Source organism: Strongylocentrotus purpuratus, unplaced genomic scaffold (genome assembly GCF_000002235.5).
Source record: "Strongylocentrotus purpuratus isolate Spur 01 unplaced genomic scaffold, Spur_5.0 spur5_scaffold_16, whole genome shotgun sequence".
NCBI classification, from domain to species: domain Eukaryota; kingdom Metazoa; phylum Echinodermata; class Echinoidea; order Camarodonta; family Strongylocentrotidae; genus Strongylocentrotus; species Strongylocentrotus purpuratus.
Genome location: NW_022145601.1, coordinates 24,483,662 through 24,555,750, shown reverse-complemented (window position 1 = coordinate 24,555,750; position 72,089 = coordinate 24,483,662). Strand labels below are relative to the sequence as shown.

Below are 72,089 nucleotides of genomic sequence, written 5' to 3'. Positions count from 1 at the left end.
AAGTTCTTTTAAGAGCTTCCATATTGTACTTTCTGCCATGAACGTGTGCTACAGAGTCACTTATTGGCATACTTTTTTTTTATATTGCCTTTGATAATGCTGAAATATTGTTCAAGTATTTTCTCTTTTGTTTACTTACTGCACAGTACGTTAACTGCAGAATACACAAAGTTCTTTTAAGAGCTACCATGTTGTACTTTCTGCCATAAACGTGTGCTACAGTTTCACTTATTGTCATACTTTTTTAAAATTAACTTAATGCACAGTTATTGCGATTTCTACATTTGCTTTATTGCTACTATTGTTGTATATACAGTGCGTCCCAGAAAAAACGAAAACGAGAATTATTGATGTTTTATCATAACTTAATCACATTTATACTTAATAAATGACACATATTTGGAAAGCTTAGATCCTCTTTGATTTGATGCAACTCATTATGATGCATATTTCATGCATGAGTGATTAAAATCAATTTGAAGAGAGGAAACCGAAAAGTCGTTTGGCGGGCAGTATCTGAATTTCAAAGAGAAAAATCACATTTCTAGAAAGTTGAGTTTCTGCCCTTTCATATGACACCTCTATGAGGAAAAATGAGCAAGGAATGACAAAGTTCTGTTTGTTTAAAGTAGCCCTTACATTTTCATAATTTTAGCAAACAAATTCGGTTTTACTGGCTGCCTGCCGTAGCAAAAAGCAGAATTGACAAAAGACTTAACTCCGTTTCGTTGACAATCAGCCATGCACGAAGTCTTTCGTCTACGGCTTATTGTCAACGAAACAGAGTTAAGTCTTTTGTTAATTTTGTTTGTTGATACGTCAGGCAGCCAGTGAAAAGGAATTTGTTTAATCAAATTATGGAAATGCAAGCACTACTTTAAACAAACAGAACTTTGTTATTCCTAGCTCCGATTTTCCTGATTGAGGTGTCATGTAATAGGGCAGAAACTCAACTTTCTAGAAATGTGATTTTTTGTTAGAAATTCGGATATCGTCCGCCAAATGACTTTTTGTTTTCCTCTCTTCAAATTGATTTTAATCACTCATGCATGAAATATGCTTTATTATGAGTTGCATCAGATGAAAGAGGAGGATCTAAGCTTTCCAAATATGTGTCATTTATCAATTATTATTGTGATTAAGTTATGATAAAACATCAATAATTCTCGGTTTCGTTTTATCTGGGACGCACTGTACAATGGCAAACAAGAAGAAAATTTGAATGAGTTGAATATTAAGTATTCTAAACATGAACTGTAAAAAGCTCATTCAAATTATTATGCATTGAATATAATCCAGCAGTATTGTAGTACATGAATAACAAAAAGCTCATTTTAGAGCTAGAACAGGTTCAACGCAGAATACAAAAAGATCTTTTAAGAGCTACCATGTTGTATTTTTTGCCATGAACGTGTGCTACAGTTTCACTTGTTGTCATACTATTTTATTTTATCTTATTTTATTTGCAGTAAGTTTACAAAAGAGAAAATACTTGTACAATATTTCAGCATAAATAATGCTGAAATATTGTACAAGTATTTTCTCTTTTGTAAACTTACTGCACAGTTTTTAAAACTATGCTACAAAAGCTCACTAGAGCTAGAACAGGTTCAATGCAGAATACAAAGCTTTCTTTTGAGAGCTACAATGTTGTTCTTTCTGCCATGAGCATGTGCTACAGTTAAAGGTAAAGACCAGTATTGGAAACGCCCCAATTTCAAAAAATGAAATGGAAGCTCTTATTACCATTCATGTGAAAGAATATGTTTTGAATAATACATGATGATAAAAATGTTGACGGGAAACCGCTTACTAATTGATATATTTGTTAAATTAGTGTATCTCTTGCCTGTTGAGAGATACAAATGCACGTGTCGCGCACGTGTGTGTAGTCCCATATACATCTTTCTGTGTACAGTGATTCTAACTTTATGAAGACTTGGCCAAATTTCTTATCATTTTGATGATTCCAGAACCTTGCAGTACATCTATGCTAGATGATCAGCCTTTTCTGATCGATTTCACAATGTTTCTTTCACAATGCAATCGCATGACCATAACTGGTCTTTTGCTTTAAATAAGTTCCAATTTTGATATTTAAACATGATTCATTATGATTTATCAATTTTGAATGATTGTAAATAGAATTGTAAAATGAACTGTACAAAAAGGATTCCAGTTATATTGCAAAGAAATAAATTCAGTCATAACCATGACGGAAGTGTTCATCTTAACATTTGATTGCTTTGTGCTATTTAACGTTTATTCTTATATAGTTACATTTGTTCATGGGAGAAATGCGTCCGAGAGAGTAATGTACTAGAATGAAAATGACTAATGTGACAAGAAGATAGACACGTGACTGCAAAAGAGGGGTAACAAACGATTATGAGATGTGTTTAATGGAGAAAGAAAAAGAGAGATAGACTGAGAGATCGATAGAAATAGAAAGAGAGAGAGAGACAGAAAGAGAAAGAATTGAGAAGAAATTGTACATAGTGCTTGGTGTGCCCACCCCCCCCCCCAAAAAAAAAAATGTACACAAATATACTTTTGCTCATTGACAACAATATCCAATCAAACTTAAATCACATAATATTATGAAGCACAATGTACAGTATACATTTTTAGACATAAATGGCATTCTCTAACAAATTAATGCATTTCCTGCATTCTGTGAAGGATTAAAGATAAATTTCAGGATGGGGCAGAGTGATTTGATCAGTGTAATTTTATTTTTTACTCTATTACTCTCTGAATATATTGACCTCTTTGTATAGAGATACGAATAAGAGGAAATATAATAGAGTTCGAAATCATGGGAATAAATTCCGGAAATCAGCGTAAAGTAATTATTACTATTTGAAATTCCAAATAGCTTAAGGAAACATGAAAAATACCTTGGATATTATAAACGATGTACTTGGTTAATGCATTAAGAATTACCCTTACATAATAATTAGTAAATTATCGTGATACATTGTGATTTAAAAGCAATTGCTGATAAATTGAATGAGTTTTTTGTAAATATTGGAAGTGAAATCCGTAAAGCATAACCTAATACTATTAATTCATGCTAAAACAAAAGCAAACGAAAAATCAAATTTGATAATTTATCATCACAAACTTTGCATGCGTCTGCTTTTTATTTCAAAAAGTCTGAATGACAACACGCTCCATCCGGGCTACGCCATGCGCGTTACGCCCTTTTACAAGCTTTACGCGCCGAAGCGTATCTATTTTACTCAAAGCAGAAGGGCGTAACGCGGCTTGCGCCCTTTAGCTTGAAAGAAGACGCGCAATGATGCGTTAAGCAGAAGGGCGTTAGCACTAAATCGCCTCAAACTTGTATAAAACTGACTTATTTCCGGGAAAAAATATGTGGACGTGTTCTGCTTTAACATTTCTATAAGTCCAATAAGTTTTAAACCAAATTTCGGGACGGAAAGCAGTTTAAATATAAAACAAATCTTTAAATGCGATTAACTCGTAAAGTAGTTTTCGAGTCGAACGCGCGCTAACGCCCTTCTGCCAGCCGTGCGACGACACACGAGTTAATGTGTTTTTTGCTCTCAACAGACTGGATATATGCAATATAAATACATGTATTTTGTGTCATTTGTGGTTCTTGGTGATGATGAATACACTAATTATGATAGAAGAATGGTAATGCTGCAGATAGTTACATTTCATTGTTGTTTTGTTGTCTTTTTTAAACGACCTCATGTATAGTACACTTTTACTTGAAAATCGAAAGCTATTGTACATAAACCAAATTGAAAACACAACTCTATCAAGTTTCCCGATGTGTGTATGTTGAACCGACCAAAAAATATAATAAAGTGGCGAAAATAACATTGTTGCTTTTGTTTCATTGTGCTAGGTTATTTATTGATTGAAAACTGAAGTGAAAGTACTGAACGAGTGGATGACTTATGATCAGAACAGTGTTCGCGTGTGTAAGCTGACAACCTTATGGCAACTGATATTTCATTAATAATTCATTGCTGTTCAATAAAAGCATATCATTTATAAACAATAATACACGTATATCGTCTTGCTCATTCGTGGAGCCAATTTATTGAGCGATGTTTTATTATCATTAATTTTAATGTGGTTAAGTTTAGAGAGGGAGGATAGGGAATATAGAGAGCGGGCGGGAGAGGAGAAAGGGCAGGGTAAGTTTATCTCAACTTGCTGTGGGTGATGGAGAGAAAGGAGAGAGGGAGAGGGAGAGATATGGGGAGTAAGGAGGGGGGGGGGAACCAATAATGGACAAGAAGAAAGAAGAGAGAGAGTTGCTGATCAAATGATCTTCCACTAAGGGACTGTAAAACAAGAGAAAAAACACTAAAATGTATTATTTTCGAGATAAGAACAACGTTTGGGGGACGAAAGAAGTGAAAGGCTTAAAAGTGAAAGGAGAAAACTTGCCGGGGAGAAGGGGAGGTGGGAGAAAACAAAAGAGAAGAGGAGAGAGAGAGAGAGAGAGAGAGAGAGTTCGGGATTGGATAGGGGGGGGGGCTGACAGGAGAGCTGGGCGAGGGAGGTCGCGCATGAGAAATCACCTTATTATTACGTAAGGAGGCACGCGTTTAATATGCGCGTGCGCAGTAACGAAACTACTGAATATTCATCAGGCTTGGTGACGTCTCATGTGATTGCGCACGAAATGGGAGTAAACCCTGTCCGCTGATTGGTTGAAAGTTATTCTTCCCAAGTAATTTACGTCATCACCAGCTCATTTGCATACAACCGATGTGCGGCATGGAGACAAGTTAAGTTTTATCAACATACTCTGTTTATATGCCGAACAAGATAAAGGTGCGCAGAAATTCTTCTGAATTTTCTCAACTTTTAGAGTATTTGTAGACACTTCTGACGAAAAAAAAAACTTAATCAGGTAAGAAAATCTATATTGATCTATTTAGCCAGTTTTAGAGAGAGAGAGAGAGAGAGATTGAAATGACAAGATTTAATGAAACATGCGACTTCGGAAGTCAAGTTAATACTGTGCAAAGATAAGAAAAATGATAACGAGAGTTTGAGAAGAAAAGAAGAAGAATAAATTATTGTAATATAGAAAGTATTACTGTGAAAAGGAGATATGAAAAGAGCTATAGATAAAAATATATAAAAGGACAAATAAAATAAAAAAGTAAATATACAAAATATAATTAAAAAAATAAAGAATGAATGATTAAATGATAAGAAAAAGAAATAACTAATAAGTAAACAAATAGATATATGAATAGATAATTTAAATAGATAATTAAGAAATAAATTAAAAGATGAATGATTAAATGAACAAATATGTATTAGAAAAATAGACCTTGTTTTCAACCTGGTAGAATGTCTGGATTTCTTCGCTTTGTCGGTGGGATGGTGAGAAACTCTTCTAACCGTCCCATTCTCAGTCGAGACATCATCAACGAAGCTAAGATTCGAACAAAGGTAAGTTTGAATTATCAAATTATTACATTTAAACTTTTATGAATAATGTTTCTCTCACTTTGCATATTATTTTGGCAATTATTAGTGTTTAAAATGTCAAGAAAGTTTAGAAAAGTGTTATTTGTGTGATTATCACCAAATCAAAATTATTTTTAAAATCTTCTATAAGTTCTAAGGCTCCTAAAAATAAGTCATCGTAAGAATGATATCATTGACTCCCATTGCTATTCAGAAAATGCATGATCACATCATTTTCAAAACGGTTGTGAAGGACCCCCTGAAATCTCGGCCCGTTCCAGAAAAGGTAGAGGATGTGGATCAAGTATACAGTATCGAACATCGAATCAAGGTATCTTGGGACTCTGCTTAATTTTTGATTGATGTAATTGAAAATAATTCTACCATTATATAACTAGTTATAACTGATTGTAACAAGAGTTATGGGATGTGGAATGGGAGATGGAGGTGGGATGCTTAAAGGCTAAAATTCGTACGGGATGGAAGAGAGAGAGAGAGAGAGAGAGAGAGGAGAGGCGGGGGGTCAAAAGATTAGAAGAGTGTTAAGCGTGCACATTAAGAAACGAGTTTGCAAATTCTTTAAAACGTCTAAATAGTTACAGAGTTCCATGAACAAAGATCTTTAAGATAAAAGTCATCATAATTTTGATTTTCTTATTGCGGTATGGTACAGGCACTTGTTCTGGAGATGGGTGATCACCGTGCCTTACCTAATGCTGACGTCATAATGACACGCCTGGAAGGGGCGTGGCATCTTCAGCAAGAATCCCATCACTATCTGGCCAACCAATACGACACACTTGTCAACAAACTCAGGGTATTTCTCGATCCTCGTTCTTCTCTTCTCAGTTCATCGATTCTTCTCTTCTTTTTATTTCTTTCTTTTTAGCCTCATGTTTCTTCTTCTTCTTCTTCTTCTTCTTCTTCTTTCACCCCCCCCCCCTCCTCTATAAAACTTGATGCTTCTTTTTGTTTGTTTAATCCTTCAATTTTGCCTCATACCTATTTTCATGACTTTCGTATAATATCCATTGTCATTTATCACTATCCTAAATTGCTACTTTGGTTTTTACTACTACTTTCAATTTTCTTCATCCTAATATTCTTTTCTTTTAACCATGTTAACACATTTCCAGACCTTCGCTCGCGACATCGGGTTCGATACCGACATCGCCTCATCTGATGATGTCCTGATGATCATATCGAACCTTGGTCAACGATGGCGCCAGATACAGAATCAACTGAGGGAGGTGACTGGAGTTTTGGACTCAAAGAACACACAAGTCAAGGTGAGATTAGCTCTTCGATTTCATAACAGAATCGAAATTATATTAGTGGGTCTCTTTGATATAGTCATTACTTGTTGTTAGTATCCCTGCTAACAGTCTGTTCTTGTTCACTATATTTACTAATTATCAGCAACTACAGAAACTAGAGCAATTGGGGTTTTAAGACGTATTCAAGGAACAATATTTATTGTGCACCAACTTTCGAACAATAATAATTTCCAAGTGCCCTTTTCTAACCCACCAGCTAGAGGTTTCCTAAACGCACTAATCGGGGAACATGGCCCGTTCTGTGCACAGCTCCCTACATGCATGTCAATCAAATCTCAGAGTAGATCAATAACCTAGTACATAACTTAATTTTGTGTCATTCTCAAACAGGAGCTGGCATCCTTTCTTGGTGTGAAAACGCCTGTCACCGAGTCTAGTGTATTCGATGACGTCATGGTCAGATGGACAGACCAGCAGTCAAAGTTCAATGACCTTCAGAAGGCGTTGCAGGAGAAGCAGGAGGAAAGTCGAGAGGCATCCCAAACTTTGCAGGTGATGAAATAAAAACAAAATTTTTGGGTACAATTTAATGGATTTCATTGTAGTTTTCATTGTAGTTTTTATTGTTGTAAACATGGTAAAAAAGGCATAACTATGGCATTAAATGCATTACGATTATACTGCTTGTCTGTTTTTGATTTTGATTTTGATTTTTTTTGTTTTCGAAGTGCATTCACCAAATCATTTAGGACTGGCCCTTTGTCTTTGCTTTATAAGTTACACAATGTCTTTGACCTAATATGCTTAATTTAGAAATGTGATATTCTTTCAAATCATGCCGTGAAAACAAAACCTATTCTGATATTTTTCAAGTTTTAACTCTTTAATTTTTTAATTTTTAACCAACCAGAACATCGCAAAGCTGATGGGCGTGGTCCGTCCAGAGAAGAAGGACGCCCTCTCGGACAGCATCGGAGGGATCTGGACCAGGAGCCAGAAGCAGATCACAGACCTCCAGCAGGAGCTCTTCCAACAGAAGGAGCAGATCCAGCGATCTGGAGAACAGCTCCAGGTACAATGACACAATATTAAAAAAAATAAATAAAAAAAAACAGTAAACAAACACACACACCAATAAGTCAACTTCTTTCATATGATCTCTTTGTTATTTTTTTCGAAGGTTTGTCGTCTTTAAATGGTATTCGCAGGTATATGCCAGAGTCACATAGCACTCTTGTAATATCAGCAAATTTACAAACATTACAATCTGGATGGTTTAGAAAATCTATAGATATGACCAAAAATGTAGTTTTGTCTTCGACATGTTCCAGCGAAGGAAGTACCTATAATAACTTGTAGTCTAGAAGCAAATTCAAGTGTATTAACAAATCTCTCTTTCTGCGTTATCATGATCCGAACTGTATCAGTAAAACTTAATAGATAGTGAATAAATAAACAAGTAAATGAAACAAATAAATTAAACCATATATGGTCCGAGGTGGATTAAATTTCCAATGAATAATCATTGTTTTTCTCTTGCAAACAGAACGTGGCCAGGATCTTTGGAGTGGCATCAACCTCTGTAGGTGGAACGAACATCCTGGATGCTATCTCAGTAAAATGGGAGGAGATGAAATCTCTCAACTCTCAACTCAGATCCTCGCTACTTGTGGAGAAAGATCAGAACAACAAAGCTCATGAAAACTTACAGGTACAAAGTCTTCTATAAAAATAAAAAAATTATTAAAAATGTGTTAATAACCAATTATGAAAACCAATTAAAAAAATATGCAAATGATAATGATTATAAAACATTTTTTAAAGATAAACTCTCCTTGCAATTCTACACCATATCAGGTGAACAACTTTATTTATTCTTTTGTTCAATAATTTCTTTACTCATTTATGTTGGGTATTTTTGGTGTTTTTTAATAGGGCTTGGCAGATTTCATGGGTGTGGAAACGTCTGGTTGTGAGTCTACCATTGTTGGCGGTATGATGGACAGATGGACGGAGAACAGAAGAGAGGTCATTGAACTTCATAGAGCCTTGAAAGAGGAGAGGGAGAAGACCAAGCAGGCTCAAGAAGCTCTCATGGTAATTTAAATGTCAAAAATCTAAAGGAATAACAAAAATAGGCAAACAAATGACAGAAAGAAAAGAAAATATTACCTATAATTTACAGTCAGTTACTAATAAGTTCAATAAATTGCATCCTGTATACTACAATCAAGATAACAGTAAGTAGTTATCCAATCTATTAAATAAGTAAAGTCAGAATCTTCCCTCCTTTACTTGCTCTCTCCAGGCCCCCTTCTATCCCTCTTCCTCTCCCCCTTTCTCTCTCTCTCTCTTTCTCTCTATCTCACTTTTTATCTCCCTGCCCCTCCCTCCCTCCCCCTTTCTCTCCCCCTCTCTCTCTCTCTCTCTCTCTCCCTCTCTCTGTATGTTCTCTTTTTTTTCTCTCTCTTCCTTTACTCTCCCTCTCCCCGTCTTTCTCTTTCTTTTTTTTCTTTCTCACTGTCTCTGTACCCTTTTGACTTTACACCTATTCAGTAATGTTGTGTTTCCCAACCACACTTATTTCTGACAGGATCATCTCTCCCGTCCTGGTCCAGTGCTTGCCTCAGTGGCCACTCAAACCGATGATCACCAGGCCCAATTGGAAGGCCAACTTTGTCACAAGTCAGTCCCAACAGATCGGTAAGAGAATTATCAAATGTATTTTAATGTACAAAGTCGTAGATTCATCTTTTCAAAATTAAATTGGCTCATGATTTTTAATTCGCTGGTCTCTTGGTTATAACTAAAAAATTGATGACCCCCATCATGCCAAAAAGATAGAAATGCTTATGAACAAAACTTAGCAGGCTGTCCATGTTTGCATGTGGTAACTCTACCTTTTTAGATCAATCTTTTGATTTAGTAGAGTATTCTTGATTTTAATAAAGGTTGTGACTATTGTAATATTTTCTAAAATTCCTTTTCGAACAGAAACCCCTTGATCTCCGGTAAGACCGAGCAAGAGCTACAGCAGATCAAAGAACACCTTTCTATGACCATCTCCTACCGAAGCCATAGCTTCACTTTATCTGCATCTCGCGATCTCATCCGTCTTGGTCCTCGCTGCAGAAGCCTGAAGACACTCAGGGCAGGGGATGCCTTCAGACCACCAAGTAGGACATCTCTGCTTCGAGGTGATTCTGCGATCGCCAGTAGGGTCAGCTGTTTGGAGCCACCATGTAACAGCAACATGATGGTCTCCAGTATGTCCGACCTCATTCCTTGGGCGGAGACGAGGTGCAGCATTGAACTTGGGAGAGGTGTCGCAGGTACTGTTTACCTCTTCCGTCACGCAGTCTCGAAGATCCCCGTCGCTGCCAAGCTCGTGGAATACCCAGGAGAGTGCTTCAGGAACGAGGTCAGGATTCATCAAGCAATCAGTGGCCTTCCATGGTTTCCTACCTTCTATGGAAGCTTTGACATCGCAGATGACCAGGCAGTCCTGGCCATGGAGTTCGTTGGGAGTGAGTCTGAGGATCGTAGCTACACCATCACTGACTGTCTGGAGAAGTCCTTTATGAAGACAGGACCGGACCTCACCAGAGATGAGTGGTTTTATGTCCTCAATGGTGTTGCAGAAGGACTGAAAGCGCTCCATTCCAAGGGATTCCTGTGTAATGATCTCAAAGAAGACAACGTACTGGTTGTTGAGGAGTCTGGACTCTGGCGAGCCAAGATCATCGATCTGGGATGGGCTTCTGAAATCGCCACTCCTTTTGTAATGTCTCTGGATGAAGAGCAGATTGATTTTTACCGTAGCGGCCGAGGGTGTAGCCATATTGCCCCTGAATGTGTGTTGGAAGCCAGACCCTGCTCAACATCCAGCGATGTCTACTCCTTAGGCAGATTGGTAGCATCCGTAGGTCGCGCCATGAGGTATGATGATTTCGAGTTATTGGGTACACAAATCTACCTGGCTGACGAAGACCAGAGGCCAACCGTGCAAGAAATCATCGACCAGCTTTACGAAATGCAGCTGGTAGAAGGAGGGGAAGATGGCCCCGATTCATCCTCTTGTTAGTTTATTCATAGGAAGGGGAATGGGGGAAGGGCAAAACCATATATAGCAGATACTGTAGCACATTTAACTTGAATGTAGAGCTTGTAGAACGGCAGGGGGGGGGGGGTGGAGAACTAGTGCATAGGGGAACTGAATGCAGAACTGGTCTTTAGAAGATGGACAAATTTGGGGGAAATAACCGGGAGAAAGACACAGCAAGCCTAAGAACAGCTGCAGACCGAGGGTTGGCAGATTAGAAGTAGACGTATATAGAAAGACAACAGTGTGGTGATTTAAATCGGGGCAAAACGATGAAACTGTACATATCATCATTTAAAAAAATGTATATACTACTGTTGCCATGAACAGTCTGCTTTCGAAGTAATCACTGTGTTATGTATTGCACCATTATATATTGTTATATGACTAAGTTATCTGAGTATAGACACAGTTTAATTCGATTTAAAAAAAAAAAAATTAGAGCGCATTTCATGACCAAAGGAAATTTCAATGCGTTTTACATTGCATATTAAATAATCAGGATAATGGTAACATTTCAACCCTAAAGAGTCGAATTCCAATTACAAATTGAATCGACAAGTGTATGAATATTTAATATCAAGGTGGAGCAAGTATAATCAAACGTGAACAAAAAAATGCCTCATAATAACAATGCCATATTAGCAAAGGTTTGATTATATCGAATCCACAATATTTTCTGATATCAAAATATTTTTCCCGGAACTTGAAAGAAAAATGTAACATACAACATTTTTTCAAGTGATTTTTTGCAATAAATAACAATTCATTAGTGTTCAATAAATGCATATAATTATGCACAATCACACATGTTTCATCTAGTGCATTCGTGTAATTTGTGATAATTTATTGTTAGTCTAATTAGCAATGTCTTAATATTAACAATTGAATCTGATTAGTTAAAGAGGGTCGTTGTGCTGAGAGGCAGGGTAAGAATTATGGAAAGAGGACGGGAGAGTCGAGAAGGCAGAGCTTGTTTATCTACCTCAACTTGCTTTTTGTGAAGGGGACAGAAAGAAGAAGAAGAAAAAACGCGACTGTAAAACGAGAGAAAAGCACTGAAGTATATTTTGGATGAGAAATGGCCTATTAATGTTTAGATAAAGACAACCTTTGGCGGTGGGACTAAAAAGGCGATATTTTCGAAGGAAAGAAATCATTACCGGTGGGACAAGGTGGGAGAAAATAAAAAGAGAGAAAAAGAGAAAGAAAAAGATAGAGGTAGGATAGGGGCCCGTTGTATCAGTTATTTCCTAAATGGGTAATAGTTATGTTCAACAAAACATGGACAAACTAATTGCAATAGTTAAGGTGTATTGAAGAAAAAATCAAATTAACAGGCTAAAGCTGACACACCTTTAAATTACTACATATAAAATTCCAACATATGAAAGGTCCCTCAATTTTGTGCTGAATTTGTTTTCTCCAAACGGACTCCAAATAAAATGACCCGCTAATAGCGTAAATAATAATTGCATACGTTTTACATTTAGTATTAGATAACAGATTGATTCTGTCATTTTCAAAAGCGGAAATTACAATTGACTGTGTTTCCCTTTTTACAGTGCTAGATAAACAAAACTTCTAAACCGCAAAGCTATTGTAAGCTGCAAACTTATTCGTAAATATTATTGTTAAAATATTGGGGAGTGTATATGAGGTCAACTATATCCCTCTCAAAAAATAATTCACGCTTGAGAGTTCATGGGTGAAGTGTGTAGATCCTGTTGCGAGAAACTATAAAATGGCCCACTCAAGTTTTGACAGATGTTTCGAGAAAACAGTAAATATAGGCCTGCTACTAGGTGCAAATATCGTAAGTATTTAAATTTAGAAACATACACGTAATGTTCTGCTATGTCTTAATTTGTCCTAAAATCATATACATATATCGGCCCAGGCATGTAGCCAAGGGGGGGGGGGGGGGGGGCTCGGCCTAGTCGGGTCATGCTCATTTCGGTATTTTGCTGATCTTTATGACACTGATATATAACACACGTCAAATGAAAGAATTCAGATTTGTGCTCATTTTGGTATTTTGCTGATCTTTATGACACTGATATATATAACACACGTCAAATGAAATAATTCAGATTTGTACTTTAATGCTTAGCCCCTCGGAGAGGTCTTAAAGCTTTCGCTCCCCTGGCTGCAATACAAGCATACACGCAGTCACATAAAACAAACCAGCAAACAAAACAAAAAGAGAAAACACTTACAGCAAGAGATAATCATATACCTAGAGAGATAGAATCAGAGAGAGATAGACGTTAAAAAATATAATCAGAGAGAGAGAGAGAGAGAGAGAGAGAGAGAAGAGAAAAGAAAAGAGAGAGAGAGAGAGAGAGAGAGAGAGAAAGAAAGAAAGAAAAGGGGGAGGAGGCGAACGTGGTTGGTAGCATGTATGAATAGTCTTTAAAACAGACTCTATATTATATCACGATCCAAATTGGAGTAAAGGGCAGCGTTATTCAGATTGATCTGTTACATAGTATGTATAAATTGTCAAAATTGATTTATTTGTATAAAAAACAAATACAAAAGTAGATAATATAACAGTTGTATTTTACACCGGCGATAACAAACTAATTAAAAAAAAATTGATCCGAGACTAGGGTCCTATTTTCAACTTTGACCTCGACCATACCGGCTTATTTCCCAATACACGTGCATTACATCAGCGAAGAAATTTCAACTAGAATCTTTTAAAATGTCGTGGCTGTTTGGGATAAAGAAGGATCAGCCTCTGGCAGAGGCCCCACAACTTCCAGTTTTACAAGATGGAGGGGCAGCAGCTCCAACAGGAGGAGGGAAAGATGGAAAAGGGGATAGTGGAAAAGGAGGAGGAAAAGGAGGTGGCTACGACAACTTCAGCAACTTCGATCCGTCGGGCCTGGAGCGGGCGGCCAAGGCTGCCCGGGAGCTCGATTTGTCGGGTGCGTGTTGAACTTTTTATTTCGAAGAACGTTGTCATTTTGTGGGCGATTCCTGTCCTTGATAACAGGATGATCTAATTTTGTTATAAGATTAATTATAAGTAAAGGAACTCTTTAATATATCAGGGATAAGAATATTGGGCGCTAGTTCAGAAACCTAACCAAAATTTTAGTCATTTTGACCCGTAACTCCAATGTGGAGATAAAACTAGGGTGTCTGATCGCGCACCCAATGTTGTGTGCTAAAACCCTTCCCATAGAGATTGTACGCTTCCCTATGTGGTCTACGTGCATTGCGCGACCATCCAAAATTGGTCAATGATTTTATGAAAAAAATTTAAATTCAAACCTTTATAACAAATGATCCTGAAGGTGAAACTCAATAAATGAGGTGTCATATGAAAGAGCAGGTTTTTCTCCATATTCCCCATCGGGGGCCACCCCCAGAATTCTAAAAATATCTTGGTCAAAACAGCGATTGAAATGTTGTTTGCATCCTAGCTCCAAAATTTGCCACTTTCCTGAGCTGCCGCCCCGCGGCTTAAGCAGGGCTAGACGTAAGGATAATATCCAGATGCTTTTTTTTTCGCTAGCCCCAACTGGCCAAGGGATCATTTGTTATAACAGTTTGAAAATACCCTTCCCACATTTTTGGAATCAGCTAATTAGGGAGGCGTGAGCTCCGCTCAGTCCAAACCATGGTTACATCGTAACATGTGCGCTTATAGTGAATGAAAGTATGGGTGGCCGATTCTCGCCATAGAACCCGGAAGTGAATACACGTTGTAGTCAATGGCAATATCGCGGAGATTGTCTCCGCGATATTGCCATTGACTACAACGTGTATTCACTTCCGGGTTCTATAGCGGGAACGGCCACCCATACTAGTCAATGGCACATATCGCGGAGACAGCGTGGCTCAAGCTTGCAAGTCGCGCATTGGCTGAGCAACTTGCGTACGATATGCATACGCTTGCATATCGCGCGATACAGCTGTTTGGCTAAATTTAGCAAAACAACATAACTCTGCGTGTACGTCTTTTTCGTCGATTCTGAGCAAAATGCTATGAATATTTCAGCATTTTGAAGGGGCTGTATCTTTTGATAGAAACATCGGCGAGACTTGAAATTTGAAATGTATTATTCTGATTACATTTTTAATTCAAATATCAAACAAAAATGGTGAAAAACGATCCCAAATTGAAAATTGAAAAATCGTTCAGACACCCTAATAAAACACTAAAACATACCGGTACCCAAAATCGAAAATGAAGTAAATATTCATCATATGTTTAAATAAAGATCATGAGTTAAAAATCGTTATGTTTATTACCTGTTTCGTGTAAATTTTCTTGTTATTTTTGGAGTATTTTTCGGAAAAACATTGATATTAGTAGATCTAGTCTAGATCTAGATTCACAGGTTTTTAACTTTTACGGCAAACCGCTGCACAATACAAGTGCACACCGATGGTGGGTTGCGGGCGGGCGCGCGTCTGTGTGAAGTCTTCTACCATATAATGAGGATCTGAGATATTTTTAGAAATCCGAAATGACACCCTTTGGAAATATGGGGATTATTCTGCTCTTTCATATGACACCTCATTCATATGATTGAGTATCACCTTCTGAAATTGCAACTCTCCATGCTGTCATATTTGTGTCCCTTTGTTGGAGATAAAGGAAGATCAAAAGATGTCTTGAATAGAGGGGATGTATATAATGTCAGATGAAGTGAAACACATTCAAGGCAGTCATGAAAAAATGGGATTGTACTAGAGAAAAGTGTTAAGAGGAAGTAAATTTTTTTTGGACCGGTGCTTGTCACTGCTAGAACTTTCATATCGATGAAGAGACAATCACAGATTTGTATGTGTTTGATCAATCAGATACTATGTACAGCAATTTATTTTTTATTGCATCATATTACTTGTTCTATTGAATTCAAATCTGTTTTGTTCAAAGTTTACCATACACATTTATGCCCACTTGGGAGTTTTATTATGGTTGAACTTGAATCCTCATTGCAACGTTTTTCCCTTCTGAACAGCCAATGCTAGAGGAGCATTAGACCTAGCTAAGATGCAAGAACAGACTAAGCAGATGGAGCAGCAAACAAAGATCAAGGTATAAATTGTTTTTATATTACATTCAATATTAGGCTCTTTTGTAAGTTTGTTTATTATTTTTGGTACTTCATTTCTTATCTTATCTTGTGTTCCTTTTTGATGTCTTTTTATTAAAGACTAAGACTAAAGATTAATTAAACCTCTTACAAGGTTTGTTGAGGAGAAATAAATGAACTGATTTTTACAGCAGTATAAAATGGTACTTTTTGTAATGAAAACTTGCTTGTTTTGACAGGAGTATGAAGGAGCTGTGGAGCAGATGAAGCTGGATCAGTCTAGGGTCCAGCAAGAGGAGAAGAGAAAGACCATGTCCCAGGAGACCCAGGAACATCAAAGGAGGGCTCAGTACCAGGACCAGCTAGCAAGGAAAAGATATGATGATCAGTTATCGCAACAGGTGATTTATAGGCTCCTTTACACTGTTTTTAATCTTCTTTAACGCTTACAGGCTTCAGTGGTAAGTGCTTATAAGCACTGTTTTTTTAAATTTTAATTAACATTTTGTTCTGAGTTTTTTTGTTCTAGTTTTGAAACTAGCTGAAAGGTTGTTTATCATGAAGTATATAAAACCTGTATGCAAACAAATGACTGCCGGAAATCACATTTGCTGAAAAAAAGCACAACTCAAATTAATTATAGGAGACTTCATATGCATGTACCTTTGTTAGGACCGTTAACTAGATTTCCTTGTTTGAAATTAGAAATATTTATCACCTGGCTATTACAGTACAGTTTGTACCAAAGTATTATTATGACTTAAATGTTTCGTGCTTAAAAAAGAAAAAAAAAAAAAAAAAAAAAATTAAGGTTATGTCATGAAATCTCAGTATAACCTTTTATATTAAAAAGTTGATATAGTTTGTCGTGTCCATCTTTAGAGCATACAGTATCTTTCAAGCAGCATGTTATATAAAGTCCACATTATAAAGAATTGTTCACTCATGAAGGTCTGGAAAGGTTTAACCTCTCATGGCTAGATCAGTTGTCTTCCTATAAAAACCAGAAACTTTTTCCCTCATGAAACCTCTTTAGAGTTTGTGAGTTGTCCAGATTTGAGAAAGTTTCATGCCATAAACTAGTGGCATAGTTTCAGTGAGGGGCATAACCAATCAAATTATTAACAACAAACAAGATAAAGGAAGTAGAGAGACAGAGAGAACCACAGAAAAGAATAATGTGATGATACTTATTTGATTTTCCAATTTAGAAAAGGATGAATGAAGATAACCTTGCCAAGCAGGAGGAGTCTGTCAGGAAGCAGGAGTCTATGAAACGATGTAAGATTACATGAATCCTTTTCGTACTTGACAAAGAGAAAACCGCCTTAAATTACTTACACATCATGAATGTAAAATTTATGTTATATGAAAAAGAACAAAAAATTGGGGGTGGACGAAAAGAGTTGCACACAACAAAAGGCTCATAATTACACTCACCCTTTCCATGTGTTTGAAAAAAGATAAAAGTAAGAGAAAGAGAAAAGGAAGTAAAAGTGTGTATGGCATCTTAGTTTGTCACCACAGTTTCTTTGGGCAGTTTACAGCATCATATAAAGTGAGGCTGTGCAGTTGATGAAACGGATACCCATTGCGGTGCATTTTATATGAATACCAAGTTTTGTTGAATGGGTTCAATTTTAGTTTATATAAAGTCTCTTTGACTAGAAGCAAAGAATCACCTCTCACCTGAACCAATTAGTATAAAGCAGTCTCATACCACCCAAAATAATGAGCAAGTGTACATTATGAATTATCCACATCATTTTATGTTCATTTCTTTCAAGCAAAATTTCATGGATATGAGACAATGTATAATCAGCTCTATGTGGACTTTTGTCTTTGCGCTTTATCTGCTCAATTACACATAATCACTATTACATTGTTCTTCACTTGATAGCATCGATGGATTATGAAGCAGAATTGAGGTTGAAGAACGACATGAAGAAGATCGAAGCCGAATTGAGAGGGAAAGCTCAGATAGAGAGAGAAAATAAAGATATTAGGAAGGATCAGATCAGACTTGAAGCAGCAGAGTACAGGGAAACAGTACTGCAGTCAATCAAGTAAGCAGGCCTGATAAAAACCTGATTTTTTTTTTACCCTATTTTTTCTTCTTCCCGATTTTATCTTAATTTTCCTGATTTTCCCCTTATTTTCTCTATTCTTCCCCTATTTTCCCTATTATTTCCCAATTTTTCTTACTCAAAAGGGGGGGGGGGGGATGTTGTGAGATGCCATTCCCCCCCCCCCCCCCAAATCCTCTTCTTTTCTTTCTTTTTTTTTTTACTCAAGGTGGGCTCACTATCACCCCTGAGTAAGATGAATGTTCTTAAATCACTGGAAAAACTAAAAGGCATACAATTTGCAGGCATTCTATAAATAAAGGTATTCTGGGTTTATGTAGCATTTAATTCATTGTCAATGTGTTAAGGGCTTTACATATATTATTACCTTGCTCATCGGATTCAGGCTTTCCTACATACAATGTGTGGTGGACGATTTGGCGAACTAACTAGTTGCCCAAGACCCATAGTAATGACACCATGCACTGTAATTTGGTTATAGACTGTAGCAGGCAAGGTTCAATCTGCAATTTTAATAGAAAGATAAACAACAATAAATCATCTTGCATAAACTGACATGAAAATAACATATCATGTATCAAATTAAATATACCCTGAAAATCCTAATAACTGTTATCATAACAAAGGAAAACAAACAATGCCTTTCTCACTATATATCTGACTACGGTAAATACATGCAACAAATAATAACTCACCGACGGTGACTTTGACATTCTTCAAGGTCATATCATTATACTACTACGTACATGTACATTAAGACGCACTACCGTGCACGACAATTACGTAACCTACATACACGTGTACAATCTTTCACTTGAACGATTCATTCATGTCATATTTCATCATCTCAAATTAGTGTCATAAACATCATATTTCATTAAGCTATCTAGCTGTAAAGACAATATAACTCATAAACTTCAAGATAACATATTCATTTCTACTTACATCATTGGGCTTGTATCACAAAATTAAACGAAAACTTAGGCAACTCTGGGAGGCAACTATCCCATGACGTGGAAAATCAGTAACACACAAAATCCAGTACGCCCTCAAGCGACCTAATCCATACACTTTCTACAAAGCGACGCCTGTGACATCACAAGAATCGGCTTAAAGCAAAACGTCATCCTGTACTCCACATTCCGGCCCTCTTAAATGAGAAGCCTTTCTGAACATTTAACAATACTTTGTTCATTTGAAACATTTCAAAATTAAGTCTATCCACAATTGCTACTTGCAATAAATCATTGTTCCTTTAAATTCTTCAACTTCTTATACTGTTCAAGTGACCTTTTTTTTCTTCACACCTTTAAATAACTAATCACCCTTAACCTATTCAATGATCTTGACCATTAATATCAACATAAAATATCTGAAGAGTTTCTTTTCAGCAAACAACTAAGTAATTTCAAAAGCTTTGACATTTGCATAAAATGCCCCAAGTGTATATCAAATGCACTACATACATGTAAAGCAAATATCCTTCTCAACATCACCATGACAACCCTATCAGAACTCCCAACATTCCTTGTCAGAATTTAGAATCATTTTGGTAAACATCGACGACTCCAAAGATAACTGTAAGCAACCACGCTGCTTCCTCACTATAATTCCCGACACCAGGAATGACACTAAAAATGTTTTAATCCAAAACTAAATCCTCCTACTGACTCAGACGATGGGAGATCTGAGAGTGATGTGTCAAGTTAAACATACAACCAACAACTAGACTGTACCGTAAACACACATTTATGTTTGTAAGTAACTTTCTACTCGAGCTTCACATGAGCTGAACTCTTGACCTTTCCTAATTTAATACCCTTTGTATTTGGAACACTGTACTAAAAGGCAAACTACATGTATACTACATGTGCCTTGACATGAGGAAGGATAAATTTCCAAATATGCTTAATTCCTGATAAGCAGGCATACTTTCAAATAAAAATTTGCATATATTGCATTAATCAACAGACAACTAGTAGAACCTTTCTACACACAACTCACATTTTCTGTGTCTGAATATATGAAATAATCTTTTACAACTTTACCACTATACTACCAAGAAAATGATATGCAAACCAATTCTGGAATAAATTCCATCTTAAACCAGAATGTTAAATGAAGCAATACATTTACATAATTGTATATACAGTAATCTGATAATCACTGAAGCTACAACTGTACATTTACTGCAACTTAAATGCTGCTAAATGCCATGTTTACATTTTACACTGGAAAAATAACAAATCGAGTGAAAATTTGCAAATTACTCCATAACTTCAAGTGTAATACACTAATGTTCATTAGTTCATGAGTCTTTGAATTGCAGACAGTCATTGTTCTATAAATGTATCAGTTTATGTCCTCTTCTTGTAAGCCGTTCAGTTTCTCAATTCTCAGTTATCAGTCACTATTAGGTTGCTATGGTGACTAAATCTGAATCGTCGGAGAGTTCCAGATCACTAGACGATTCATAACTCAACAAATTTCTATCCTCGCGGTGAATAGGAATTGTCACATTTTGACACTTTCATGTAAAATAAATGTTGGCGATATCATGACATCACATTTCATGATAATAACATTTCTGCTCTAATTGGATCCTTCTGATTTCCAATCAAAAATCACTGACAAACGATCTTCATATGATCATATCTCTGCGACGACATCCTCTGAGACACAAATTCTCCTTGATCATGAAATTTATATATCTCAAAATTTCTCTTTCTTATATGATTAAACATCACGTGATCCATGAATTCCAAATGAGGGCAATTAACAATCTCCTTCCAAAATCAGGCACAATTTCGAGATAGGACGAACAATTACGCTATTCTTTGTCTTGATGTTCGCACTACGGGTGAAGCCTTTCTTGTCTGGGAAAGTTTGAAGTACTCTTCCCAGCAGCCACGAATTCCGCGGAGTGTTTGCATCGGCAACCAGCACCAAGTCACCAATCTGAAGATTGCGATGCGATGGTACCCATCTTTCTCTTCTTTGCAACTGCGGTAAGTACTCTCTAGACCAGCGCCTCCAGAATACGTCGGCGAGATACTGTATTTGACGCCACCTCCTTCTCGAGTATACATCTGATCTGTCCGTCACTGTTGGTGGCAGTTGCGGCTTCCTGTTCAGCAGAAGTAGGTGATTGGGAGTCAAGGCCTCAAGATCATTGACATCATCTGATACACTTGTTAGAGGCCTGTTGTTGACGATGCTCTCAATTTCGCAGAAGAGAGTTGTCAGACTTTCACCTGAGAGCACCTGTTGCTTAGTTACTGCCAGTATGAGCTTTCTCACAGTCCCAATCTGCCTTTCCCAGACTCCTCCAAAATGGGAAGCAGTGGGTGGGTTGAAAGTCCATTTGATGCCTTTCTGGAGCAGGTCTGCGCTGATTTGAGCTTTGTTCCATCCATCTGTTTCTCTTTTCAGCTCTCTCTCAGCGCCCACAAGATTAGTGCCATTATCTGAGAGCATCTCCTTGATATTGCCCGTGCGAGCGATGAAACGACGAATGGCACTGATACAAGAGTCCGTATCCAAAGAATGAGCGACTTCCAAATGAATGGCGCGTGTGGTAAGACATGTAAACATGACTCCATATCTCTTCTCCATGCTGCGACCCCTTTTAACCTCAAAGGGGCCGAAATAGTCAATGCCAACCTTGGAAAATGGAGGCTCGTCAGGTAACAGTCTATTCTCAGGCAGGTCAGCCATCTTCTGACTCATCATCTTCCCTCTTTGCCGCCTGCACATGACACATCTGCTAATCATGCTCCTGATAGCTGCTCCTGCTCCAAGCATCCAATACTTCTCACGAAGCACAGAAAGGACATAATTTCTTCCACTATGCCCTGCCTTTACATGAACATCTCTCAAGATCAGATCTGACACGTGACTTCCCTTGGGTAAGACGACTGGGTGTTTAGCTTCTAATGGTAGAGCTGATCTCTCCAATCTTCCTCCAACTCTAAGAAGACCCTCGTCTATCTTAGGGTCCAGCTTGTAGAGTTGACTTGTCTTTGTCACTTTACCATCTGAATCGGTCAATGATTCAATCTCCTTCTGGAAGAAACGTTTTTGCACGTAATGCAAAATTCTCTTCTCTGCTTTCTGCATGTCGTCGTAACTGATCCTTTTGAAGTCCCTCAGCTCTTGCTCTGTCTGGGTTTTTCCTTTGAGTTTCAACCACTGCAGATCTTCAGGCCTCTTCCGAAATGGAATGGGAAGTTGATAGTGATCACCATCTCTGCAAACTCCTTCCTGCCAGGTCTTCAAGGCTTTCTGATCATTGATGGACATGCTCTTTTCATCATCATGAAGGTATTCTGTCCCTTCTAGCTTCCAAAATTTGTGAACTTGTTCTTCCAGGAGCATGTTACCATCATCAGAGATGAAGCTAGACGAGGCTTGAAAACTCTGTAAACTACTTCCATTTCCAAGTGGACCATTTAACGTCCATCCAAGTATTGTCTTGACAGCATAAACTTCACCAGGTTTACCTGCTTTGATTTCAAGTGGCATCAGGGCTTCAGGCACATCTTGTCCAATCAGTATGGTTACTTGATTCTTCCCCGTGACTGGAAGATCAATACCACAAAGATGTTGATATTTCGAAATATCTTCCTCCCTGGCCATGTTTGCAGTACTGATGTTCAGGCTGGGACGAGTTAGAAATTCAGCCTCTATCATCTTGTCTGCTGTGGAACCTTTAACCCTCAACTTGACGGCTTCGCATTCCATTGCTCTTTTAGGGCTTTCCAGTGTTGAGACCTGAATGACTTTCTTTTTCCCCTTTGTCTGGAGCACATCTATTAATTCTTGCAGACAGAATGAGTTCGTAGAACCAGGGTCCAGCAAAGCTAAGGTCTCAATGCTTTGTCCACCATCTGCAGCACTGACAGTAACCGGAATTATTGGAAGGGCTACTCTGCAACCTCCGGCCCTCGTGGCATTGGAACTAGCATGAGATGCTACATCATAGTCAGTCTGAGTTGATGAGTCATTCGATTCCCTTCTTGTTCTCCAAGGTGTAGGATTTCCTGAAGATGGTCTCATCCTTCTCCCGGTATGGAGGAACTTGGTATGCCTTTGATTGCACCCCTTGACTGAGCAGGTCCTATTAAGGATGCACTTTGAGGATACATGACCAGGTAACAAGCAATTGAAACATAGCCTGTTCTTGAAGGCAAAATCAAAGCGTTCATCAGGCTCCATGGCTTTAAATTCCTGGCAGCCGAAAAGGTCATGGCTGTCCTGACACATGATGCAGTTCTTGGTCGATGAATTCACAGAGGTAGTAAACATGCTTGCCTGACCTCTACCTGACACAGATCTTTCCTTTACACTCCTTGCATTTCCTAGATTCTTTGGTCCACCCATAAGTAAGGCTCCAAATACAGGATCATTGAGTTCATCAGCTGCACCGGTGATGAATTCAACTGCATGCTGGATGTTAGGCTGTCTGCCACTATCCCTGATGGTCTTTACGAAACGCAACCATCGGCTCTTCAGATGGAATGGCAAACGTTCAATGACCTTCACCAGCTCACTTCTGCTGCTCATCTCGTGAAGCATCCCAAGGGCCATCAAAGTTTCAGCACAGGTCTTTAGCTGATCAGCGAAATCCCTCAGATGTTTAGGATTGCTCTGAATAACTGGACCTTCCGTGACCTTCCTAATCCAGGCGTCACTGATCTTATGGTCACTTCCAAAGCGATCCATCAGAAGCGTTCTGGCATGAAAGTACCCATCATCTTGATGCATCATGAGACAACATTGGATTATGTCTTTGGCAGCTCCCGTACAAAGATGATACAACTTGAGCAGCTTGGCGTTATTGTCCAATGATGAATTTCCGATGACACTATCAAATGATCGTATGAACTCAAAGAAATTCAACGGGTTACCATCAAAAGACATAATGTTGGTACTTGAAATTGTGATGGCTTCCAACAGCTGTTGATGTTGTCTCTGTCCTTGCTGTAGATGATGTAAGATGTCAGAGTCCATCTTACCAGTTATCTTTTCATCTTGACTGGTCAGTATCTGGTTTTCACTTGCTGGCTTCATTCTAGCAGGAGTTGATGAACCTTGTTGTGAAGGTTCAGACTTGGAAGGCTCAGTCTTCTGTTCTATGGACCGAGTACCTCTATATACGGTTTCCTCCGCTTCCGCGATCTTTAATCTAGTCTTCAGAAGAAGCTCAGCTTTCCGTTGTTTAAGCTTCATTTCTTCTATCTCAAGTTCTTGTTGGTCTTTAAGAGCTGCTACTTCTGCGGCTAAGGCAGCTCTCTTAGCCTTCGCCCGTATCCTCCAACTCGCCGAGGTGGTGCTACTCCCCCTTTGGCTAGCTGAGTCCTCAGGTCTAATACTGTCCGACTTGTGGTCCTTGAAGGTAACCTCTGGATCTGTGCTGCCATCCATGCCGGTTACGCTCATGATGGAGGATATGACAGTCACACAAGTTGATATTGAACTGTTGTGGTGGACGATTTGGCGAACTAACTAGTTGCCCAAGACCCATAGTAATGACACCATGCACTGTAATTTGGTTATAGACTGTAGCAGGCAAGGTTCAATCTGCAATTTTAATAGAAAGATAAACAACAATAAATCATCTTGCATAAACTGACATGAAAATAACATATCATGTATCAAATTAAATATACCCTGAAAATCCTAATAACTGTTATCATAACAAAGGAAAACAAACAATGCCTTTCTCACTATATATCTGACTACGGTAAATACATGCAACAAATAATAACTCACCGACGGTGACTTTGACATTCTTCAAGGTCATATCATTATACTACTACGTACATGTACATTAAGACGCACTACCGTGCACGACAATTACGTAACCTACATACACGTGTACAATCTTTCACTTGAACGATTCATTCATGTCATATTTCATCATCTCAAATTAGTGTCATAAACATCATATTTCATTAAGCTATCTAGCTGTAAAGACAATATAACTCATAAACTTCAAGATAACATATTCATTTCTACTTACATCATCCTGTACTCCACACAATGTATGCACATTCTTCACTTCTTGGGGAGCATACTAGCCAGATGCCAATTTGTAAAAGCTCACAATGCTGAGCAAACTACAGTTATTTTTCCATTTGTTTACAAATTTGCTTTTATGACATAAGAAAAAGAAAGAATATAGTTCCTGATATTTTGTTTATAATATGTAATCTCTAGGTTTACTGGAATTATCAAGTAAAATTAATAGCACAGGCAAAGGCAAGATAAATGAAAGTGACAAGTTAATTATCATCTTATTTTAAAACTAAAGTGGGCAAATGTTTGTTCATCTGTATTGTGATAAAAAGGTAACTGTCAAACCATTCCAGGAATTTCAAACTTTATCTAGTTCGCATTAACATAGAGGGATAAACTCATTTAAGGTAAAAGGTCTTTATTAAGGATTGATTTGGGTAACAAGTTCATGTAAAATACATAAATTTCTCTTATTTTCACATAGTTTTATTTGAGGTGGATGAGTGGGTTTTACATAGTATCATTTTGTTTCATTGCTATTTATGGAAACAAAGTCAAATATCGTGAGTAAATTTTTTTAATTTTTAAATTTTTTTTTTTTTTGATTGCGAGGCAAAATGGTGAAGTGTTATAACAGTTCTGAAAACCAGCGCAATTATGTGTATTAGCAGATGTCTAGCTCTTATTTAATAATTCCAAGTTACATGTAGCAGTTTCTCCGTGATTTCTATTTCAGAACGGCAGGAAATATTCTTGGAGAAGGTTTCAGAAGCTTTATATCTGACTGGGATAGAGTAACAGCCACAGTAAGTTTCTGAGGAATTATTATAATTATTCTGCATCTAATATCTTTGTACAAAAAGAAAATGCATGATTTTCTGCTTGAAATTCAAAATGTGTTAATTAATTGTGAAATGACATAACATAGAACAATGTTTTATCTCAAGATAAGACAAAAAGGAAGAAGATAAAATTGTACTCAACAATTTGATTCATGACACATCTCTGTCAAATATGTAATGTACTAGATTGTTGTTTATATTTCCTGCTCTTGTCTTCCTTTCTCTCCTTAATGTTGTTTTGTGTATACATTATGTACAGGCCTGATAAAAACCCGATTTTTTTCCCAATTTTTTTCTTCTTCCCGATTAAAAAAAAAATATTAAAAAAAAAAAAAAAAATAAATAAATAATCAAAAATCATTTTTTAAAATTTTTTTTTAACCAGATTTTTTTTTCTTCCCTATTTTATCCTGATTTTCCCGATTTCCCTCTTAGTTTCTCTATTCTTCCCTATTTCGCCCTATTTGGCCCTCAATTTTCTTAATCAAAAGGGGGGAATGTTGTTAGATGACATTTTTTCCCCGTGAATCCTCTTCTTCTTTTTTTTAGTCAAGGGGGGCGTGGTTGAGGGGAAAACAAAAAAACCTATTTTTTTTTTAGTGCTCACTATCACCCCTATATGTAATATTTTTCATTTTTATTTGTATATCTGTTAAGGGGTCATTTCAGACAAGCCTCATTGTGGTTTTTATGATCTTACCACTATTACAGTAATAATTTGTCATTGATTTATATGTGTTGTTTTTACAGTGGAAAATAAATGATTTGATTTGATTTGAAATCGTTGGCACTGTAATGGATAAAGAAGAGTCCTTTATTTTTTCTTTGACAGGCAGCAGGAGTAACGTTACTAGCCCTGGGTGTGTATTCAGCCAAGATGGGTACGGGCGTCGGTGCCCGCTACATCGAGGCCCGTCTAGGCAAGCCGTCGTTGGTCAGAGAAACGTCGAGACTCACGCCGATCGAAGCCGTCCGTCATCCCATCCAAGTGACCAAAAGGATCTTCAACAATCCCAAGGATGCTCTAGCAGGTGTTGTATTAGAGGTAAGCAGCATCTGGACCCTGTTTCACATAACTTGTTATCAATAACAAGTTACAATAACTGTTACAAGCTTCTGAAATCGTGGCATTTGATTGGCTGAGAGTAAATTTGATGTAGGAATTTAGCATTTGTTATCGATAAGAAGTTTTGTGAAACAGGCACCGGTTTAGATAGATAGATAGATAGATAAATGGTATTATTTGATTCATTTCCATGTATCGCAGTTACAAGTAACTGAATTGTGCATGAATAAAACATTGATGGTGAAGACAATTATACATTTCAAGAGATATCACAGTAAAAAGTACCTGAATTGCACATGAGTAAATTGCTGGAAAAAGCAAGTATACATTTCAAGATGTCACACTACAATCTACATAATTATGAAGAGCGTGTATATACCATTAATCTTATACAATATTTCAATTTAAAAATTTGAGTTAAAAAAGAAAGAGAGATAGGAAAGCAGGAGAGAGAGAAAGAAAGCGATATAAAGAGAGAGAGAGAGAGAAAGAGAGAGAGAGAGAGAGAGGGGAGAAAGGGGACAGATGGACAGAGAGGGAAAACAATTATGTACATGCTGATAAAATACAAAGATACATTGCAAGACAAATATGAATATTATTAGGTGAACATTAGAGATATTAAAATATAAATATAGATATGCATCTCATTCTTCATGTCATAAAAATTACATTGACAAACTTGGTAAAAAATCAGACCTCAAATTTATGAATTAATTATATACTATTTGTTTCAAAGTATATAAAATACAATCATAAAAAACTTTTGTTATACAAGCGTATCAAATCTGGGATTGGGCTATTCTGCATACGTTTAGTTTTGCACCTGGGTTCAGGGATCTTGTTAGTTCTTCGCAAAGTTCTATTGTGTGCTCTTTGGGGTATAAATTGTTTGAACTGGTTTGTGCATGATAGAGTTTTTTTAAAGAAGATAACACATAAGTCATTTCGACGACTTTCCAATGTTTGTAATTTCGATTTAGTAAGAGCGTTTGCGTAACTATGGTAATCCTTTCTAAAGATAATCCTCAATGCACGTTTTTGTATTCTTTCTATGCGTTGTTTTTGTGCACTAGTGAGGCCTCCGCTCCAAACTTGAGTGGCATATTCAAGGATTGGGCGAATATAGCCAATAAAAATAGTAATCAGATCTTCATGTGAAAAACCGAACTTCCCTAAAGAACGGAGCATATATAGTTTCGCATTCGCTCTTTTTTCAATATCTCTGACATGGGCTTCCCACTTCAAATCGTTTTGTATCGTGACACCAAGTAATTTCACCTGTGAAACAGTTGAAAGAACACAATTTTCGAGAATGATGGAAGACTGATTGACTGGTACTCTTGAAAAGCAAATGTCCATTTTGATACACTTCGCAGGATTCAATTGCATTTTATTAGTATCAGCCCACAAAGATAAACATTCTACAGCTTCTTGCATGTTTGAAATTTGGTTCGTTTTACGACACTCAACGAGGGTTAGATCATCGACATATTTAAACATATGTATGCTTTCATTTTTTTGGAGCCAGAGGAATGTTGACTGTGTTCAAGCATATAAGTGAAAGCCCTTCTGGCTCCAAACAGACAGTGTATGTATCTATCTATTTACAATTAACAACTGATTTATTCATACTCCTTGTAAATTTAATGTGTTTTTGCTTCATGTGTTCATAACTCAAGAATGAAAGGTGGACTGTTTGAATTAGGGCCTTTGTTGAATACTTTTCGATGACACATTTGGAAGAAAAATAAATTTTGGACAAATCCATTTTTCACATACTTCTAATATTTCAAACTTTGTAAGGGTATGAATAATTTCGGGCTAAAGGGGTACAGGGGGGTGTTTCACAAAGATCCTAAGTTGAACTTATCTCTAAGTTGGACTTAAAATTTATGGGAAGCCATTAGCATCCTTGAAAACATTTTGTAATTTTTTTTTAGAAGGCATAAAATGTTGATTCAAATCTTTCATATTTTCTATTATCATGGGAGATTTCATATTCTTGATGTGGAATTGATGAAAAGTCTAAAATACTCCAATTTTTGCTTTTGAATATATTTCATTTTAAGGCTCCAATGGCTGTCCATACTTTTTAAGTCCAACTTAGTGTTAAGTTCTACTTAGGATCTTTGTGAAACACCCCCCAGATCCTTTAATTCAGAATGACTCCCAAGGTTCCAATTACAATTATAATGCCATTACCCTGTCACTTGCTCTCCTCAAGGCTACTCATGATAAAACCAACTATAGGCGCATTTATACTGTCAAATACCTCATTTTGAAAAGTCGCGATGTTTCGTGCACCCGGTTACACTTGTGCTGAAACATCACCGACGGAGCTGTTCAGCGATGTTTTGGCGTGTTTCGGTTGGTAATGCGCATGTGCAGTCTTCCCGACCTTTGACCCCGGCCTGCTATAAGATTTTTAGCTAGCGCTATCTATATAGCTAGCTAAATAGCGATACATCCCATGCGCATGCATGCGATATGTTTTGTTTATCTCGCGTGTAGTATTTGAGGCAAGAGTGGATAAGTTACGAAGTACGGACTACGGCTGCTGATTCAGTTTTCCCAAATTCAATCGAAATCTAGTAGTAAAAACGATATGGGAAGGTTAAGAAAATCATCGTTGTTAATTGGAATTATGAGAATTCGCCGACGTCATTTCTCTGAAGCCCTTTTCCCCACGTTTGCAGGGACGCTTGGAAGTCTGGTGGAGGAGCTCTCCCTGCCTCCACATCGAAATCAAGAACTTCATCTCATCATCAGTCCAATGGGAATTGTTCACTTCCATGGTGATATTAATTAATCTAACAAAACACTCAAATACTACTACTAGACAGATATGGCCAGACGGGAATAACGAAGATTGAATAAAGGATGAGTTAACGGAATTGGAACAAACGGAGCTGAATGAACGGATAACACGCGCGACGATGGAAATGCTATAAATATCACACGGGAAGAACGTGTTTTAAAAGAGCGCGGGTAACAATCCGGAAGTGCCGGAAGTCACGTGCCTAACATCGCGATGTTACAACTGCGAGCGGTTATACTTGCCAAACACGCCAAAACACGCCAAAACACGCCAAAAGATCACACTTCGTTTTGGAATGTTTGGGGCTTGGCATGTCTGCCGGTAAAGCGTAGTTGCCCTTGGTAACATCGCGGCCAGGCTCCGGTTTGGCATTTTTTGGCGTGTTTGGATGACAGTGTAACTGCCCCTTATGCATGTGAAATGGAAATGAAACTTCTCCATTTAGTTTCATATGATATTGCAAGATGACTTGTTATCAATGATGCCTTTGAAATAACACCCTTTATTAGCAGAATGTGTGGAGGCCAGCCTTTTTGGGGGAGAATTATTTGAGTGTAGTATGTGTAAAATAAAGTAAATTGTATCCCTGCTCAACTTTTATTTTGACAAAGAAAGCCACAACATTTTGTTCAATACAACAAATCTTCTATAAATCCTGATCAGAACTAACCTATAATGTACTGACAATTCACGAGACAGTAGGGAAGCTTTGCCTGAAATGCTTACAAAAATTGGATGCATTTTGTCTTGTAATTCTTTTAAATCATTCTTCTTACGCCTTCTTTAACCTTTGACCTGTTTTGTAGCCAAAGCTCGAGGAGCGTCTTCGGGAGATCGCCATAACAACTAGGAATACCAAAGCAAACAAAGGCATGTACAGGAATATACTCATGCACGGACCACCGGGTACCGGCAAGACTCTCTTTGCCAAGGTAAGAACAACGTGAGATGTTGAATGCCAGGAGTGTCAAGTCTGATAGACATGATTGGCTATACAAGAATCCACTAATTTTGTTGGTGCTGTTGTTTTTTTGATTTTCAGAAGTTTTTTTCTTCAACCACATTTTGTTCTATTACATATTACTGACTCTTTGCAGTGAAAGAGATTTTGAAAGGAACTTTTATTTCTTAATTCATAATTGCCGATCATGAATTTGAAGTATCATACACTGTGAGGTTGCTAGGGATAAGAGATGTTGTATTATTTATTCAATCAGCAAAACCATAATTATTTAGATACCATTATGTTGTAAAACAGGGAAATTTCATTGTTTTTGTTGGTGATCCAGATTCATGCAAGTTTCACATTAAAAATGATAGAATAACATTCAATTTCTTGCTTTCTTGATTTTCTTGCTATGAAAATAGCAGTCCTTACAATTTCACAAAACTTTCTGGTTGCAAAAGTTTCTGGTTTAAGGTACATGTATATGTACTCTAAAAGGCGTGGGACATACTGTAGATGGGCATTGATGTTTTATTTATTTATATAAGATTACCTGTCATGCTTGCTGTATATAGATGTTATGTTATACTATATTCTTGGTAGACATACATGTAAATTTGCATTTTCCACCATCTACCTACATGTAGGTGCCATAAACTTGGTACGTGGCAGGATTTAGTCCTTAGATATATGGTTGCCAGAGCTAAAGCCAGGGTAATAACGTCCAAAGTCCTTGAAAAATCATGGATGGCAGTTTTCAGGCAATAGCCTGAATTCAGGCCCTGGCAAGTTATTTTCAGACCATAGTTTAGGCTTTTTTGTGTACAAAATAGCTCATTCTAGGTGATTTTCAGACCCTCTGATCAATTCTAACTGGCATCCCTGAGAAAGACATATAGACATTACATTGTATGTGATATGTGCTATACAAGAACTGCATTTTATTATTATTATCATCATCATTATGATTATTATAATCTGTATTTCATTTGTATTTGTATCACTACAGAAACTTGCCATGCATTCAGGGATGGACTTTGCCATTATGACAGGAGGTGATGTAGCCCCCATGGGGAAGGAGGGAGTCAGTTCAATACATAAATTATTTGACTGGGCTTCTACAAGCAGAAGAGGGTAAGAATGTATATTGGATTCTGATGTCAAAACCTGCACATCAATTGATTCTGACTTATAAATTGGCCTGATTTCCACCCCAAAAATTAAACACAAACAGACATTTTTAAGCCAAATCAGGACTGAAATGACCATGTTGTTGTTGATAGGGGTTACCTTGACCACTTTTTCTAGGATCAGGTAACAATTTTATGCAGAAAAGTTCCATTCAATCTCCTTTGCTGAAAATAACGATCGGAAGAATAACCCATGACCATAGGTGATAATAATTATCAGTTTTGGGCTGAGAAAGTGGCCAAAATTGCTAAAACTCAAGTAGTGTCAATATATAGGACTAATATTTTTGGAATAAAAGCAAAGTTTTACCCCGGATAATCTATTTTAACGGTCCCTACCAAAGATTCTGATTAAATCTTGATTTCCCCTTGGGTATATGAATGCCACAGCTAATATTTAACGTTATTGTTTTTCTTTTCTCTACTTCCAGATTACTACTGTTCTGTGATGAAGCTGATGCATTCCTGAGGAGGAGAAATGCGGTAAGTAAAATCTTTATTTCTTTCTGATATTTAAACAGGTAGAGCATTTTTACCAATAGTGGGGTATTCCATAAGGCCCTGTTTGATAATAACAATAATCCATAACAAAAATGAATTCAAACTTACAACACCAATTAAAAATACAGAGGAAAATGTACAATAGAGTCTGTATACAAATCCTTTGGTATCCTTGCAATAGATATTGATTTGTCAAGAAAATATAATTGCATATTTGAATACGTTTACATATGTACAGACAGTAAACATTGGTTAACCAGATGAAGTAATCATGAATGAATCATGAACTTTTGTTTCATTCAAATCAAATTAAATTTTAATCATCTAGCAATTATGTGTGTCAATGTATTTAAAGTTTGTTGTGCTTTTTGTAATTTTGTTTGCTGCAGGAAATAATAAGTGAGGATCTCCGTAGCACACTTAATGCCTTTCTGTATCGTACTGGTGATCAGTCGAACAAGTAAGTAGCTTGTTAAAATGCCTCTTTGTAGCCCAAAAGTTAAATGGAGGATGTTGATGAAAGTCAAAAGGATACCCTTTAGGGTACTAGACAACTGCCCCACCCTTCTTTTTTGCTCTAGAGTGCCTGCCTTTCAGACAAATTTGACGGTTGGTGTTTATTTTTAGGAGATTTACTCTGTAGCTGTTCTTCAATATATATATATTATTTTGTGGCAGTATTATTTAATTGTATTCAAACTTTAAAAACTTCACAGATTATATTGTTTTGTGTTAATAAATCTTATAAGAATGAAAGATAAACAATGACGAAAGGCAAAGCACTTTTTTCTAGCAGTACAAATAACCCCATCCTTCATGTATGTTGTAAAACAATACCAACAAAGAAAAATATTGATTTGGTCTTCACCAATTAGATGCCACAAAAAAACAAATCAAATTTCCACAAAATCCATGACTGACCCAAAAGAGCAATTGAGATTAATTCTAGATTTGCTCAAGGTTTTTATTTAAAAAACTAAAAGATGAAGTAGTCTTATTTTCTATGAAATTAATATTTGTAATGAATATATTACTTGATGATTGTGTTTCTTTGCAAAATCTCCATTTTCAAAACACATTGGATTAGTTTTGTGTCATAGCCCGAGTCAGACAAAAGTAAATTGTATGCTGACCTGTTCTGTTTCACTGTTTGTTCTTTGTAATTGTTATGCTTTACTGAGTAGGGGGAGGGCCCGGGGGGGGGGGGGGGGGGGGGGGGGGGGGAGGTATTGGTGACTTTCTTCCTCTAAATTCATGTTAGTAAGTTTAATACCGGGGTAAGTTTGATTGTGTCATCACCACACTGTACCGGTCATGTAATCAATACCAATATCTTCCTTCCCCTTAGATTCATGTTAGTGTTGGCGAGTAACCAGCCAGAGCAGTTTGATTGGGCTATCAACGATCGTCTGGATGAGATGGTAGGGTTTGATCTGCCAGGCCGCGAGGAGAGGGAGCGCATGGTCAGGTTATACTTCGATAAGTATGTCATTCAGCCTGCTTCACAGGGCAGGAGGTAAGTGTGTAGTCCCATGTATGTGTTGTGATGTAGGGTTTCTTAATTCATGTGTAGTCCCATGTATGTGTTGTGACGTAGGGTTTCTTATTTCATGTGTAGTCCCATGTATAGTTGTTGTAGATGCTTTTATGTATTCCTATCCCTCACATGACTCTTCTGGAAGGCATTCATGTATTAAGACTATGTTTCCGTTTTGAAAGTTAGAGTTGACATTGGCTTCACAAAGAGAACTGTTTAAAGGTAGTGCCATGAGAACAAGATATTCATGTACTGTAAAATTAAGAATATGATAACACTTGTAGAATACTTGAACCTTTCATAAACCTTCTCTACACTGTGGGATTTAAATGATATTTTGGCTTTTTTTTGGCTTAGAATACCTCTAAACTACATTTTCTTCACGTAAACAGAAACTTAATGTATTGTGAAAAATTAAAAACTCAGAATGTGACTCTTGATTGTTCATTTACAATAGCTATTCATTGACATACGGTGCTGCCACATACACAGAAGGGTGTAATTTTGTGAGCCCACATTTGTGATATATGTGTAGTCCCATGTACCAAATTTGTACACATCATTGCTTAAACTATTAAAATATATTTATTTGCTTTTAATTTGTCTCAAATTCACTTCATTGTTATGTATGCCCACAATTCACTATATGTCTCCCAATTCCGCCAGAAATGTAAATTTTGACAGATGTTATGATAATTCTGAACCCATTTTTCGCACCCATTTGTAGACGTCTGAAGATTGGCACGTTTGACTTCAATGAGAAATGCAGTAAGATAGCTGAAATGACTGAGGGCCTGTCTGGAAGAGAGATTGCTAAACTTGGAGTGGCATGGCAGGTAAGTGGATTATGGAAATAAATAGGCTCAAATTCTGGTAATGATTCATAATATGTTCTCAGCATTCTAATAAACTACACATTAATACTAAGTCTAATAAACAACACATTAAAGGCTATCTGCATTACTTTGGATTGATTAGACCTCCCTATGTGGTCACAGGCAGGTGGTTATCTCATCAACTCAGCTCTCAATTAACTTAAGAAAAAGAGGACCATGGGGACCAACGGGTACTGCATAGGCATTGTTTGCTGTACAGTGTGTCCCCCCCAAAAATATACACTCTTGAAATGGCTGCCGAATAAAAAATATATGATTCTGAGGAAAAAGTTTTATATGTATGGAAAGCTCATACACTCAACTTACATATGACACCAAAAAGTCCGAAAAAAATCCATGCTTCGGTGAGCACTTCTCACGTTTGTAAAGGGTATGAAAATTAGGTGGCGCAGGAATTAGCCTTCCAATTTGTGAGAGGTAAATCCTTTGGCGCTTACAAAATTCATTGGTAATCTTGTTGCTTGTAACAAATATAATTTTTCTATATTACTTATAATTGCAAAGTGATGTATTTTCTGGCATGCATTAAGACAAGTTTTCTCTTGTGGACTTGTACATATGTAGATGTGGTTTGTAAGTCTACTTAGCATTGAATATCAAAAGTTGTTCTTGCCTACCCCAATATTTGAAATTAAGTGCTTACAACATAATGCCTCTGAATTGGCAAGAAAGAAATGGAGGCCTTGGCTACATCTCTCACCATTTTGTGTCATCTTTTATTTTCCTTTTTGTCCAGGCAACCGCATTTGCTTCTGAGGATGGCGTCCTTACGAGTGAGATGATTGACACTAAGGTGATGGAGAGTGTCAAACAGCACAAGCAGAAACGAGACTGGCACCAGAAGGAGGATGCTAGGTTAGACAAACTAGAGAAGCTACACAGTGTGACATAGTGCCCTCTATGGAGATGGAGCTGACAATGATAGAGTATTACAGAGATTTAATGGAATGTGTATCCCACTGCATATGTCTATTTTTCCCATATTGTATTCCCAAATAAAAATCTCTCGGTATGAAAATTAAATAACGGTGCTTTCTGGTTTCACAACCATTAGCTATAGTTATATCAAGACATTTTTTCGTTCATGGATGAAATATATGGATAAATGTTAGACATCGTATGTTTGTATAGGCACATATGGAATCACCTGCCAATGGTTAGATGAGGGTGTTACAACATGGAGGCAGTATACCCCACATTGAAATTGCATTGGTTGTAAGGGTGATTGTGATTGTACTGAATGACAAATGAAGTTCTATCAGAATCTACCAAACTTTACACAAATCATTGTATGGATACAAATATATAGTATCTGCCAAACAGATTTAATAAGAATTGTATAGCTGCTGAGTAATCCGCAAGAAGAGTGAAGATCAATATGTAGTCCCATTTATGCATATGTGTGTCGGTGCTTTTGTAGCATTTAAGTTTGTTTTGCATTATGCTGGTCCAAAATTTCCAGAATACTGTACAACCAGAATTGAGAAACGTTTGCATGCATGAAATATTTGTGAATTTCAGGAGTGGTTCTGATTTGCCAAAGTTTCATGTCACAAAATAATTGAATCACAATTGACACAACACAAAATTTGACTAATTCATGCAGGTTTATTGCTTTGAAAATGGCTGCCCTTAACAATTCGTGAAATGACGTGAAAATGTCATGCTGGACAGTTTCTGGAATAGAAGTTGATTGTGCATTAAAACATTGCATAGTGAATATTTAGCCACTTTTTCCTCAAAGTGGAATTACTTAAAATAATTTGTCTGAATCTTCATGTTGATTTATTCCTTGATATCAAGCTCTTTATGTCATTAAAAAATGAGAAATGGAATTGAATGAAGATCATAGGCAAGTCAGTTTATGAAGTGCAAAGGAAGATGTTGATATTCCAAACTAACTGGTCCCTGTATAACGTGTAGGCCTATTGGTGTATTGCGATCTCTATATTCTGAAATGACATAGACCTTGACATTGACTTCATCTCACAATTTGTTGAATTGATATCATTGTGGTCGATTTGTGAAAGAAACCTTATTCATTCATTCTTCTAGAACATTTACTATTTTCTGGATGATGAAAATACATAACATGTTTTTGTAACTCCTGAATGAGCATCATTTTTAATACCAATTGATTATTTCATATGTATAGTTCAGCATAACAATGTGCAACTACAGGAGTATGTCAAACATCTATTATGCAAATACACTGTAAGACTCTGAAAGATGTATCTAAACTCCATATGGATGGCACGTGTTAAATGAGAGAAAGGTCTATTCATGGTAACTACAAGTTTTCATATTATTTTTCACGTTGAATCCAATCTGAGAAAATCATGTTAATGAATCTACCAGGATTGTGTCAATATGAATATTCATGATATTGTTATGATATATTGATACAGTGATTTTTATTATGTGGAGAATGTATTGCTGTTTGGGAATGCTTAATCTTTGTGAGAGAAAAGCATTATTTTGCATTTTATAAATGCTAAAATCCATCCCTGTTTTACAATTCTGTATCCAGATTAGTATATCAGGAGTGGTTGATTATTTGTCAAGGTGATTTGCCTTTTGTTACTGAATATGATGGTCCTTCATTCTCAGATTAAGCCCTTTATTTGTAGTCGACATTTGTTTACATATCTTGTTTGAACATCTGAAGTTGTAGGCCTATATTGAGTCAATATGGCATGAATGAGCGAAATCAGATTTTGAGCCTGCCAAAATGATATACTGACTGCTGCATAAGATAATGTACATTGGTTTATCCTCTAAACTCTCATCACTATGCCGGGGCGGATCCAGGATTTTCCCAAAGAGGGGGGGGGGGGGGATGAAATTGCGACCTTTATGCCGTGTGGTCCGGCCAACTAAGGGCCTCAGAAAATGTTGAACCTAAAGATGCCCTATGGTACATTCCATGGCATAATCTGAACATTTATGTGAATATTTCTTAGCCCATACCCCCCCCCCCCCTGGATCCGCCCCTGCTAAAACTCCACTTACCAAATATAGTAAAAAGCAGAAGGTATGTTTTTGAAACACGATTGTGATATACGCTCCCCAGAAGGTTTTTGGTCTTTGTATTATTGCCTGTATCTAGACCCTTTTTGCTACTTTTGAGTTTCACCCTTTCGACCAGCTGTAGTAATATGGTTGATAAGACCATGGTGAAAGTTTAAATTACCATTGAGAATTCAGCCCCATATGGAATGTACATGTAAATCTGTTAATTATCTGAAGTACATATGCAGCGACATAATAATCAATATAGTGAACATTTGTAATGACAAACAAATTGACACTCCTGGCGCACTTGTGTAAAAATTGTATAATTGTTGGCATCAAATGGTCAGAAAGACCAAGAGTTCATATTGGATTAATGAACGCTTTTCGCGGGAACTATCGTGATCATGAAACTATTGAATTATGAACCTTTCGAAAGAGTGAATCTTATGAATAATGAACGTCGCCTGTCCGATCAGATCTGAGGCTTTACTCAGTTCCCTGTCTACAACATACAAGTAAATTCTTTTAATAATTAATGTTTCATGTGACAATTGGATGGATTTTTCCAGTATTCCCCAGTGCTTGTCAGCGATTTAAGTACATGCGTTGCATTGATCTATACCAGCCTAGTAAATGAGATCCATTTTTATCTTATCATATCTCCTTTTTATGATATAGTACATACCATGAATTACAAAGTCAAATTGTAAAGTATTTACCTCTATAATAATATACTTTCATAAGTTCTATATGAAATAAAGATATTATTGAATCATAATTGATTTTATGATACATGATTTGAAATACGAGTTCCTACACGTTTGTTACTGTTTTTGTGCTAACAAAATTTTGATGCTTGTTATTTTTTGCATTACATGTACATCCCTCCTAATTTTGCATGAGAGAGACATTGTTCTCTCTCTCTGAGTCTATCTCTCTAGGTCTATTTCTATCAATTCTATTTCACTCTGATTCTATCTTGTTAGGTCTATATCCTCTGGTTTTATCTCTCTAGGTCTATCTCTATCTATTTCACTCTGATTCTATCTTTTTAGGTATATATATATATATATATATATATATATATTTCTCTCTGATGCTATCTCTCTAGGTCTATCTTTATCTATTTCACTCTGATTCTATCTGTTTAGGTCTATATTTCTCTCTCGTAGTCTATCTCTCTAGGTCTATCTCTATCAATTCTATTTCACTCTGATTCTATCTTTTTAGGTCTATATATATTTCTCTCTAGGTCTATCTCTATCTATTTCACTCAGATTCTATCTTTTTAGGTCTATATATATATATATATATATATATATTTCTCTCTCTCTGAGTCTATCTCTGTAGGTCTATTTCTATCAATTCTATTTCACTCTGATTTTATCTTATTAGGTCTAGATCCTCTGGTTTTACCTCTCTAGGTCTATCTCTATCTATTTCACTCTGATTCTATCTTTTTAGGTATTCTCTCTCTCTGAGTCTATCTCTCTAGGTCTATCTCTATCTATTTCACTCTGATTCTATCTTGTTAGGTCTACATATATATCCTCTGGTTCTATCTCTTTAGGTCTATCTCTATCTATTCTATTTCACTCTGATTCTATCTTTTTAGGTCTATATATATATATTTCTCTCTCTCTCTGATGCTATCTCTCTAGGTCTATCTTTATCTATTTCACTCTGATTCTATCTTGTTAGGTCTATATCCTCTGGTTTTATCTCTCTAGGTCTATCTCTATCTATTTCACTCTGATTCTATCTTTTTAGGTCTATATATATATATATATATATATATATATATATATATATATTTCTCTCTGATGCTATCTCTCTAGGTCTATCTTTATCTATTTCACTCTGATTCTATCTGTTTAGGTCTATATTTCTCTCTCGTAGTCTATCTCTCTAGGTCTATCTCTATCAATTCTATTTCACTCTGATTCTATCTTTTTAGGTCTATATATATTTCTCTCTAGGTCTATCTCTATCTATTTCACTCAGATTCTATCTTTTTAGGTCTATATATATATATATATATATATATATATATATTTCTCTCTCTCTGAGTCTATCTCTGTAGGTCTATTTCTATCAATTCTATTTCACTCTGATTTTATCTTATTAGGTCTAGATCCTCTGGTTTTACCTCTCTAGGTCTATCTCTATCTATTTCACTCTGATTCTATCTTTTTAGGTATATATATATATATATTTCTCTCTCTCTGAGTCTATCTCTCTAGGTCTATCTCTATCTATTTCACTCTGATTCTATCTTGTTAGGTCTACATATATATCCTCTGGTTCTATCTCTTTAGGTCTATCTCTATCTATTCTATTTCACTCTGATTCTATCTTTTTAGGTCTATATATATATATATTTCTCTCTCTCTCTGATGCTATCTCTCTAGGTCTATCTTTATCTATTTCACTCTGATTCTATCTGTTTAGGTCTATATTTCACTCTGATTCTATCTTGTTAGGTCTATATCCTCTGGTTTTATCTCTCTAGGTCTATCTCTATCTATTTCACTCTGATTCTATCTTTTTAGGTCTATATATATATATATATATATATATATATATATATATATATATATATTTCTCTCTGATGCTATCTCTCTAGGTCTATCTTTATCTATTTCACTCTGATTCTATCTGTTTAGGTCTATATTTCTCTCTCGTAGTCTATCTCTCTAGGTCTATCTCTATCAATTCTATTTCACTCTGATTCTATCTTTTTAGGTCTATATCTATTTCTCTCTAGGTCTATCTCTATCTATTTCACTCAGATTCTATCTTTTTAGGTCTATATATATATATATATTTCTCTCTCTCTGAGTCTATCTCTGTAGGTCTATTTCTATCAATTCTATTTCACTCTGATTTTATCTTATTAGGTCTAGATCCTCTGGTTTTACCTCTCTAGGTCTATCTCTATCTATTTCACTCTGATTCTATCTTTTTAGGTATATATATATATATATATATATTTCTCTCTCTCTGAGTCTATCTCTCTAGGTCTATCTCTATCTATTTCACTCTGATTCTATCTTGTTAGGTCTACATATATATCCTCTGGTTCTATCTCTTTAGGTCTATCTCTATCTATTCTATTTCACTCTGATTCTATCTTTTTAGGTCTATATATATATATTTCTCTCTCTCTCTGATGCTATCTCTCTAGGTCTATCTTTATCTATTTCACTCTGATTCTATCTGTTTAGGTCTATATTTCTCTCTCTTAGTCTATCTCTCTAGGTCTATCTCTATCAATTCTATTTCACTCTGATTCTATCTATTTAGGTCTATATATATTCCTCTCTCTCTCTAGGTCTATCTCTATCTATTTCACTCTGATTCTATCTTTTTAGGTCTATATATATATTTCTCTCTCTCTGAGTCTATCTCTGTAGGTCTATCTCTATCAATTCTATTTCACTCTGATTCTATCTTGTTAGGTCTAATATATTATCTCCTCTGGTTCTATCTCTCTAGGTCTATCTCGATCTATACTATTTCACTCTGATTCTATCTTGTTAGGTCTATATATATTATATCCTCTGGTTCTATCTCTCTAGGTCTATCTCTATCTATTCTATTTCACTCGGATTCTATATTCAGGCGCGTACGCAGGGGGGTGGGGGGTGTTTGGGGGGTTAAACCCTCCTCCCCCCCCCCCTTTGGTATTTTTATGTGTGTAAACCCCCCTAAAAAATCCCTAAACCCCCCCCCCCCCTTTGGTGTTTTTTTTTAGTTTTTTTTTAATTATTTAAAAAAAAAAAAAAAAAAAAAAAATAACCCCCATGGCTGACCTATGAAAGGTGACCTTACCCCCCCCCCCCCCCAACGGAGCAAAATGTCAATTTTTCAAATTTTGAGACATTAAAAAAAAAAAAAGTGTCCTCCCCCCCCCCCCCCCCCCCCCCCCCCCCCACCCCCCACTGAGCGACTTTTCGGCTGGCTGAGTCGTTGCGATTTTTTTTTGGCTCCCCCCCCCCCCCAAAAAAAAAGTGTCCGCTGAAAATGGGCACTATAGAAGGGATCAAACGGCACTTATAAGAAGGGGAAAGATGCTTATCAGAAATGAAATGGGGTACTTGCCAAAGTAAAAGATGCGCCTACATCGAGGTGAAAAGGGGGCATCGACAAAAAGCTCTAGGAAGGGACACCAGTATGGGAAACGAAAAAAGGGGCACTTATCAGAAGGGGAAAAGCCCGGGAAAAGACACCTATTAGAAAGGAAAAGGGGCACATATCAATTATAAATTGACAAAAATATGTCAGAGGTGAAAAGAGGCACTTCTCGCACCCGAAATAGGGCACTCATCAGAGGTGCATTGAAAAGGGGCATATGCACTTAAATACAAAAAGAGGAAAGTCTCATTAGTTCTTGGATCTGGATTCTTTTCCTCCTAAATACTCCGACGAAGAGTTTTGACTGGAGGTGGTGCAGTTGAATATCTTTGTACTAATATAGCTTTAATTGTATTTTGTCCATGCACCAGGTGGGGACCTTTAAGAAATAAAAACAAAAATTTCAACCTTTAAAAAATGTACCTTAGCTTTACACGCAAAAAAATTGGCAATGCGCCATGCACTTATTCGTAAAAATATGAATAGACCAACGAACTGGGCATTGTTTGTTTATCGATGTGATTTAGCGTTCCCTAACAACCTGACAACAGAGAGTCCAGCGCCAATTTTAAGCGGTGGTAAATATGGGATGATATATTTTATTTCATTTTCCTTCAACGAATTCTCGTCTCGTATATAATGCTTTCATGTGTTTTATGTGTGTTATTTTGTTTTCTAAGATTGGATTTTATTGTCAATTAATCAACATTGAAATTTGCCACAGTCCCATATGCAACTTTATATGTAGGGTCTAGATCTATGGCCAAGTCTCGGAGGAACGCACGTCCGCGTCCTCATGTGTGCAATCACCAATACCAGAGCAGGGGCGTGGCGGATGCGCGAATAACTGTGCCATACATGTTGCCCATTATTTAGTTTTTATTAGTGGTGTAGTAATAGTATGGTAATATGGTGTGGTAGGGATAGAGCACATGCACACAAAGGTGCATTACCATCCCAACTGTGGTTCTCAACAATTCAAACACCACTGGCACTGTACAAAAACCCTCCCGCTTTTGGAGCCTGAAGGGAGTCTCACGCCACCATGCTCATTCTCCTGCCGGCCAAATAGCTCGTAGCGGGAGACTCCCGCCAGCACGCCTTTCCTCCCGAGTCCCGCTCTCCCGCTTCGATGTAGAATCTCCCGGTTTATGAAAAAACCTCCCGCCAAACATGGTAACCAATTTTTCGTCAAATAAACGGGACCCAAAACAAATGTTTCCTTTAACCACCCCCCCCCCCCTGCTTATTCAGCGGCTGGCTTAGTCGCTGCAAAATTTTTGACGCGATTTTCAAATTTTAAAACACCCCCTTGAAAAAATCATGCGTACGCCACTGCCGTTGAGCAAAACAAAAATTTGCATACGACCTCCCTCGAAGCAGTTCCCCAAACTTGACAGCCCTTACATAACTCAACTGATTTCACTCAAAATTCGGTACTATAGTGACGATTGATGACACCTAAATGGCAGTAAAATACAATTTTTCAACTTTCCGATGTTAGAAAGAATATAGTTTAAAAATTCAAATAATGAGTCCAATGTCAAACTTGCCGATCAGCCGCATCAACATGATTGTGTGCATCTGTGTGTTATACATGTAAGTGTATTGACTATTCATTTATTCAAATGCTGCCTATTAACACGTAGTGCAGTGCTAGAGGTCCATACGCATTAGCATTGACCCTCTATGCTTTGCTGGAGTGGGATGGAGGAGGGGTTGCCTCCTCCTCGTCCTCTTCAACCCCCTCCTCCTCTCCCCATTCCTCTTCCTATTCCTCTTCCTATTCCTCTTCCTAGAGTTCTTCTTCTTCTTCTTCTTCCCATTCCTCCTCCTAGCTCTCCCTCCTAGCCCTCCTCCTAGCTCTTCCTCCTCCCCCTCTTTCTATTTGAATCTTCACTTTCTTTTCCCTCTCGCTCTCCTTAATAAGGCTTCTTTTAACTCTGTTTGCTCTCTTCTGCACTTTCTCCACGCCACGGACTTAGCATCTAAAATGTACCTTGGTGACCAGATTACATTTCTGTACTCAAGGAGGGGGCGCAAACAGCTTGGGAATGGTGGATGTGTCATGACACTGAAACTAGGCACGTCTGATGCTGATCAGAACCTTGTTGGCCTTGTTGATGGCATACGACACATGGCCTTTAACTTCAGTTTGTCATCAATAATTACCCCTCGGCCCATAATCCTTTTCCTCTCCAACTGCACTCAGGGCTGTACTCCCAATTGTGTAGTGCTCCTGACAGTCTCCACATCGAAGATGCAAATCACTACATTTGCTTGCATTAAACCAGAGTTGCCACTTTGAGGACCAGATGTGCATTTTCTTTTTCTTCTTTTCTTTATATTCTTCTTCATGTTCTGCTTGAATCTAATCCTCTTTCTCTGTTTTTTTTCTTTCTCCTTCAGCAATATTTATTGAAGGTGATCGATGTACATAGATTGTCTTTGTGTATGTTTTGTGATTCAGACAGACTCTTCTGCAAATTGAGACCCATTTACAGGTCTTATTTCTACATTTTTTGTCATAGGGCCCAAGCTCGCTGTAAGATAATTACAGAGGCAACCAAAAGTGAAAACCACAAGTCGTCATGGGATGCGGATCTTCACGCAGTTACCCTTACGAGGTCAGTCAGCAATGGGAATCCGTAGAGAAAACAATAGAGTCAAGGGGTCGGCAAAATCGGGTCACCATTAGGCGATCAGGCTGGAAGACGGTCAGAGTATTTGTGTCATCCACTTTCCGGGACTTCCATTCAGAGAGGGACGTCTTGGTCAAAGAGGTAATATCATTCACTTTAGTTTAGTAACTTCCATGTATAGCAGTTAAAAAATTTCTGAAGGTGTTCATGAATTAGCCTTGGCTCCTAAACCAATCAGCTTTGCTTTGCAAATTAGAACCAATTCTTGTCTCTTACTCTTTCATTCTTTCAGATAAATCTTAATGTATATTAATTGAACAAATTATGTTATCTTTTTATGTTGTCAAAGTTTGTACATCAGCTGAGGAACACACTATTCAATATACTAGCATGCAATATGTCTATGTATGATTTTTATTTTTAAGAACAATAGGGGAAATTATTTTTAGAGACATAATAATTTAATGAGAATAAAGAAAATGAGCCAGAAGATGCAAGTAAATGTAATTGTAATCTTTTTTGTGCTACGGGTATGTCAAACCACACAAATTTTGATATTATATCCAATATCTTTAAAAAAAGAAACATTTGTGTATCTGTGTAAGATTCAAAACTTGTTCGTGGATCGTGAAGTTACATACTCATCAAGCACTTGTATGTATCAAAATGAACAATGAAAAGTTGAATTTCTCATGCATGTTGAAGCATGGTAGCACCATAATTCTAAAGGTTTATTCATAATGTGATGACATCAAATGGTTATATTTCAGTTTTGGCCAAGTTTTTCCAGATATAGTGCTGTGAGAAGACAAGATATGTTATTGAAATGTTTGTTTCATCTGTAAGATTTTCTCAAATATAGAAACAATTTTTGAACAGACTGAAGATGGTATTAGACGATATATAAGCAAGCAATATTTCTTTACTTTACAGGTTTTCCCAGACTTACGTGAGTGGTGCGAGAAGAGAAGACTACATCTTGTAGAGTGTGATCTCAGATGGGTAAGGATTATCTCCTCCTTGTAACTCTCAAAACAGTTTCATTCAAGTTCCAAATTCTGAACCCTTGCAAAAAGCTTCTTCTGTATTCTGGTATTGACGGGAGATGATTTTGTCAGACAATTACTGCATAATGAGAAAAATTTAACTCTTCTAAGCAATTTTGTAATCGTTCCATGCAAACTCTTGGCAATTCCATGGAGAAAAATGTTCAATTTCATCCAAACAGTTTCATGCCAGTTTTTATCATATACTGTACTTGCTGCGACTTTAAGATTCATAAAATGTTATAGTTCTATCAGTGTTTGTAGTTGAATAATTGGTCTGCAATGAATACACACAACAAGAACGATACTGTATAAAACACTGTACCTAACCATAAACTTGATCAACATCATCTGTACAGGAGTGTACATGTAGGATGTCCTGTAGGTTTTCCGGCTATATCACTTGGTACATTAGTAAAAGTCTATAAACCAGTTGCATGCATGGATGTCGGACTATGCTATTACAAAGTGTTTGTTTGACCAAAGAGAATCCCTGCCTGTTTTAACATATCCTTGCTGCAACTTTAAATTTCACAACCCTATAAGCTTTATTTAAATCTCAATCATAACCCAAGTACTAACCCTATGCAGCATACAGTATACTTTGATACAGTGTCTCTTACTCTTCTGTGACCATAACCATAACGGTATTGTCTGTTCTTCTGCACAGGGAGTTCCAAAGGACACTACGACCGAAGAAACACTAAGAACCTGCCTGAGTGAGATTGATAGATGCTATCAAGAAAACATCATGCCTTTCTTTCTCAACATGACAAGGTAATCACGATTCTTTTTGGCTCAGTTATGCTTCTTCCTCATGTACACTTCCAAACCTTTCAAAATGTTTTACAGGTTTATTTTTTCCTCAAGATTTCTCTCATTAGGTTTCAGTATGATAATAAAGATTTGATATCTCAGCTACATGTGTTAACTTTAAGAATAGTGTTGGTTATACCTAGTTTTTGTTTTAATATTATCAGTTCTTTATGCTACAGTCACAAAGGTTCGTACGAATGATAATTTTGTACGAATCTCCCTGTTTTTCCATTGTCTTCCTGAATTTCCATTGTCTGAAAATCGTTCGTACGGCGTTCGTAGCAGTTCGTAAGCATTTGTGACCGAGGCTTTAGTGACAATTATTGATGACACCTAAATTGCAGTAAAATACAATCTTTTCAAATTACCGATGTTAGACAAAATTCTTTAAAATTTCAAATCGTGTGTCTACAGTCAAACTTGCTGATCAGCCACTTCATATTCATTGTGTGCATTAGTGTGCAATTGTGTGCATTGTGTGCAATTGATGCCTCTTAGCAGGTATACAGCGCTAGAGGTCAATACGTATTAGCATTGACTACTATGCTTTGCTGGAGTGAATAAACCCATAAGTCAAGATGATAGTCAACCCAAATCAATTTTTCCATTATTCAAATTGACATCTAAATCCAATCATTTGTTCCTATTACTTCCTGACAGTGAACGATGTGGATGGATCCCAGGCCTAGAGGAAGTGCCCTCTAGTGTTGTGAGTGATTATCGCTGGATTCATGGTCTCTCCATTACAGAGATGGAGATCATGCATGGCGCCTATCGGAAAGAGAACCCAAACTGTAAGTTCAAAACCAGTATCATTTATTTTATTCCATCCAATAATAATGATAATAGCTGACTTCTATAATGCGTCTAATACTTTGTTTCTAGGCGCAGTACATATTATTACCCGGTCATCGGATTCAGATTTACTCGCACACAATGCATGCACATTCTCCACTCCCTGGGGAGCATTCCGGCCAGTTGCCCCTTGCTCATCCAACCAAATTAACTTTCGCATCCTACCCGGTACCCATTTAACACCTGGGTTGAGAGTGGCAAACGTAGATTAACGTCAGGCCAAAGGACATTCATGCCTGGCATTATGGCTCAAGGCATGGGCACACAGAAGATTTTTTTATGTTGGGGACCGGGGAGAAATTCAATGAATTATTACAAATTTATTGTATTTTCTTTGTTTTTGTTAATTTGTGGGAACTGCCCCCTACCCTAGCCCCCGCTGCGTACAGTCATTGTTCAGTGGCAAAGCAATGGCCTCGCAGCTGTGAGGCCCCAGGATCAAAACCGTGTCAATGTGCTATATTAGTGCCCTTTTGTGGGGCATTAATCCTCATTACTGTCATTTATGACTTAAGGGCGTAGGTCCCCTAGTTGATAAGCATAGTAGCTTACACATGCTTTAGCAGTCACGCAAAACAAACACTGACAAATTATTATTCATTGAAATCTGAGAATGTATACTATTATCTAGATCTATTAGGAATAAATCATTGTCAAAATAATTCCATAATGGAGGTAAAAAAAAAATATTCCAACTATATGAGCGACAGTTTATATAACAGAATTAAAATTGCAATTTAAATTTTGTCACTTATAGTACTTCAGATTACAGATTCTATTTTTCTCTTCTTCTTTGTAACAATTTAGCCCTCTTTGCCCTGCGAGATGATTCCTTCATCGACCAGATACCTCAGAATTATCGAGAGGAGTTTGTGGATAGCAACCCCATAGCAACCCACAAACTCAAGATGCTCAAAGAGATGCTGCAAACCAGATTTGGGGTAAGATAATGACAAGATGATAATAGCGGCTTCTATAGTATAGTCATTACGAAAATTCCTCGCTAGAGAGATTCCGACTTTAGTGTCCCTAACTCGGAGATTGTCTCATAGAGTTTGAAAACGAGCCTGGAGAAGGACCTCCCGTTCTTATCACTTTCCTAATCCATTGCCAATGACGCGCTGATAAGACCCGTCAACAGAGTCTGGCTGAAGAGAAAATGTGAAGAAAAAAATCCCAAAGTTACACAAATCTGTGTTTTTTTCTCCCGAAATTTGTTCTTAGGGATTCATTTGCCCCAAATAACTTCAAAGCACAAAAATCGGGCAAGTAATACCGGAGATATGATATTGATACTCCCGAACAAATTTCAGATTTGACTCACTTCAGGAAACTTTTTCCCCCTTCTTCTCGTGGAGAGAGCTGTCAATCACGTTTCGACCGGCTGTTAAGCAGCTGCATCGGATTAAGCCCTCTTATGACTGACCAGCTTGTATGACTGCGCATATTAGTGCACATGTTTTTTTTTATTTCATGTTTTATTTTGAATTTGATTTTATTACCAGAAATTTGAAAATGAACTGCTACCTCAAATGCAATTTTGAACGGGAAAAAATGAACCAGCAAAAGCGGAGATAAATATGAGATCGTGCGCTCAGCCCACGCTGCTCAGCCTACGCTTGAGCGCAGATTGTCGCATAGACATACGGGTCTTTTCCGAGTTTCGTCCAATTTTCTAGCGAGGCACTACGTGTACGTTCTTCCCTCGCTGTAGCACGTACGGTCTCGTTAGAAAACTGTATGCGTAAGTGCACTGCGTGCGCTGGCATCAGAATCAAACTCGGAGAAGGTTGTGTGACAATTTCTGAGCTGCGTGTCTGAGCGATGTTTATTGTTGTTGAATGAGAGTAGTCTAGTTACTAGACCTTCGCTGTGTTCTCTTCATTGCTTTTGTTTTAATAAACCGACCTAAGCAGTATTCTTTCTGTCTTAAATTCATTATGTTATGTTACTACCTTTTATCACCTTCTCTAATGTTATTGTTTGTTTTTATTATTCCATTATTTCCTTTTCCTATCTTTACTTACGCTATTCTTTGTTTCTTCCTTCTATCACCTTCTTTTTTCTGTCTTTCCTTATGTTAATCTTTGTTTTTTTCCATCTTTCATCCTTTGTTCTATCTTTCCATTATGTATTCTTAATCATTTTCTATTTTTGTCTTAATTACTTAATGTTATTCTTTGTTCTATCATCTCTTATGTTATTGTTTGTTGTTATCATTTTATTATTTCTTCTTCCTCTCTTTCCTTACGCTATCCTGTGTTTCTTCCTTCTACCACCTTCTCTTATGTTGTTCTTTGTCTTCATCATTTTCTCATTTTCTTTTTCTGTCTTTCCTTAAGTAATTATTAATTGTTTCTTCCTAAAATCACCTTCTCTTATTTTATTTTTTGGTCCGAAGCGCGGAAGCTTTGAAGTTTCATTACATTATTTATAGTGGAAGAAAACGAATCGTCGTACCGTTTCGACTCTTCATCCTTGTCTTAAATAAGACCCCCCCCCCTCCCGCGCTTTTTTACGTTTCATTAAATCATTAGACAAAGAAGGCGATTCTTTGTACCGTTCTCGACTCTAAATCCCTGTCTTAAATAAGACCCCCCCCCCCCTCCCGCGCTTTTAATGCTTCATTTAATTATTTGAGAAAGAAGACGATTAGTTGTACTGTTCTCGACTCTCAATTTGTGTCTCATTTCAGTTCACCACCCCCTTATGGCGCAAAGCGCGGAGGCTCTGACATTTTTGCAATTATTGAGAAAGAAGACGATTCGTTGTACCAATCTCGAATCTTATTTCTTGTCTGAATTCATCCCCCCCCCTCACTCACGCGCAAAGCGCGGAAGTTTTGACGTTACATTAAATCATAATACAAAGAAGGCGATTCGTAGTACTGTTCTCGACTCTAAATCCTTGTCTTAATTAACACCCCCCCCCCCTCCCGCGCTTTATAACGCTTCATTTAATTATTCTAGAAAGAAGACGAGCCGTTGTACCGTACTCGACTCTAAATTATTGTCTGATTTCAGTTCCCCACCCCCTCCTGCGCAAAAAAGCGGAAGCTTTGACGTCTTATCAATTAATGAATTATTGAGAAAGAAGACGATTCGTTGTACCGTTCTCGACTCTTAATTCTTGCATAAATTCAGTTCCATCCCCCTCTCCAGCGCAAAGCGCGGAAGCTTTGACGCTTCATTAAATTATTAGAGAAAGAAGACGATTCGTTGTACCGTTCTCGAAACTTAATTCTTGTCTTAATTACACCCCCTCCCACTCTCGCACAGAGCGTGGAAATTGAATTGGTTTCGCTTCTCTCTATTTATAATTCTCAAGCGCTGATGATATTGGCTTTCATTTTCTTCATTCATTTTCTTTACTTTCCGTTGGCTTACTTTTTGTAATAAAGCCGGTAACAGCGATATTTTAATTGTTTTTGCTTCGCTCTCTCCTGCGATCCGTCTCTCTTTATATTGCTCAAGCGCTCAATTGTTATATTGACATTCATTTCTTTCTTTCCGTTGCTTACTTTTTGTCATGATAGACGGTAGTAACATCAGCCAAATTGAATTGTTTTCGCTTCTCTCGATCTCCCGCAATCTGTCTCTCTTCATAATTCTCAAGCGATGGTGATATAGGAATTCTTTTTTTCATTCATTTCTTTCTTTCCGTTGGCTTTCTTATTTCATAATAGACGGTAACATCAGCTATTGAATTTTTTCGCTTCTCTCGATCTCCCGCGATCTGTCTCTCTTTAAAATTCTCAAGCGCTGATGATATTGGTATTCATTTTCTTCATTCATTTTCTTTCTTTCCGTTGCTTACTTTTTGTCATGATAGACGGTAGTAACATCAGCCAAATTGAATTGTTTTCGCTTCTCTCGATCTCCCGCGATCTGTCTCTCTTTAAAATTCTCAAGCGCTGATGATATTGGCATTCATTTTCTTCATTCATTTTCTTTACTTTCCGTTGGCTTACTTTTTGTCATGATAGACGGTAGTAACATCAGCGATATTTTAATTGTTTTCGCTTTGCTCTCTCCCGAGATCCGTCTCTCTTTATATTGCTCAAGCGCTTAATTGTTATATTGACAAGTTCATTTTTGTTCATTCATTTCTTTCTTTCCGTTGGCTTACTTATTTCATGATAGACGGTAACATCAGCTATTGAATTTTTTCGCTTCTCTCGATCTCCCGCGATCTTTCTCTCTTTAAAATTCTCAAGCGCTGATGATATTGGCATTCATTTTCTTCATTTATTTTCTTTCTTTCCGTTGCTTACTTTTTGTCATGATAGACGGTAGTAACGTCATGATAGACGCTAGTAACGTCAGCCAAATTGAATTGTTTTCGCTTCTCTCGATCTCCCGCGATCTGTCTCTCTTTAAAATTCTCAAGCGCTGATGATATTGGCATTCAATTTCTTCATTCATTTTCTTTACTTTCCGTTGGCTTACTTTTTGTAATAAAGCCGGTTAGATCAGCGATATTTTAATTGTTTTCGCTTTGCTCTCTCCCGAGATCCGTCTCTCTTTATATTGCTCAAGCGCTTAATTGTTATATTGACAAGTTCATTTTTGTTCATTCATTTCTTTCTTTCCGTTGGCTTACTTATTTCATGATAGACGGTAACATCAGCTATTGAATTTTTTCGCTTCTCTCGATCTCCCGCGATCTTTCTCTCTTTAAAATTCTCAAGCGCTGATGATATTGGCATTCATTTTCTTCATTTATTTTCTTTCTTTCCGTTGCTTACTTTTTGTCATGATAGACGGTAGTAACGTCAGCCAGATTGAATTGTTTTCGCTTCTCTCGATCTCCCGCGATCTGTCTCTCTTTAAAATTCTCAAGCGCTGATGATATTGGCATTCATTTTCTTCATTCATTTTCTTTACTTTCCGTTGGCTTACTTTTTGTAATAAAGCCGGTAACATCAGCGATATTTTAATTGTTTTCGCTTTGCTCTCTCCCGAGATCCGTCTCTCTTTATATTGCTCAAGCGCTTAATTGTTATATTGACAAGTTCATTTTTGTTCATTCATTTCTTTCTTTCCGTTGCTTACTTTTTGTCATGATAGATGGACCAGCCAAATTGAATTGTTTTCGCTTCTCTCGATCTCCTGCAATCTGTCTCTCTTCATAATTCTCAAGCGATGGTGATATTGGAATTCATTTTCTTCATTCATTTCTTTCTTTCCGTTGGCTTACCTTTTGTCATGAAGCCGGTAACATCAGCGACATTGAATTGTTTTCGCTTCTCTCTCTCCAGCGATCTGCGTTCATTTTCTTCATTCATTTCTTTCTTTCTGTTGGCGTACTATTTGTCATATAAAATCCGGTAACATTAGCTAAATTGAATTGTTTTCGCTTCTCGATCTCCTGAGACATGTCTCTCTTTATATTTCTCAAGCGCTGGTGTTGTAGGCATTCATTTCCTTCATTCATTTCTTTTTTTCCGTTGGCATAATTTGTGTAATATTAAAAAGCCGGTAACAGCGATATTGAAATGTTTTTGCTTCTATCTCTCCCGCAATCTGTCTCAAGCGCCGGTGATATTGACGTTTATTTCCTTCATTCATTTCTTTCTTTCGGAATGCAGCGTCTCGTAAATATGCTAGTAACACTTATTGTTCGACTTGAGTTCCAAAGTTGCCAGTTGCTGGTACCACACTACATCTAATTTACTTCTCGCAGGTCCATGCTGAAACCAATAATTATTGTCTGAATTCTAGACTAACCCAACGCTCCAGGCTCACCTAAATGTACGCAAGCTCTGTTGATACAGGGATTAAGTCCTTAATAGCCTTGTATTGACAGAGGGATAAGTTCACCAGCAGATAAGGAAGGGTCTTGTTTACTTAATGATAATGACTATATCAAAGTGCTTAGGACCAAACTAAAGTCTATGAGACAATTCACTGAATTTTCTCTAACGGGGAGTTTTCGTCATGTGCTCATGTCTGTCTTGCTATGTTGCTCCAGGCAGTCCAATATTGTTACCTCAACTGCACCCATACATTAATGGCAGACCTGCCAAGTGTCCTGCTTTGTGCAGATTAGAAATGTGCAAAATCAGATTAAAAAAAATAATTAAGCTTTAAAAATCCATATTTTTAGGCCTCTGGATACCTTTTCCTAAATGCCTGAAAGTGCCAAAACCCATGTGCTCCCGGGGGCTTTGCCCCTGGACCCCCTGCCTTTATATGCTTCGCTCGCATTGCTCACTTTGCTCTAATGGACTCTTGATTCCAGTTGTCTCACATTGCAGTTTGGAAAGTATGCTTGTAAGTATTAAGCAACCAGGGGACTGATGGCTATAAGTCCACTCCAAGGGACTTGATTTGACTATGCACATGGAAAATGACGACCCTCTCCCTTGAAGTTATATGAACAGTTGTATTACATCCACATGTTTACAATAACATTACTCTGTTTTGCTACATACTTGCAGATGGATAAGGTCTTCAAATACTCCTGCTCATACAATGGCATTGATATTGATTCTGGTAAGGTGGAGCTGGATGGCCTGGATGACTTCAAGGTCAAGGTAAGAGAAGGCATTAAGGCTCTGTTTCATGACACCTAAAGGGAGTGTAGCTTGGCAAATAATATTTAACACCATCTACGCCTTCTTTAGGACAACTGCACGTAAACGAATGGACTTGATTAACGGTAGTCAGCGACTTAATCTCTACATTGTCAGCGTTCCAAGACAGAATAAGTTCTCCTCACGCTTTGGTTTTGCGTATGTTGTACGCACGTGATTGCTGCGGTCGCATCATCCGTAGTCGTATTATACCCGATTTGCCCTGAGTCAGGTCGCGGGAAAGACACGTAGTATCATCAGGCTAGTCGCTACACTCCCTTTAAAATGAGGAACAATATCCTATTGACAGAGCATTCACAACTGCTGCTCCCAAACTGGAATGACCTACCCATATTTCTTTGCAACCAGCAATCACTAAATATCTTCAACAAAAAAATCTCAAAACTCACCTCTTCTGTCAATAACATAATTGTGAAGGTGCATTTAAACATAAATATGGAAAATATGCTACATGAATACATCATTATTATTATTATTATTGCTAAAATTCTGTAAACAAATGTGCGCTCTTCCAACAGAGACATATCTGCAAAGAGATTAGAGATGGTATTCCGTTAAAGATGAAGTTGAGTTCTGTTCATGCGATTGCATTGTGAAAGAAACGATGTGGAATCGACCAGAAAAGGTTGATCATCTAGCATATAAGAATTTGTGTGTATTGCAAGGTTCTGGAATCATCAAAATGATAAGAAAATCGGCCAAGTCTTGGTAAAGTTACAAACACTGTACACAGAAAGATGTATATGGGACTACACGAACACGTGGCGTAAAAATCCCACCCCCGAGTTTTACAATGGTACATGATATATTTAGAATATGAAGGCATTTGAAGAGCCATGCTTTTCAGGGAACATGTCTTATCTGATGTTCTTCCACACTTGCATAATAAGAATGTTAACGCTCACAAATTATTTTTCACCTCTTCCCAGAACTCAACTTTCTCTTTAAGTGACATATGAATCCAGATTCATTATTATTATGAGAATATGATTTTGATAGCAAGTTTCCATGCATCTCTAGACTCCTTTCCTCCTGCCCAAATGTCTCATTTAATAATAATAATAGCACACATGATGTGACGCTCCTGGTGCTGCCCGATTATTACCCTGGCTTTATCAAAGCGGCCATTACGGTGCTCTACCATTTCCATCACCTGGGTTGAGTGTGGCAAATGTAGATCAATGTCTTGCCAAAGGACATTAGTGCCCGGCGAGTCTCGAACCGAGAACCATGTGATTGACAGTCCGGTGACGTATCTACTCGACCATGACACCTCTACATTTATCATTTCTCTAATCTGTGTTTCCTGTAGGTGTTTGACTTCTTCAAGAAGGCTGTTGCTGAGCAGTACCCATTGGATGAGAGCAGACAGCTGGATCCCTATGAGCAAGACAAGGAAGCACACGAATCCTTCATGAAGAGTAGGAGTAGCATCCTCTTAGGACGCAAGGATATCCTCGAAAAGGTTGGTGGAACTGTTATATACATTATGAAACACGTTTTAGAATGAAGGCAATCTAATTGGTCAAATTGTTATTATTAAGTATTTGGCATCACCTGTGCCTGGGAGGCAAGAAGCTAAATGAATCACTGTGACCCTCAGGTCTCTCCACTGGTATAACAGATTTGCAGGTGGACCACTAATCTGGGGTTTCCCCCTACTCTTATACAAATAGTGTTGTGGGTTCTTAACGTGCAAAAGCGGTGGCTCTCCTCTACACAGGGCCTCCATTTAAAGTCCTGTTCGAGGGACAGAGGGTTTTCCACTTAACATACATGTAGCCTGCGTCTATGACTCCAAAGTTCCCATCAAAAAGTGATCACGGCTCAAAGTGAAAAAGCACGGCTAAAATGTGCATATCCGTACCTCTGGCGTGTACAAAATAAGATGCAGTGAATTGCATGCAGTTTCAAATAGCAAGGACGTTGATGATACTGAGACTTGCATTGTTCTGTTTAGCTGCACTTCTGTGATTTCATTAAATAAAAACAAATGACGGCCTAAAAGACTGTGCAACACTTGGCATTTTGATTGGGTTCATTGCTTATTTCTAGATTCATCATTTCATATTCATATTGCCAACCCCGTTTTATCAAATATATAATTCATGTTTTGAAGCTCGTACAACAATGATTCATAATTATTTCAAAACTTCAATTTGTTATAGGCTACTGAAGTCCTTGTATTTGATTGGCTGAGAGCGTATTTTTTATACAATTTTAGCGCTTTCATTGATAAAAAGTTGTATGAAAAAGGACCCTGATGTTGGTATCAATTGTGCATATACATGTACAATGTATATACCAAACATACATACACATCAATTAAACGCAATTACTTTTACATACATATTCTTTTTACAAATGCCAATCTATCTTACAGATTGAATCCTACATCCTGGACAAGGAGAAGTGTAGCGCCCTCATCCTTCTCGGTGGACCAGGTAGCGGCAAGTCTTCTCTGCTAGCCAGGGTTGCTGATGTAGCATGCTTGAGGGCCGCCAAGGGAGAAATACCCAGGTACATTCCTTTGATCAGTTCATTGAACTTAATTACTCTTTAGTGGCTTTATTCAACAAATGGGACAAACGGGGGACTTCCACAGTCAAATTATGGATGAAGTAAAATGTATTATACTACAAATAGTGTGGTAGTCCAGGGGAGTGTTTGACAAAGACGAAGATCGACTTTAAGTTGAACTTATATATGGCAGGCCGTTCATGCCACTGTTTCCTCTCACCATTATGATCTTTATATGATATCTTTTCCTTCAATAATGAATTATCAAAAAAGGTAAATTCTGTAGATTTGTGACCATGATTTGTACGTCCCTTGCCAGTAAATGGTGAGAACAAAGAGTGGCATGAACGGCCTGCCATAGTTAAGTCCAACTTAAAGTCAATCTTAGTCTTTGTGAAACACTCCCCTGGTTTTAAATCCTTGATGAATGAAGATTTTTGATTAAGTCATGTCTCGTCACTATTCTTAATGTTGGATGCTTTAATTTCGTTAAATCAATGTTCTTCTTCTTCTCCTTCAGTGGGCAGGGACCTTGGAACATATTCTATCACTTTGTCGGTGCCATCCCAGGATCCACTAATCCAGAGAAAATGATCAAAAGACTTCTCAGAGAACTCAAAGTCTGTAATGTAAGTACATTATGATAAGTAATTAAAGAGTATATGTAATCGTCAAGGTGTATAATATAAACAGTTGTATAAAACTGTGAAGAAAAATTATGATGACATACTTCTCAGAGAACTAAAAGTCTGTAATAAAGTACATTATCATAGTTAAGGAGTATTTGCAGTCATCAAGGTGAATGATGCAAACAGTTTTATAAAACTGAAAAAAGATTATGATGACATACTTCTCAGAGAACTCAAGGTTTGTATGTTAAAGTACATTATCTTAGTTTAGGAGTATTTGCAATCATCAAGATGTATGATATAAACAGTTGTATAAAACTGCGAAGAAATTATGATGACATACTCATTGTGATTGGTATTTGGTGCTATCTTTGAAATACTGTTCTTTGTCAAAAGAGCAGATCAGCATGTTTAAGACACCATCTTATACTATGTACTTACAAGTTTTAAGATCACCACTCTTCAATGTTATTTTGAAACTTAAACACAACAAAAACACAATAAAGGTGTCTTTTGCTAGTCTAGTTAAAAATCCATGTTTAATTCATTTTTGGTACTTCACTTAGAGTATTATTATGAACTCAACTAAACCTGAATAGTTTGATGAATTGCCGTCTAGTAATTTTATTTGCTAAATCTTATGATGTACTGATCGCTGTTTTACCCTGGCACACTTAGGCCTGTAGTGCAGCTATATTCCTAGCTTCTTTTTTTTAGCATTATATTTGATAGTCCCATGTATGCTCTTTGTTGTTAGGACTCTAACATGCCTAAGGACTATGAATCAGCTTGCCAGATTGCAAGCAGTGCCCTCTCAAACCCAAACACAAAGCCAACAATCATCGTCATTGATGCTCTCAACCAGGTATGTATTAAATCAGTTCTAATCATGTTAAAATTAATATCTCTTTCTCTATGGTTTATAGAATAAATTATATTTGCCACTCTCCACCCAGGTGTAAAATGGGTACCAGTATGACGGAATTCTTTGAATGCTGTGAGCGCCGAAATTGGCTGCCTAGCAGAGCCTGGGTAATGTTGGAACGTCTTGAGCACCATGCATGGTGGATATGTGTGCTATGTAAATATCCAATATATTTATTATTATTATTATTATAGCTTGCAGATCAATAGTAATGACAATTTCACTTTTCAAAACCAAACTGAGTCATCCTCATACATCTATGAAAGAAGTTGACATGAATTCATTTGAAAGATGGTGTTTAATTCAATATGCATGACCAAGAGGATTTTATTTGTTATCACTATTACATGTATTATGAGGTCAGTAATTACTTTTTCCATCATAAGGAGTGTTAATTTCCAGAAGAAAAGTGGTCTTTATAGGCAAAAGGTCTTTATAGCCAGGTGGTCACTAAAGCAGGTTTGACTGTACGTGTATATCTAAAGAATCTGGGTCTTAAACAGTTGATTATCATTTCTCTCTGTCACTGATAAGCTTGATGAAGACGGAACAGCTTCCACGCTAAGATGATATTGCCATCCAGGGCCGAGCCCAAGATCCGTTGTGCCTTCTCTGTAATCCTAAATTCCATGAATTCCATAAAAGCACAATTTCTCTCTCTTTTGCTTTTTAAAGCTTGATGAGGACAGAACGGCTTCCACCTTAAGATGGTTGCCATCCAAACTGGCACCCCAGGTTCGTTGCGTCTTCTCTATGATCAACGAGACTCCGCCTCATCGTATGCTGAGAGAGAGGAAGATCAAACCGGTAGAGCTACCTGTCACCCCACTGGACATGGAGTCTAGAAGGGTAAGATCATTAAGTCTTTATTTTTCTATTTTTTATGTTTTGAAAATCCATTTCCAGGAACATAATAATAATAATAATAATAATAATATTAGCCTAATAGTCCACTCCAAATTTTATTAAACCGAAACGGAAATTCTTTTTGCCCAATTGATCGTGAGCCCGGCAGCCACTGAGCAGCGCCAGATCGACGTTGCTCTATCCCTTATTGTTGAACGCCAAACAAGGTAGCAACAACTCCATCTTTTAACGTCTTTTGGTATGACGCGGCCGGGGTTCGAACCCACGACCTCCCGGTTGTGAGGCGGACGCTCTACTGACTGAGCCAACACTCCGGTTAACATGAAGGAGTTTAACAATAACAAAGAATGAAAGAAAACAAAGTACAATAACAAATACAATAACAAAAGAAAAGAAACAATCAACTTATGCCTGGGGATTACTAAAAGAAATTGGGTTTCTGTAGAAGCCTCTCCTCATTAGTTGATGGTATCATACATGAATATGCATAAAAATATATACATAAATAAACATAAATAAACATAATTACATAATATATAATTCAATACCAACAAGATGCAAAAGACGTATCATGAGATCATAAATATAAAACAATCATATATTAGGCAGGTTGTGAGAGTGTAACATTTTAAAAGAGGAAAGAAGAAGAAAAAAAATCATTTACATTTGGCAAAGCAAAGCCTGAAATAAAATAATAACAATTAAACTTGATTTGCATTGTAATCCCCCCCCTGCCATAAACGCTATGATACAATGATATTTTCGTTGGTGTAGTTGTACTTACAATTTGATATTCTATGTTAGGGAACCTAAATTACAAGCTATGCTTTCCTAGGTTTCCTCCGCAATACATCAAGCAAGTATCTTCTTAGTCTCAACTTTACTCTTTTACTGAATTGCACGTACCATATGATGTATATTTCTTCTTGTTTGTTAATATTTGAATTGGAATGACTCTGTAAATTTTATTTGCTGTTATTGTGAAAATAAATCAAATGAATGAAATGAAATGAATGAATATCCAAGATTAGAATCATCACTTTTTTTCCACCAGATAATGAGTTATGAAATATTTCATGACCAGGTCTCAAGATTTCTGTAAAGATTTTTGTTTTTGTTGGTTGTTGCTACCATTCATTAATATCTGTACTTGAAGATAAGTATTTCTCTGTGTTATCAATCTCACCCGTCATACTGGATGTTATATTTTATATAACAGGAGATTGTCTCGGAGATGCTAGGTCAGTTCAACAAGCGTCTGGACGAGGAGCAGATGGTGAGTCTTCTTAGCAAGGAAGCATCTCAGAACCCTCTGTGGTTGTCTATTGCTTGTGAAGAGCTCAGAGTCTACGGTGTCTTCGCTAAGGTCACAGACAAGATCAACACACTGGCAGATGGTCTTCTAGAGTAAGTCTATGTCATTCAAATAGTTCTTAGTAGTGGTCCTTGTGCAGCACTCATATCTGACACAAATGGGAAATTTGTCTACCACTACATCACACAGACAATACCGATCCAGCCAATTTGGAGAGCCCATACCTGGAGGCTGAGCTCTTTCCTTCCCTACGAGACAAAGATAAATAAATATCAATGTTTTTAATTTTCTTGTCAGGCTCCTAGCACAAGTCCTGGATAGCTATAAGAGTGGAGGGAGCCTGTTGGTAACTACTCTGTGTCTCCTGGAGTGCTCCTTCTCAGGGCTCCTGGAGGCTGATCTCCTTCCTCCCTATAGACGAAGATTTATTAATACTGATGTGTAAATGTCTTTTTTCAGGCTCCTGGCCCAAGTTCTGGAGAAGTTTGAAGATGAGAGTGGAGGGAGCCTTATGGTAGCCACCCTGTGTCTCCTGGAGTGCTCCTTCTCAGGGCTTGAAGAGGCTGAGCTTGTGCCCTCCTTGTATCCCTATGAGACAAAGTTGTATGACATGATGTATCACATGTCTTTTTCTCTTTTCAGGCTCCTGGCCCAAGTCTTGGAGAGGTTTGAAGATGAGAGTGGAGGGAGCCTGATGGTAGCTACCCTGTGTCTCCTGGAATGCTCCTCCTCGGGGCTCCTGGAGGCTGAGCTCCTGGCCATCCTTGGAGATGAGGATAACCTGATGCCTTCTGATGACGGAGAGAACAACAAGGAAAAAGGTTTGTAAGATGCGATAATTGGTTGATCATTTATTTATTTGCATGATATGAATTTTATCAACAGGGCCTACGGGCTTGAAACTTGAACATGATCTTAATGCCCCCCCAAATTTACCTTTTTGATGCTTCCTTTAATACCTTTAGTCCACATGCTTTGCATGTATTACGTATCACATATTAGCATCAAGCAGGGGGTGCGATAGCTCAGTCGGTAGAGCAGTGGTCTCGTAATCCGGTGACCCGGGTCAAAAGAAAACCCTTTTCATATACACGTACAATGAAACCTGTATGTAAAGAGTGCTCAAAGGAGACAAGAAAAGTGGTCTTTATATACAGGTTCCTTTAGTATACATGTATGTTTCAATAATAAACCACTTTCAAAGGAAACAGAAAATGTGGTCTTTATAGACAGGTGGTCTTTCTATACAGGTAGTCGCTAAAGCAGGTTTGACTGTATCTTCCATTTATTTTGAAATGTTCAGGTGCCAGCGAGAAGAGGGAGAAATCCAACAAGCTCCAGCCGCTACCCGCCGTCAAGTGGGCCCGGGTCTACCGCGCCCTCCGACCTTTCCTGCGACCCTTCGGGGACAGCGGGGAGGGGCGGCTGGACTTCTACCACCGCTCCCTCAGCAAGGCCATCAGAAAGAAGTATTTCAATGCCCGGCTCGCTGGGGAAGGAGAGGGTTATGAAGAAGAGGAGGAGGGCCAGGCAGCCATGAACGAGACTCTCGTACGCTGGTGGAACACAAAACTGGCCGATTACTTTGAAAATGTGTCCAATCTGGAGAGGAAAGTTGAGGTACGTGTCAGATGATGTACATACATTTTTATTATTGTCTCTTCCTAAATTCACACTTTGTAGATTTGCTTGTAATATTTATGTATGTTTTTGTATGTGTTTATTGTTTAATTTAATTTTTTTGTATTGTATTTTAATATTGTAATTGTAAGCAGGGGATGATCCCCGATAGACCTCTGTAGTTTTTTATCATCCCCTCTGCAGGTTCATCTTTTGTTTTAATGCTTTTATATTTGATTGTTATTTATATTGTCTTTTATGAATCTGTGGAAATAAATGAAATTGAAATTGAAATTGAATTCAGATTTGTTTATATATATATTTATTATCATTTGGCCTTCTTGTTTCTGTTGCCTTGTTGATATCTTTAGTATTAGAATAAGACAATTCAAGATAGCAATTTAATTATTTAATTATGTTTGCGTTTCAGGAATACCCTTATCAACTGATCAAGCTAGGAGACAAGAAGCGTTTGACTGAATGCATCTGTGATTGGGATATGATCGAGGGTCTGTATAATGAAGACTACAGCTCGCAGCTTCTGTCTTACTGGAGAAAGGTAATAGAAATACAAATTCAAACTAAATTTCATAGAATAGAAACCAAATATAGAGAGGATCATTCTTAGTGTAATTTCATAGCCAAAACAAGAGTAGAAATAACCTCTTAAAGCCTGTTTGCACTAGTTTGGCCAGGAGGGATTAGACCACCCAGCATGGTCACTGACAGGTGGTTATCTCATCAATTCAGCTCTCAATTAACATAAGAAAAAGAGGATCATGGGGGACCAACGGACACCGCTTAGGCATTGTTTTCTATATAGAGGGAGCAAGTACACTGTAGCTACAAGTAGAGCAGTGGAGCTTTAACTTTATAAGTGCATTGGGATGTGATCTGCACTCTTTAAAGAAAAGTTGTTTATTATTATTATCATTATTATTCACTTTGCAAAATAAATCAATGAAATTATTATTTTATTATTGATTGGCTTTTTAAAGATCCAATACAGTATATTCTTCCTTGTACATTCAAAACCAGAGAGACGGCCGTCCCAGATTTAAAGAATGGTAATAATATTGGTATTTTTAGCTTCCCCAACATTTCAATGTTGCCAATTAATCACATTTTTTATTCGGTTAAAAACCCAAGGTTATCTTGCCTCCAATGCACTAATACATGTTCTGGCAAATGAATCCATCTGGTTCTGATTTTGGATGCAAAATATCCATCTGCCATGTATTCACTTTTTGTGTGTAATGTGCATTTACATTTGGCCTTTGCGTTTAATATGATTTCGCTTAAAATGAATTGAATTGATTTGAACTTGTACCTTTATTCTTCTATAGATGGATGAGAAGTATGATACAATGGCTTCTAAATACACGGAGATGAGTGCCGCTATGTCTATTGATGATCCTAAAAAAACTGCAGATAAACTCAGCTGCCTTGCACACACTCTGTAAGTACCGAACTAATTTTATACTGACTTAAATTTTCAAGATATATACATGTACATGAACATGAACATGTATAATACCCATAAAATTGTCTGTCATTGAATTATGCATAAATACTTTTTTGATGTTTTGTCTTGGGTGTTGTAACAGCCATTGAAGAGCATAAAATATGACTGTTGATCTGATTCTTGTCTCAAGAAAATCCATTTGAAAGAAGTTAATATATAAAGGTTTAATGATGCATCGCCTTTTCTCAAGAAACATTCAAAAGAATAGAAAGCAGGACTGTCTTTTTTATCCTCATCGTAAAAGAGTAGGGGGAAGCCCCAGTATAGTGGTTCACCTGCATACCCCCAATCAGTTATACCGGGAGGAGAGACCCGAGGGTTACAGTGATTCAGTTCGCTTTTCGCCTCCCAGGCACAGGTGACGCCAAATACTTACCGGTAATGATAATGGTTACAAGAAAAATCCATTGGAACAAAAAGATTAAATACGACCAGTTATCGAATGTTACTACATGCTTCATATATAATATTCTTTGGAAAAATTGATGAATTCACAATTTTTTGATGTATTGTTTTATCTGCCACTAAAACCCAGTGGAAGACATGAATAACTTTACCGTCTTATTTTCATACAGCACACAGGCAGGCCAGTACAAAGCAGCTCAGGGCATTATTAATAAAGTTCTTGAAATAGAGACTGAGCAACTGGATTCGGAACCAGAGAGACTCGTGGAGCTTTATGACTTGTGCGGGGAACTCTTTGATGAGGTACGTAATGTAGCTTTGTGATCTACTTTAAAACTAAAACGGTATATTCCATTCATGAAGTTTTGCAAATGTTGTGAGTGACTGCTTTTTCTAAAAGTTTTATGCTACAAAATTATAGAATCACATGTGACCTTGTCTGCTTTTCTTTTTTGATATTCATTTTGAGAAGTTTTTGAAGACAGAATTTAAATCATTCAAAACTTAATCACCATAATTCATTTCAACTGGCTTATTCTGACAGATTGCCAAGCTGCATGATTTCATCACGAGAGAACAGATCTCTGACTTGAGACCTGCCATTGACTACTGCAGGAAGGCTGTTGCAATCAGAGAAACGTTAGAAGGACCCTCTCACAAGGTATGTACAATGCATGCAGTCTATTCCACAGGTCAATGATCCCAGTTTACACAATCGTTTTTTCACTTAAGAAATTTCAATAAATAGATATCTCAACATGTTGCCAATTCGAAATTTTTTATGCCTCCGTTACGAAGTAGCAGGAGGCATTATGTTTTTCGGGTTGCGTCCGTACGTCCGTCCCGTTCTCGTGATCGTGTTATCTCAAGAACTGATAGATGGATTCCCGCCAAACTTAGGTCATATATATACATTTACATGTAGCAGAGCTAATGAACTGATTAGATTTTATGGTCACGAGTTCAAAATTCAAAGGTCACAGGGCTCATTATGTATGCAAAAATAGCTTGTGATCGCGTTATCTCAAGAACCGATGGATGGATTCCTGCCAAACTTTAGTCATGTATGTATCTTGCAGAGCCAATGATTTGAGTAGATTTTGGGGTCATGCGGTCAAAGGTCATGGGGCTCATTATGTATGCAAAAATAGCTTGTGAACGCCTTATGATTAGAACTGACGAATGGATTACTATCAAACTCGGAACATGTATGTATCTTGCAGAGCCATTGAACTGATTAGATTTTAGGGTCATAAGATCAAAGACCAAAGGGTCATACATGTATATAAAAAAATAGCTTGTAATAATGATATTCTGTGAACCTGTTAGGCTAATGGATTACAATCAAACTTGAACTTGAAAAATTGTTCTAAGGCGGAGGCATCATTTTCAACTGCGCGCAGTCGAACATCCATCTAGTTTATTCCTATTTTCCTTTCGTATTTCTGATATCAGATGACAATTTGGTATTGAATTCAACAATCCTGGGCACAATTTGTTCAAAAAGTTTATATTTTTATAGGTCTGCTGAAAGGTAGTCATACACTGTACACATCATCTTGTGTGCGATTCATGAAACTAGCAATTGCTAATAAGTAAAAGATCAAATAATCAAATACTTCAGATGTAAATAATACATGTATCTGTTGCATAAAACTTCTTATCAATAACAACTACCGAATCAGCTTATAGCTAATCAAATTTAAGGATCTCAGTAGCTTAAAACAGTTATAGTATGATAACAAGATGGTAAGGCATTAATAAAGTCCCTGCTTTCTTAGCACTAGGGTAAAACAATCTCCAAACATCAAAGACCGATGTAGAACCCCAAGCTAAACAAAGTGACTCCAAGTTTCATTTCATGATACATCTTGTTTGTTTGTAAGTCAATTTCTTTCTTTTTTCTTTCCTCATTGCAGTTCAGATTGGCAAACACGCTGATGCGCCTTGCTTTTGGCCTGAATACTTGGATGGAGTGTGGAGGAGATAACACACTCTCTCCAGCTGAAGCTTATGACGAATCTAAGAAACGCATAGAAACATCCATACAGATGTTCAAAGAGGTAAATAATTGATACCGTACTTGATACTTGATGAAGTAATTCTTTTTAGCAGCTCACTCAGGAAGCTATAATGGGATGGTGTCACGTGAGTGACTTTTTAAAAATTATTTAAACTGCTACCTTATCAGAAACCACAACAGAACACAATTGTATAAAGGTATAATGATATTTCAATCTTCAGCTTACAAATCGTGTCGTCAAAAATCAACAGAACATAAACAATTTACTAGAACATAACTTTAGTACAGGGTATAGCTTCCATCTCTTGAGTCCCTCACAGCTCCTGGTCGGTTGGCCAGTCTCTAGACTACGTAGATATCCCAGTCTACTTGGCAGCTTATCTCTATCTCTGTCAATGACTCCCCTGGTTGCTTGGCCAGTCTCTAGACTGTGTAGAAATCCCCGTCGACTTGACAGCTTATCTCGCCCCGACGTGAAGATCTCTCTGAAGAAAATTTTTCTCCTGCCTTACTTAATAAATCTACCTCGTGCATTAAATGTCTGCACCGTAGCACTGACTTGAAGGGTTCTGCCCATTATTCTCAAGTAACTTCCCTTTACCCTTTCTTTGCCAGGTCCTTATAATATTCAAAACCTCCTAGGTATGCAAGCTATTTCTATTTATATTTACATTCAATAGCCAACCCAAAATCATGCATAACAAAACCCCATGTACATGTACTGTGTGTCTTAAATGCAAATGTATGCAATAATGGTATGACATTGACATTCACCAATTTTAAACAGTATAATATCAATTCCACAATGGCATTCGTATTAATGTATCATTTGACATTTCCGTATTATGTGCATTTTACTTTTACAATGCTTCATTAAGCTGAATCAACTCAATTCTCTTTCATTTGCTTACTTTTTTTGTCATGAATTGAACTCTTTTTTTCTCTCGTTATCCTTTCCCTCTCCCTCTCTTCCACTTTTCACTCTTTATTTCTTCTCCCTTCTCAATTCACTGACAAACTGGTTATCACCATTTTATAACTTACAATCTTTCTTTTTTTTCTTCATACTTTAAGTTATTACTGAATTTTTAATTCAACTGTTTTTAATGCATTTTTATATGATACAATGTGAGCAATGTACTTTAACTTATTACTGAAATTTTAAATCTACTGTTTTTAATGCATTTTTATATGATACATTGTAAGCAGATTATTGTTAGTCTTTGGACTTTTTATTTGGTATATTTGTAATAAAACCAAAATTGAATTGAATTGAATTGAATTGAATTAATGCACCTCACGCTTGGCTACCTCTAACTGACCTTAGAGTAGTACATTTCCCTTCTCGTCTGGAAAAAAATCCTTTCATGACAGATGGTAGCTAGGTTAGGCGAATAGCTGCAAAGAGTTCCATGAAGTGCAGAAACTGTGTGTAGACAAAGCACACCTATCAATGTACAGTAAAATATGTAAAGTCTAGTGCAAGTAAAAACCACACCAGTAAACTTAAACTAAGTGAGAGCTTTAGGTTGCATCATTCTAATGAAGGGTAGAGCATCCTCCTTTGTTCCTTCTGTTTCGTCTGCTGAGCCTGGTAGATGATTCCAGATCCTTATTTTTCTTGGATAGAAGGAAAACTTGAACACATGATAATTAAAACAATAGAATTCTCAATCGGTTATACCATGCTTTTCTCTCTATCTCTTCCCAAGCATCCTGTGCAGCTGGTCAGTTCATATTGACCAATAAATTAATTAATACAATAATAAATAAATAATTTTAAGAAAGGAGAGACCCAATAGCTTAAAGTTTGCTTTACACCTCCCAGGCACAGGTGATACCAATTTTTTGGTATAATTGATAATAATGAAACATTGACAGCGGATTATTTCATGGTTCAAGAATGAATGCACATAATTGCCATTGATATCAATCACAAATAAGTTGCGATTAATATCAAGATGTGGCCCTGATGTACTTGATGAGGAATGTTCCATTATTATTTCAGATTGGAGACCTCGGTAAAGAAGCAGAAGCCAGTATGACCAAGGCTATTCTGTTTGAACGTGGAAGCGAAGAACAGAAAGAGGTAAGATTGGCATCGTATGTTTAGCTGAATCATATTAATAATAAATTTTATTTTGATGCTAATTATTGATGTATCTATATTGTGCACTTATCCATTCCATGGGATCCTTGAGGTACCTAAAAAGTACTATTATAGCACAGGCTCTATGTTGGCCAATAATTCAAGAAAAACTGAAATCAAACAAACATAGTAAGTCATAAAACATAATTCATTGCAGCACAGCTAAAGCCGAGATAATAATCTCCAAGTTTGGAAGCTCTTTTCACACTGGTTTTGCTTAACCCCGTACTTTGCTTAGCCCCGTACTATCCTTAACCCCGGACTATTTTTTTGGCTTTTCACACACGCTTTTTTTAGTCCCGTACTAGCGCCTATTCCGGAATAAGAAAATTCCCGCTGTTCTCACTGCATTTCGTTAACCCCGGATATCGTGCATGTTATGATTGGACATACTTCGCATCTGGCCAGCTGCGATACGCTCCATTGCGTAGTACCGGACTATTTTTCGTTTCTGTTCTCATTCATTTGCTTAGCACCGCAATTGCGGGGTTAGCAGGAGTTAGCACCACAATTGCGGAGTTAGCCCTGCTATTTTGCAGGGTTAGTTAACCCCGTACTATAGGTGGGGTTAGCCAACTTTAGCCCACTTTGGTAAAAACCAGTCTGAACAGAAAGTGGAATAGGCTTAACCCCGTACTATAGGTGGGGCTAAGACCCCCCTTAACCCCACCTATAGTACGGGGTTAAGCAAAATATTGCCAGTGTGAAAACAGTATTAGAGACTTTACTTTAATTCGCACTATATAAAAGCTGAGTATTATTATTATTATTATATTATTATCTCCTTTTTTTTCTTCAGTGGTACCAAATAGCCCTTGAACAGTGTCAGCAAGCCTTTGGAGAGAACTGCAAACTCATGACAAGGATCGTCAGCAATACGGGTATTTACTACGAAGACATCCAAGACTACCATACAGCTTATGACTACTTCGTCAAATGGCATCAGCTCTGTGTTGAGGTGAGTATACACCCAGTAGAAATACACCAAGTAGAAACCCACAAGATATTTAGAGTGCTAAAAAATATATTTATGCTATTAATTACCAATTCTTGGGACCATCAACCTGCTAGGCATCCAAAGCTTTTAATGGTGGTCCCTTTTTTTTCTTTTTTATTTTATATGAATTCATTTGATGTACCTTGTATTCTTACCTTGAAATGCTTTGTATGTATTTTACTTTTTTGGTTTATTTTTAATTAGAAAATGAATAAAAACTGAAAGAATAATAAATGTATTCTCTCATGGTATATTAGGTGTTTGGGGAGGGTCACCCACGCACAATCTCATCAACCAGCTGTCTGAATGAACCCCGCTACGTACAGATCGCAAACGCTAAGTCTGTCACGGATCAACTACATGACACAAACATTGAGGATGAACACCATCACGAAGGTGATGATGATGACGATGATGAATATTAGGTTGACCTCCAGGCTAATGTGTTAGGTGATGATGATGATGATGATGAATATTAGGGTGACCTGCAAATCAGATTTCATTTTATTTTAGTAAAATAAAATCAAGGTTCCCTTTGTTATGGATAAACCTGGAAAATCATTGAAAAATACATCCTTCTGGAATGTCATGGAAAATGAGGGGGGAAAACCTCACAAAGTCATTGAAATTGATAGTTGGTGAGTGCCGTTTGTGGCTATGGCAGTCTCCCAGTTTGAACTGACAATGGATGCGGTATTAGTACGCTGCTTGGATGCCGCAACCCATACCAAAATGGTACTTTTCAGTTCATGGTAAAAAGGCACAAATGTGTCGTGGAAAGTCATGGAATTTTGTTCTCAAATTTCTATGGGAACCCTGTTTATATTTAATACATATCAAAATAAATTGTACACAACCTGTGAGGTTAACTTTTGAAAATACACATTGACAAATTAGCCCAGACCATTGTAAACAGGATTATATTAACGACATCATATTGAATGTTATGGAACCAATCCTTAGCCTGTAATGGTATTTCCCTTTAATGTGAAGATAAGTATTTAGAGATACTGGGAAGGTTCATACTAGTATGTTGATGGTTATTTGGAGTTCAGGGAGATTTATTTACTCAATCTAAAAAAACATACCTTTTTGTGCCTTTAAGAAATATTTGTATTTCTTTATTGAAATTTATTATTATTTCTTTATTTTTTTATACTATCTAATGCTTGACTATCCAGAAGTTTTTTTACACCAGTAATCTGCTTGTCCTTGAAGATAAAACCTTCAAATTGAAGAGTGTAAGTGTGTTTATTAACGCAATGATAATGGGTATGATTTGTCAGCTGCAAATTCAAAGTGCATTAATTTAATATTTGTACTTGTTTTTAAGAAGAGGTTTCACACAGATATATCAGGGATTAAGTAAGTACACATAGCAAGGGCATTTTTCTTTTTTAAGTATTTCAAAATGTCTTTCAGATTTGTATTTGTCCAGTTGTGTAAATACTGGACGAACATTTTCTAGAAGCTAAATGTAGTGTGTGTGATATAGAATGACAAGAAGTTTTCTACATGTATAAAGTTATGTGCATAGACCTGTCTAGAAAGACCGCTGGTTCTAGATATATCTGGTTCATACTGATTGACAACACCTGCTCATAAAGGCCATGTACAATATCAAGTAACCTGTCTATTGGTTTTAGATATATTTGGTTCAAATGATTGATCTGATACGACACCTACTCATAAACCTGTCTAGAAAGACCATTGGTCCTATAGCTGGTTCAAATTGATATGATACGACACCTGCTCATAAAGGCCATAACGTATCAGGTGACCTGCATGTGCAGCTGTCTCAAAGAATGTGATGGCTAGCAAATAGAGGCACAAATACAGTACATATATATAACATAATCAGGCCTGATTATTCTCGTTCATTTTAGAGCTGAAATATTTAAGGCCTGCTGTGTATGGTTCTAGGTTTCTGTTTAAAAGCACACACTCTCTTCTTTAGAAGAATTTGTTGGACTTTTCAACTTAAACTAGAAGAGGCTTAAAGCAATGACTGTGTGTGAACATAGAGTGAAGTCTAAAAACCTGTAAAATTTATGCATTGTGAATGACCTGTCTTTCAAATTGTGTGATTGTGGCAATAAGTCATACACAATGGTTTCATTGTGCATGTACCATAATATATATATAGATAATATCACCATGAAATTTATGTAATTGGGAATGCCTTTAATTTCCGTATTCATCTTGGAAAGCATAGTATTGTGTGATGTAAATATGTAAAGAGTTTACCAAAATGTGGTAAAGATGTAAAAATGCGTTTCCAATGGTTGAATTGTATTAGTTTTTAATCTTAAGGTGAATAGCTAATAGCTGAATTATTTCATTGGTATTTTGTCCACTCTTATCCCCCCCCCTTTTTTTTTGCATCTCTCTCTCTCTATCTCTAAGGAGATGTAAAAACATGTGTTAACTTTATTAACTCACATTATTGAATTAGGTTCATACCTCAGGGATTTAAATTATGTACTCAATGCTTTTTATAAATGCAAATTACTGGGCCGGTACACGGCGTCACCAAGTTCATACCATAGTTAAAATTGAGCTGTAAAGTTCAGAACAAGTTTGGACGTGGGAATGGGATGGTCACTTATTTATGTTTTATACTTGACGGCATGATAGGATCTACATGCAGTAAATCATTGTAAAAATTGAAAGTACCATGATACAATGAGATTTGTTTTGGTATATTTTGTGTTTTTATGTGTAAACCCTGTGAAGGCTGAGATACAAATATGTTTTTAAGTCGTTATCGATAAATATTGGAGAAAAAAAGTAAGAAGATTTGGGATTTTTAAGTTCAGTTAGAAACACCTTGTATTAGTACTGCATGTACTTACTAGATTTTGGACACATTGTTTCATAAGTTGTACAAAATATATATTTGCGTCTTATAATAGAATTCAAAAGTAGCATACATGTGTAAACAAACAAAGTTTTATAAAATATAAGTGTCTTTTCTTTTGATTTATGATTATGGAAACTAATTGTTATGCTTGTGATTACTGTATTAATGGTTGAATGACAATCGATTTAGATAAGTAATGCTATTGATTATGCTTGTGTCTTTGCATCATTGCTGATAGAAAAGATTCTTTGGAAAGTGTATGATTCGACATGTACATGTACGGTATTCAATTCTATTTTTGTATATTTGGTTACTTTGAAATGTT

General features: G+C 37.0%; 2 protein-coding genes and 1 long non-coding RNA gene across 3 annotated transcripts; 2 read left to right on the top strand and 1 right to left on the bottom strand.

The window, feature by feature from the left end:
- Positions 1-13,492: 13,492 nt before the first annotated feature.
- Positions 13,493-38,636, top strand: LOC115918692 (ATPase family AAA domain-containing protein 3-B-like). The gene is made up of 14 exons (XM_030987104.1): positions 13,493-13,787; positions 15,837-15,913; positions 16,151-16,312; positions 17,123-17,192; positions 17,812-17,977; positions 25,755-25,824; positions 26,693-26,905; positions 30,554-30,679; positions 31,703-31,827; positions 32,315-32,366; positions 32,774-32,844; positions 33,733-33,900; positions 34,649-34,757; positions 35,554-38,636. The coding sequence occupies exons 1-14, from the start codon at positions 13,562-13,564 to the stop codon at positions 35,707-35,709; spliced, it is 1,791 nt and encodes a 596-aa protein (XP_030842964.1). The 5' UTR covers positions 13,493-13,561; the 3' UTR covers positions 35,710-38,636.
- On the bottom strand, positions 18,469-19,451 carry LOC115924587. Its single transcript, XR_004064376.1, has 2 exons — positions 18,944-19,451; positions 18,469-18,501 (listed from the first exon to the last, which is right to left on the bottom strand). It is a non-coding gene; the product is annotated as an uncharacterized LOC115924587 (long non-coding RNA).
- Positions 38,637-42,519: 3,883 nt separating the features above from the next.
- LOC754725 (telomerase protein component 1) lies at positions 42,520-69,326 on the top strand. Its single transcript, XM_030987488.1, has 23 exons — positions 42,520-42,547; positions 44,501-44,752; positions 45,545-45,613; positions 46,328-46,434; positions 47,134-47,267; positions 48,136-48,269; positions 53,771-53,866; positions 55,239-55,391; positions 56,310-56,446; positions 56,967-57,075; positions 57,833-57,940; positions 58,676-58,849; positions 60,087-60,274; positions 60,825-61,003; positions 61,486-61,802; positions 62,233-62,361; positions 63,149-63,261; positions 63,903-64,035; positions 64,277-64,393; positions 65,652-65,795; positions 67,764-67,844; positions 68,704-68,862; positions 69,159-69,326. Exons 2-23 carry the CDS (start codon positions 44,561-44,563, stop codon positions 69,324-69,326), a joined length of 3,141 nt encoding a protein of 1,046 aa, XP_030843348.1. The 5' UTR covers positions 42,520-42,547; positions 44,501-44,560.
- Positions 69,327-72,089: the final 2,763 nt, after the last annotated feature.

Bases quoted from the DNA above. Each gene is read 5' to 3' on its own strand.
- LOC115918692 (XM_030987104.1), top strand. From the start codon at position 13,562: ATGTCGTGGCTGTTTGGGATAAAGAAGGATCAGCCTCTGGCAGAGGCC. The intron at 15,914-16,150 runs GTATAAATTGTT...TTGTTTTGACAG, and splicing joins AGCAGCAAACAAAGATCAAG to GAGTATGAAGGAGCTGTGGA. The intron at 16,313-17,122 runs GTGATTTATAGG...TTTCCAATTTAG, and splicing joins ATGATCAGTTATCGCAACAG to AAAAGGATGAATGAAGATAA.
- LOC754725 (XM_030987488.1), top strand. From the start codon at position 44,561: ATGGGATGCGGATCTTCACGCAGTTACCCTTACGAGGTCAGTCAGCAA. The intron at 63,262-63,902 runs GTAAGTACCGAA...ATTTTCATACAG, and splicing joins AGCTGCCTTGCACACACTCT to CACACAGGCAGGCCAGTACA. The intron at 64,394-65,651 runs GTATGTACAATG...TCCTCATTGCAG, and splicing joins TAGAAGGACCCTCTCACAAG to TTCAGATTGGCAAACACGCT.